The sequence below is a fragment of the Aulonocara stuartgranti genome (assembly GCF_965226115.1).
Source record: "Aulonocara stuartgranti genome assembly, chromosome: 19".
In the NCBI taxonomy this organism is placed as follows: domain Eukaryota; kingdom Metazoa; phylum Chordata; class Actinopteri; order Cichliformes; family Cichlidae; genus Aulonocara; species Aulonocara stuartgranti.
In genome coordinates, this window is record NC_138955.1 from 18,858,705 (window position 1) to 18,919,652 (window position 60,948).

The 60,948-nt window shown below is 42.0% G+C and overlaps 2 protein-coding genes and 1 long non-coding RNA gene across 5 annotated transcripts; 1 reads left to right on the top strand and 2 right to left on the bottom strand.

The window, feature by feature from the left end:
- Positions 1 to 14,817: 14,817 nt before the first annotated feature.
- Positions 14,818 to 15,779, top strand: LOC309694853. Of its 3 annotated transcripts, none has more exons than XR_014272970.1 (4): positions 14,818 to 15,098; positions 15,215 to 15,282; positions 15,366 to 15,467; positions 15,590 to 15,779. It is a non-coding gene; the product is annotated as an uncharacterized lncRNA (long non-coding RNA). The 3 variants fall into 3 exon arrangements; XR_014272972.1 differs by having other exon boundaries at positions 14,819 to 15,098; positions 15,366 to 15,438; XR_014272971.1 differs by having other exon boundaries at positions 14,819 to 15,098; positions 15,366 to 15,779.
- Positions 15,780 to 34,147: 18,368 nt separating this feature from the next.
- Positions 34,148 to 43,858, bottom strand: bsdc1 (BSD domain containing 1). Its single transcript, XM_082516162.1, has 11 exons — positions 43,833 to 43,858; positions 43,255 to 43,309; positions 40,622 to 40,738; positions 40,358 to 40,525; positions 39,207 to 39,261; positions 38,308 to 38,423; positions 38,152 to 38,220; positions 36,607 to 36,691; positions 36,032 to 36,523; positions 35,766 to 35,869; positions 34,148 to 35,667 (listed from the first exon to the last, which is right to left on the bottom strand). Exons 1-11 carry the CDS (start codon positions 43,841 to 43,843, stop codon positions 35,638 to 35,640), a joined length of 1,302 nt encoding a protein of 433 aa, XP_082372288.1. The 5' UTR covers positions 43,844 to 43,858; the 3' UTR covers positions 34,148 to 35,637.
- Positions 43,859 to 49,919: 6,061 nt separating this feature from the next.
- On the bottom strand, positions 49,920 to 50,696 carry olig4 (oligodendrocyte transcription factor 4; the record flags this gene model as incomplete). Its single annotated transcript, XM_082517006.1, has 1 exon — positions 49,920 to 50,696. One exon carries the CDS (start codon positions 50,694 to 50,696, stop codon positions 49,920 to 49,922), a length of 777 nt encoding a protein of 258 aa, XP_082373132.1.
- Positions 50,697 to 60,948: the final 10,252 nt, after the last annotated feature.

Below are 60,948 nucleotides of genomic sequence, written 5' to 3' on the forward strand. Positions count from 1 at the left end.
ATTCCTTCATTTTAATTTTGCATCCCTCTCTTCCCGATGTTCCTGGTGGCATCTGTTCTGTCTTCACTGACACTGTGGACACGCTCACAAGGTCACTCTCTGCTAATGTGGTGCTCAGAGCACCACAGTTGGCTTGGAGATGGTTGTAAAAGGCACTGACAGCATGACCTTCTCCTTGACTGATGATGGTCAAGGGGGGCATTAGTAGCTTATCTACTGGCTAAGGTATGTACAGCTGTGGTTAAACATGACTGCAGGTGTGTTTTTAGTCACATGTAAAAATAATCAGAATCACGAGTTGTAAAATGTGGGACAAGAAAAGGGGAAAAAATATGGTTCTAAGATTGGGAAAGATGCAGACAGAGAGGAGATGTGGAGAGATGAGAAAGCAGAAGATGTAAGGAGAAAGGGAGTAGAGGAATACAAATGAGAGGCGAGGAGGGGGGCGAAGAGGAGCGAGAATAGTGGAGGAAAGAGGGGAAGGAAAGCTAGCTGAGAAGACAAAGAGGAGAGAGAAAAAGAGACTCGGTGAAGCCGCCGTCTCAGAGACTCTGTGACCTAGATTCTCCATCTCTCCCTAGATCCCTCTCTCTCATGAATGTTTGATTACGCCTCCAACAATAGCAGTATTTACACCAAACACTTTTTAAATTACAATTCAGCTCTGGTGGAGGAGGAGAAGAAAAAAAATCAAATCCGTTCGAGGTGGAGGGAGAGGAAAAAGAGAAATTGATTTGAAAATTCTCATTTCAGTCGAGAGGCAAGATTTTTGTCCCTTAAGACCAGACAGTGCTGATTGGTGCCCAGTCAATGCTGTTTCACACATGCTGTAGAAAAAGGATTTGGGAGGCTATTAAATACAACTGATTTAAATTAATCTATCAGTCAGAAAATGAAATATAAAAAAGTTATAACTTCACAGCCACCTGATCAACCTTGGTTGGTTTAATTACCTGTATTGATTTTCTCTCCTGGACACGCTTTTTATCCCATCTCTCTTTAATCTGCTTGATAAGTGATGATGCACTGGCTCTGGTTTCATTTTCAGAACACCTTTAAGCTAGGGTATAGGCACTGAAAGCCAGAATGGAGTTAAACAACTGCACATTGTCATGGAAGATACATGAAAGGTTCGTTTTACCATGCAGAGGTTGTGATGAACCTCGTTTTTGACAGTTGTAGTCATCTCTGGCTTTGCACGTTTCTCTTATTTGTACAGCAGCTTCTAATCTTACCGCAAAATAAAACGAGAGAAGCCCATTCAGAAATGCCTTAAAACTGCATTCTATTTAATGGCCACCAGGGGTGATACCTGTGGTTACAAAAAGATTTGCAATCCTATAGAAGTCAATGGAGAAATGGCCGTGTTATAAATTATGGTCTCAGTCACTCCTTTAAAGTCATAGTGAAAACAAAGTTGCAATTAGCTCACTGGCTAACAACTTGTGATTACGGATGCTTCTAAGTGCTTTATTGTCACCATCTAGCAGTAAAGCAGGGATTATATTTCTGCGTTTGTGACTCCAGTATGGTCCACTCTAGTCCACGCGGATGTCTCCTCGCCCCCTTTTTTTTTAATGACCACGTGGAATCATTGGTGGAGAGTTTACATCACGTGTTCCAAGCCAGTGGACTTGAAGAGCGTAAGAACAGCTGAACAGTCATTGGGTCTTACGCTGTCCATGTTCGCAATGAGTATAACCTACGCTTCAGATGTGCAGCTGATGATAAAAGATGGAAGAGCATATAATTAGACACAGGTTTTAAAAACTGATTATGTATGTTTAGCCGTTGTCTTCCTTGCAATGTTTATTTCAAACAAACATGTAAACAATATACAGGTACATTTAGTAATTTTCGGTTGTGAACAAGTCCTCTGCTACGGTCGCTGGGTTTTTTGTTTTTGAAGTTTGGCTTTGAAGTTCGGGTCCTTGTTTTGTCTTTATTTCGTGGTTCTATTAGGTTATTATCATTCTTGCCTCTTCAGCGTGAGTTTTTTTTTTTTTTTTTTTTTGGTTATTTCTGTCTTCATTTGCTGTTTTTCTTACTAATAGATTGTCCTTACTTAGAGTTTTGTCTTGATTATGTTCAGCTGTGTCTTCTTCTCTTCCTGTGTCCAACCTCTGAACAAGTTTTGGAGGCTGGACACAGGTTGTTTCTCTTAAATATGAGTAACATGGTTAACTGTCACAAATCAGATGTATTTTATTCTGTTCTTTGGCCTGTCTTCACTGACTAGTGTTTTAGAAATGGTCCAAGTTTTTGTTTATTGGCCAAGTTTTTGTTTTTGTTTTTGGCCTAGCTTAGCGCTGTCACAGTCAGCGGATGCAGGCTGCGTGGAGTGGAGAATAGAGGATCCCAATGCAGACAAAACACAGTGTGGAAACAAACTTAATATTTACTCAAAGCGAGCTGTTTATTAGAGGCTGGTTTTAATTTTATAAAACAAGGGGCAAAGGTAAAACTAAACACTAACCTAAACTGGTTGAACTAAGGCTAAACACAAAAACAAAAACCCTGAATGTGAACACGAACACCTGAACGGTGAAGACTTGGCATAAGTACAGATGATTGAACAAGGAAGGAACGAAAACACAGACTAAAAGCACACAGGAGGTGATCAGGGGAAGTGGAAACACATGGGGAAACAGCTGATTAGAATGAACAGTGAACATGGGACACCAGACCTCTTCAAAATAAAACAGGAAACAACGGGACGCATGACTTGAGCAGGACAGGTTAAGACACGCAGACTCAACATGACGAACCGACAAGGGAGACTTAATTATAGGTGGTGATAACACAAAGAAGTATAACTGAGAAACGTAGGAGCTTAAGATGTCTAAATAAACTTAAACATAAACATCAAACTATATTATAATTCAAAGCGCTGGGTCAAACGGCCCAGGATTGTGACAAGCACCAGCTTGTCGCTAGTGTTGTAAAACCTCCTTTCCATGGATGTCTGAAGACTCTGCATCATTGTAACAGCTCACTGTTTGTTTCCTTTTGGGAACTTTGCACCCAGAGATAGCTAAAGCGTACTCACTGTTTACTAAAAGGGGAGAAAAATAATAATAATTAAAAAGCTGTTAAGGGAAATTCAATCCCAGCTCAGTGACTCACTGCTATATTTATTTCTAATATAAAAATTATTGCTGGGTATGTGCAGAGAGACATGGCTAACAAATTCTGCACCCTCGCAGTCGAGAGTTAATATTAGTCTCTATTTATATGTACTTGCACAGTGAATTCAGAGATGTTCCTTTGGAGATTTATTGCTGTTAAATTTAAGCACTCTTTACTCAAATTGTGATGAAATAAAAATTAAAATGTAAACATTAAAATGTATGAGGTCCTATAGGTTTGATTTTAACAGGGCAGGATTAATGTGTTTGTCAGGCACCCGGCCAGAAAAGGACAAAATAAACCACCTCCACTCACGCATGCATGTCCCTGCTGATGCTTAGAAATAAACCACACAGACCACCTTAAAACTGAGCTTTCAGTGTTTGTCCATCTTCTTCACCAAGGTGTGGCTGCCCCCCGCCTCAGCCGTTTGCTCTGACTCCACCGACTCCACCTCATCCCCTAACCACAGCAAGCCACCTCACAGTGCATCAGCCGTCGCCATGGCCACTGATAAACCTCTGTCAGTGTTGCCATGGTTACCATGCTGGGCAGTTAAGCCCGTCGCTACACGTATGACTGCCATGAGAGAGAGATGGAGGGAAGAGCCATAGACGGCACCAAACAACAAAATGGCGGCAAGATTAAACAGACGATTCTGGGCTAAGCCACATTTATCAGGCCAGACAACAAAGGATGCTGGGAAAGCACAAACACACACATGGCTGGCCTCTCTCCATGTCTCCCTTTTCTTTTTTTCACTTGCTCTCCAGCTTTGTCACACATGCACATATGTGCATGCATGCATAAACATACAAACCTAAGGCACACACACACACACACACAGCAGCAGCAGTTAATCCCGTTCCAGTAACCAGAGAGAACTGGTTCAGAGTCAGTAATCTCCAAAAAGCCTGGTTTTTGGAAGCTGCATGACATCCGGCTCCAAGTAGAACAATCCAGACAGCCAGCTCGTTCGCCATCGCTGCCCTGTTTTTATTCGATTTGTTCAAAAAGAACGAGATTAATTTTACAGTAGCGCCAACACTTTCTGATGGCGGTACTGAAAAATGCACTTTTACTACATTGGTAGTTTCTCCTATTTAACTTCTTACAGCTGGTGTACCGGGTCCAGGCCTAGAAAAACGTCACCAGTGGAGACTTTTAGGAGAGATATGCACCACTCAAGGAATTCTGAATTTAAAATCTGTGGTTGAAATATAACTACAGCTTTTTGTAAAAACTTTAGATTTGATGGGTAATTCTGTACATGCAGTTTTTCTGTGCTGGTGACCAGTGAAAACCATTTAAGGTTATTTTGATAATGCATGAAAAAATACCCCAAAAGGTTTTTTCTGATTGATCAAAGTGGCAACACTTGCTTCTAGATGAACTGTGCAATCACTACATGACTCGAAATAGCTCTACAGTTATTTAATAGAGCCCCAGTTTAGTGAATATACTTGCTGTTTTTTGCCAGTTTTCAAGTTCTCCTAAATGTCTCTTATCCTTCGAGCCCATTTTGGCCTCACACTTTAATTTTTAATTTGGAGGTTTTTCAGCTGCATGTGTCGAACAGTAGTCTAGAGTTTAACAGGTCAGTTCTGATTTAAAATGCCCTTTGAGATTGAGATCCTCATTTTGGAAACTGCGAGTCGACAGAAATGAATTAAGTCGGTGTTGTGTATGTATTCTAACATTTAAACTGACCCCAAATCATTCCCTTATTAAACTCCTCGTCTCTATTTTTTCTCTATCATGAACCAGTAGCGCCACCCCCACCACCACAGAGGTGGTGGAGGCCTCGTCCCCTCATCACCACAGTCTGGCACGCTCCATAGACCGAATCATTCTGTCTACCCCCTGCACCACAGTTTCCACGGAAACCATATGTGTGTGTGTGTGAGTGTGTATGTGTGAGTGTGTGTGTTGCTGCTGGGGGATTGGTTGCTGGGGGCTAGATGCTTTCCAATCAAACCTGTTACTGGGGTGTGCCGACCCCCCTCTATGAAAAACACAGAGACAGAGAGAGTGGAGGAGGGATGGTGCCGCCTGTTGGGGCAGACTGTTATCATGATACAGTGATGTTTGGACGGCGTAGCACACAGCATGCAGGCAGACATCACATCACCTTTACTTATATTGAATATGGATATTTGGCTTTCTGTGTGTGTCTGTGTTTGTTTTGGCCACATCAGCGTGCAGCATTGAACCAGCTTGGATATTATGACACCAGTCAGGACAAAACACAGTTACAGCATTATATTTAAGGGTGTATGAGTATACCAAAATGTAAGACTCCCATGCAGATGAAACCATCACGTTTTTTCCGAGGTTTTGGTTTTGTCTTCTCATGTTTCACATGTTTCTTCTCTTGTTTTGTCTGCTTGGTTTTGTCAGTGTACCAAACCCTGATTTTACAGTGAACTCTTACCCGATCTCCCAAGTTGTGGATTTGAGTCCACACGAATGGTGCAAACCAATTTAAAGTTCTGCTTGTGCAGGTTAAAATAACCTAGCTCAAATTCATTTCTTACTTTCCTTTTTATTTGCTCATGTTCTGCTTTTTTAGGGATCTGCTGTAAGCCCCCTTTCCTTAGTAGAACCTTGTTGAGCCTCCAGTCATCTGTCTTCATGCCCTCAGTTGGATAAGTGGTTAAGAAAACAGATACTATAGAACTGCAGATTAACCTTCAATTCAGTGTGAAGTCTCATATTTGTTGCAGATGTTGCTGAGGCGCTAACGTCTTCCAGGTTGCATGAGAGTTTGCACTGATTTGAAATTCAGTTGAGTTGTACTTCCACTGTTTATAAGGACTGCTTTCGGCAGTGCGTCTTGTAGCTGCTTTGATTAAACCACCAGGTGTGTTATTGTTTTGCACTGTATTTATGGTTCTCACTTAGTGCTGAAATGTTTGTTCATTTGCAGTCGGCTCTCATGTCACGTTCTTCTGTCATAAACGTCTTTTTTTCAATTCCACACAAATTAAAAAGATACGTTTTCATCTTTTTAGATTAATTAGGCACAGTACCAATTTATTTTCTACTTTATTTTAACACTGAGACCAAATGCAGACCTGCCTAAGGTAGCAGCAAACAATATAAAAAATGCTAAATATTGTAAAATACTGGATCTATAACATGGGGGCCCTCAAGAAAAACGTCCACACGCCTCCTTCACCACATTCCTTATGGTGCTTTTAATTTTAATAATACGTATAAGCACACTTAGGTCTTTCAGGAAGGTAAACCCATGTCCAGCTCCATCAGACCCACCAAAACACTTAAAAGCAATGATCTGGAAGACCATAGCTGGTAATTATTGGGATAGAAAAGGGTAGGAAGGTAAACTGGAAGTTTATCCAGTAACATTTTACAGATGAAAACATCACAGGTGTTTTCTGCAAGTGGTAAAACTCTGTGAAACTGAGGAGGTGAGGATGACCGAGCAAAAAGTTGTGTTGTGTTATTGGTGCTGTATAGTTTAACAGCCCAACTGTGTCTCAGGATGATGAAGATTCTCTGTGAGCCAGAAGGACTGTGCTGCACTGCGACTCGGTTCTCTACCTGTCCCTGTTGTCAAAGACGCACAGAACTGCGACAGAGTGACGGACGGACCCTGCAGGACGCCATGCTTCACGGGCCAGCTGGAGACAAGCTGCTCCAAACTGTGCAGGTTGAAGTATTGTGGTTTTCTAGTTTGGCTGCAGGTGGAGGAGAGAAGTCATGCTGGGAAAACTACTGCACCTGAACAAACCCAATGAGTGCTTTGTGCTGATTTGACAGCCATGTCATTCCTAACTGTAACTCATTATTTAGTCTGACAAGCATGTCACTGTAACCAGTCATTAACCAGCTGAATAAAAACAGTGATTTAAGCCGAGATGTTATTTGTATAGACTAAACCACAAACTGAGTTATGTACTGGGCTTGTTCAAGATCCTGCATTAGTGTGGTTGCATTTTAATTAGAAAATTTTCAATGAAGGCTGGAGGTTACTTTACTCAATATTTTTAAGACAACTTTACTGAAAACTGATAAGAAGTAATAACTTTACACCAACTCCAGGACTCAAGCGTCGATGTACTTGATCCAACACAGCTGATTCAAATGGCTAAATTACCTCCTCAACGTGTGTTGAAGTTCTCCAGAGGTCTGGTAAAGAACTAATCATTTGATTCAGGTGTGCTGACCCAGGGTGATATCTTAAACCTGCAGGACACAAATAACACTAATATAGGTGGGACAGGCCATCACAAACAAAGAAGAAAGTAAAAAAAAAAAAAAAAAAAAAGGCAAAGAAAAGCAAAGGAAATCGCAAACAATTCAGAAATCAAGGATGCAATTGAGACCATGACACATACCTTGAGTAGATGTAACCATTTTCTCTTTATTTTAGATGAAATGCTAACCAAGTATGGTGGATGATATAAAAGACTATTTTAATAACCTGATAACAACCCGTTAACCTGGATTAGTTAATCCACATCCGTGGTGGGATCCAGGATCTCATGCACCCTGACAAAAGGTGCTTCATTCCCAAAAGTCAGATCAGATATTAAACAAATCCACAGCAACCATTTGGTGTCAGGTTTTCAGCTTTCTGCACTCTCTAAACAAGCAGCACCTTCCTCTAATCCAAACAGACTATTTCCAGAAGTCAGAACGCTCCTGAAATTATTTCCTGATGTCTTCTGCATGTGAGACCGGACAACGGCAAACTCATTGTCCTGATGTTTTCTGGAGTTCTGTTCCAAATTATTATTTTTTCCACAGTTTGTGTTTAATGGCACATTTTTCTCAATGTGTAATAAGATAAACTTGGGAAAAACAAAAAGGCTTCCAACCAGATGAAAGTAACTGATCCCCGCATGCGTTTTGTCTTTTCATATTAGCCTGCTTGATCCATACTCACTGTTGCCATCAGATTTAGTAAATTGGTGAATTAATTGCTAACTAACCAAAGATATTAGTTTGATGCTGTCATCATGAGGTCTTTCCAATCCATTTGAGACTGTAGAGTCTTTAATTTTCCGATCACCAGAGTGTCTTTAAGACTAAGAGGTCTGAATTGAGTTGCTCTGGTCTAACTTTGCTCCTGTGGTCCAACTACAAAGACCGTCTGTTTGAATCTATCGATGTGGGTGCCTGTCTCGTTTTTCGTGTCCTTCTTTCTTCTTTATCTGATCCACTTTTGCTTACTATACTAGGAGTTCTGCAGCCATCAATCTCTGCCGCTCTCTGTTTCTGTCTTTGTCCCTCATTCTCTTCTTTGTCTCTCAAGTGCTGTCTCTCCCAGGCCTGCTGCCTTTAGATACCCTATATCTTCTCTTAATCTACTTCTGAATTACAGCATAGCCAGCATCCCAAAGGAGTGTTTTAGACTGCTTGCAGAGGAGAATGGGATAAAGAGAGAAACTGAGAGAATGAGTATCAGATAAAGGGAGGAGATGCCATTTGCAACAAAAGATTTCTTAATGGGATGATTTATGTCGTACAGGAGAACAAAAAGACTATTGATTCTCCAGTTCAGTGGAGGAAAGCACACGGAATTATTAAACGACCCAAGAGCGAGAGAAGAAGAACGACAGAGGCGGGTAAATGAAATAACAGAACCGACTTTCCATTCATTCCCTTTAGAGAAGCAGCCATTGTCAAACTGATGGATGCATGATACGCAACATATGACTTACAGAGATGACGCACTGTAGGTAATTGCATTGTTTTTAGGCATGCAGTTTGTTCGCGCCGTCATAATGAGACACCCAGCGCCATCTCTCACTCTCCTGACATTCAGGAAAATTCTGTTGCTAGGAGCCACCGCAGGAGGATGGTGGGAGGTACGTGTCGTAGTGATGGTCTGACGTATCTCTGTAGCACCAAGACTTGCTATCACAGCCTGAAACATGTCTATATTTATAATACTCACCCTGGCACTCCTCTGAGTGATGATAGAATCAATAACTACTCACTGGATCGTCGTAGTAAAAACTGAGTCCAGCCCGTCCAACAGCTACTTACAGCCCAGCAGTAGCGCTTGAAATGCTTTAACAGCGAAATCTTTTTGCAGTCTCAGTGTAATGCATACAGTATACGTCTCAGAGTGGACTTTTCCCTCCAGCCCTGGGGTCAGGTGTAAAATATTCACTATGCGTGAGTCACAGTGTGTTAAACAGACACAACACTTGTTGTAGCAGGGTGCCCACGCAGATGACTGCAGCTATGGATAGCCTCAAATATTCGACAAAGTGAGAGCGGCGATAACTACAGCAGGTTTGTCACAGTGGAAGTGGCAGCGCTGATCGGCGTCAATCAAAAATGTCCCAGCGTGGCAGCAGAAGTGATCGCTGCAACCCTCAGAGAGTTGCAAAGTGTCACTATTGCTTTTCATTGTGTACTGCTGTGCCACCAAACAGATCTGATCCCGGGTGTTAACAGCACCCATCACGCTCTGCCTCACCTTTGCTTCTAAGTTGTGTCTTCTATGATTGGTCATTGTGCACAATGACCAGCTGGGCCATATGGCCCTGTGCTCTGGGCCAGGGAGTCAAGGAACAGCAAATTAATTCTACGTACTGAAGGATTAAACTGCTCAGGCTCCAAAGCCAGCGAAACTGTGTCGCTGTGTGACAGTTTCACAGGCGCACACAGCTGCCTCTGCACTACAAACACATGGGCACTTCAGATACTGTGCGTACTGTACACGCAAGCAAATGCACAAATCGTTATTAAGGAAATAGATTATTGTCATCTCATTATGTTTAAAATGGTTTTGAATTTGCCACAAATAAAAACACGATTTAAACTGCTACCAATAAGTTTACAGTTACTCTGTCAAGTATGTTGATCAACTGCTGCTAAACAAAAGTGTCTCTATTAGCAACGGAAACCAGTGACTTCAGTTTTTGGCTGCAGGTTCTGGAGAAGACGAGACAAAAACCTGTTTGTACACAATATACGTGACTTACGTCATCAGAGCAGCTTCATCCTCAGGCAGTGTACACAGCAAGAGTGAAACCAGAGGTGTCTGTAAACAAAAAGGGAGGCCATGAGTGTTCACAAGAGGATCCAGTAATTGCCCTGGCTGCAGGCTTCACAATCACTCTTCTGATGGAATTAGGAGATCAAATAATGGGTTTAATATACACCAGGGACACAGTTCAACAGATTTATTGACAACAGAGGTTTTTGTACAGGAATGAATGTAAACAAACTGAACTCTTGCAGGAGACGTCCAAGCTCAGAGGTCAGTGTTTCTGAAAGAGAGAAGAGGTTGAGTGTAATGGTTGGATGACAAAAAAAAAGTCTCAAAGATGTGGGATAGTTTACTTGGAGCAGGAGACGATGGAGCTTGGATCACTGGTTTGTTCTCCAAAAGAAGTCTGAAAGTTAAAGGAGGATGGGCAGACAGGCAGGGCGAAGTGGTACATCTCCTTGAAAGAATCCTCAGCAATAAAGATTGAGAAGAAGCAACTGTCTAGCAGAAAGGTGCTAGAACATGCACAGGAGCATAGTGATAAGTACATGGGATTACAGTGAGTGGCCAAGAACAAGCCTGATTACACGCTGAGATAGAAAACAATCTGGCAGAGACGTGATGTTAAATACCAGCTGTGGATGAGACCAAAGAGTCACAGGTGCCAAAGAAGAAAGAATTCAGGCTCCTCCGGCTCCCCAACCCATCTTAGACGAAATAATATAAACAATATAAATACAATTCAGTTTAATTTAACAGAAATCTGAACACCTTAAACCAGATCGTACTACGACAAGGTCAGATGTCACTGTTTTTAACATGACTTTAGGTATGGCAAGAAGTTAATCACCTAAATCTCATTCCATACTGGCAGCTTTCATAATATAATACAGAGCACAGGAATAATTTCTCTTATATGTTGAACCCATTGGTGATATAACCCACCAATAATTCTATGACTAAAACCCAGATCTACAAATAAGTAATTTACATTTGAAAAGTTAAAAATTCTCAAATCATTTACAGACTCTTTTGCCTGACAAAAAAACAAACAGAAATTGAAGAATATTTTCTTTGATACACAACAGCAGTCAGTTATCCCGAGAAAAATAGCAGTCTGGCACAGAAGGCTTTCATTGTCAGTGTCAAACATGTTGAACACTCTGGTTTAGACGCTGTTGAAGGAATGTGTCGTTTTGGCAGCAACGACTTAGTCGCTGACACAAAAACTTCATTGACACAAATTTTTATCTGAATTACAGCACTTTGCAGGTTAAATGTGGTGTTTAGTGTATTCGAGGATCCATTCATCTACCCAAACTTCATCCCTGAATAGATCTTTGTGGCTCTCCTACTGCACTTCACTTCCTTTTACTCTCAAAATTATAGTAACAGGAAGATGTTGTCAAAATGAAACTTAATAGGTGTAGTAAGGTGCTTACCATAACACCTTATATTTTCTTTTGCAATACATTTAGAAAGCAGCGAGATCCATCCTGTCCCTCTGTCCAAGAGGGACAGTGTGGATTATAAGGTCATAAACCTTTGATGTCCATTAAGAAAATAAGTCCTTTATAAGCCTCATGAACAGAGAGTAAGGTGAGATGGACTGCAAACCACTCTTGTGTGATTGGATTATGACCTTAAAGTGCCTCTTTCTGCTCATTTCCAGCTCAATGTTTGTATTCCTGGTCTCTTAGTAGAGTAACTTTGAATGATTAATAGTTCAGGATGCTCATTATCTACTTTATACTGTCCTTCATGCAACCATTGAGTTCATCCACTGATGGAAATGGGTTGTTTTTACCTTCTGTCCCTTTGAAGGGACAGAAGGTGTCTGGTCAATTCTTTCACTTCTTCACTTCTCATTAGTACACAGGGATCTGAGAGTCCCCATCAAGGCTTTCCCCAAACCGCAGCTCTGATTAAGTCATTCACTGTAAAACAGTGTAAAACACTGCCAAACCTAAAAAGAGGATGTGGGCCCAGCCATAGCTGGACTGGCCATCGGGCATACCGGGCAGTTGCCCGGTGGGCCGCTGGCGATTTTTTGTTTTTATGGGCCGATGGATTTTTTTTTTTTTTTTTAGGAAGGGTGTATATAATGAAAGGTGTTGGATTGGCCAATTGGTCATGATCGACTCTGGGCTGGACCAATTACAGCCGAGGAGGCCGAATGCACCCGCCCCCTTGTTTAGCAATCACGTGATTTTTCGCGCATTGCATGCCGGGAACTCGTGGCGAAACAATCCAAGTACCGCATCAAATGCAAGCATTTGCAGCACCACAAAACGTTCATTCTCCGGTTCCAATACCTTCTTGTTTTTTCTTTGCCGCACAAAAAAGGAATGTACAAAACAAAAGGAGAACAATGCCGGTCCGTACAAAGACAGACTCGACGAAAAGACAAAGAAAAGATACGAGGAAAAAATCAAAGGTGTGAAAGGGTCAGACCCTTACGAGCACACAGAGTGGACAAAGGACGTTAGCGTGCTGCCCAACTTTCACCACGCTCAGATTTATAATTACACGGTTCTTGGAGTGAGTGCATGCACTCATGAAGTTTAGTAACTTCAGGTCACTGCAACAAGCCCAGGTACAGTTTACTGACGGATGGGTACAGGACCTTGAAATGCACCGAGTAGAACGAAAGACCATCGTACGAACAAAGGTAAGTTTACCAGTCTCACAAATCGTCTCATAGATACACATTCGTTAACCGTTTATTAATAGGACCTTTGAGCTCAACGGTAATTAATTAGTAGTAGAAATAATTTCTGGTTCATTACAGAAATGTAGCAGTGACAATAATATTGTATGCTGTAATCGCACTGGACAATTAGTGATCCAAAACAACTGTTTTATCCTGTGAATAAAAGTATGTTTTTGTCAATGTACCATGGTAATAACAGAAGCGAAACACAATATTGTGTCAGGACAATTTACTATTTATGCACAATAAATAAAGGGGCATAGTGCGACAATTTCTGTTCAGCGCCAGACTTGCTTGTAACCTATATCACCAATTATGTTAAGAAAAATGACGTATTAACTACAACAGAAGACTGACCTTTGTGGGAATGCTTGGAGCAGACTAACATGTGAGCTGGAGTGTTCTGGGACGTTATATTTGGTATATCCAGACCATCCGTCGGCTCTTACTTCGGAAACATGGCTTAAAAAATTTCTCTTCAACGACGTAATCCGATAAAAAAAAAAAAAGATCGGCTTCCCGTGGCTGTCATGCGACCGGCTATTGCAGTTAATAATGCAACAGCTTCTTGCCATTTTTTGTGTTTCTTTTTATCGCTGTATAACTGAGTTCAATTGAAAGCCTGCGTGCGCTAGTACCTCTTGCCACAAGTTCCCAGAATCCTTTGCGGTTTTACCCCTGAATGACATCACATTTTCAATCTTTATCCTGGTGGGCCGGTCTCTAGTCAAAATGCCCCGGCCGATTTTTTGTCCCAGTCCAGCCTTGGGCCCAGCTAGTGAAAGTCTCCACTGTGTTTTACAGATGACAATTGACACTTGCTGTTGTACCTTTGTCCTGACAACTTTGTACATGCTTTTTGAAACACAAATCTCAACTTTGGATTCATCCATAAGGCCTGTTTCACTGATTTTCAGTCCAGTTCTTGCGTAATTTGGCATAAATCAGCCTTTCCCCCCTCGTTCCCTTGCTTAAGAATGGCTTCTTGGCAGCCAAACTTCCACTGAGACCATTTCTGATGATTCTTCAGTGAACAGTAGATGGATCAACTGTAGGGCCATATCTATATTTCAGGTCCTGTCAGGTCTTTGCTAGATTTCTTTCCTATTTCTTGAGGACATGACTTTCAGATACTGCTTATCTGCTGTAGATAGTTTTTTTTTTTTTTTTTTTTTTTTAGGCCTGAAACGTCTTCCTTTGTCCAATTTCCTGGACAACCACAGCGTGCACACCATCCCAAGATATAATCCAAGATTTTGGCTGGTAGCTCATTGAGAATCACCTTTTTGGTGATCATTTAACCTGTCAGTTTGTGTTTTTTCAGGCATGTTTTCATAACTTTAACTAAAGAAATTGAATAAATGATGTGTTTGTTAGAGGCTGCTGGTAACAAAGTGCCCAAAGATACAAGTCTGGATCCTTGGAAGAAAAAACACGCAGCAACGAGGGGTGGCTCAAGACTTTTGCACAGCACAGTATGACAGAAAATAAGGAAAAGCATAACAGATCCATTTAAATAATATAATTTTTTACCATGTTTGAGAAGAAGAGTGTTTGCACTGCACTGGGCTTCGTAAGAATATCCAATATGGAATTAGCTCCTTTTCATCACAACCCCGCTGATACCAATGTCAAAGGACGCCAGCGTTTTACAATCCAATCAGGCCCGAGCAGCTCCAGTTTGTGTAATTTGATTGAGGGAAAAAGGGCAGCTCCAAATGGCTACCTCACAGCTGTTTGAGGCTCTAAAAACATAACACGGCTCATGTGAGTCCCTCGTTTCCAGCTCAGACAGTAATTCACAGCTTGAGCCCAACATCAGAGCCCGATCACAGGGGAAGCTCTCCAGAAGGTGCAGATGGTATTTCTTCTCCTCTGGCAGCCAGAACAGGTCAAACATTTAATAACAAATTCTCAAAAATTTGGCCCTGGAGCACACACACCAGCCAATCAGTGTAATCCAAACCAGCAGACGGCTATAAGCAAGTGTTATTTGTTTCTCATTGCGTCACATATGTAGCCAAGTGAACTAATACTACGCATGGAAAGGGTTTAAAAAGAGGGAATTGTGTTTTTGACTGGTTGCCTGTCTACCGGAGGTCTGTTGTAGGGTTGTCATGGTGATGACTAGACCTCGCGTTTTGGGGGTATACTGTCCCTTTAAGAGCCGCCGTAAGCCAGAGCACGCATGCACTCAAGTTTGTGTCACACTGAGCGCTGTGAGCGGGAGCACTGGAGAGTTAGAGACTGCAAAAGATTCTGTGGCTAGCTACACACGAGGTAAATGTGCTAAAAAGTGTAGCATACTGCAAAATATTGTCACCAGTGTTGTAGTAGACTGTAATTAGCTAAGTTTCTTTAGCAATGACTCCATGTTTGTGACCATTTCTGTACAGTTCTTAACGCGCGACGGGTGCATGTTTAATGGTCACGTGCTGTGAAAGGGACTGAAGAGCGGGTTGGCGTGAGTAGTTACAGTGTCCTAACAGATTTCAAAGTTGTTAAGTTTGTACTTTTACTCACTTTGCATAACTCTGTTTGATTCAGAGGGGAGATTACTTGCTGTGTGATTCCTGCGTGTGTACTTGTCCTAGCACAGTAGCTGTGTGGAGAAACCGAAGTGAGTTCATGATGTTCTCCCATAGAAATGTATGTTTAAAAGAGAGTTTACAGTGCACTTTATTGCCAGTTGACCTGCGAAGTTGTGGGATGTAAACAATGTGTTTATTTGTTTTGTTTTCTCTTTTTTTGTTGTATTTGTTTCTTGACAGGTCACTACTGTTGTCTATACTGTTTGGATTTAACATGTACATATGATAGTTACTGTTGTCTCAGACCCTGAAAGGCAGTTTAGGCTGAGCCAGTGGAATAGTTAAATTTTGCCGTTTCACTCAAAACTACAGAATTAAAACTGTGCTCCTCCGAGTACAGTCGGAGAATAAAAAAGCCCACAAAAGAGTATTTCCTGTGTCCTGTCTCATTCCCCATGACCGGGCCACACATAATTACCCACCTCCTCCCCAAAGAGAGCTGGAGCCAAGGCAGCTGCGAATGGGAGGATGAGAGGTAAAGATAGAGATAGATAGATGGACAGATGTTCACTTTACATTCAGTGTTTAGAGATCAGGAACCGAGGGAGCTGGGGAAAAGGACGAGGAGGAATTACTCACGGTTGATAAAGCCATCCAAGTCACCTTACGCACTCCCCATCCAACACGTTCTCACTCCCAAAGCGTAACATTTTACGCTAGGTGAGGTCAACATATTACGTTTTCGGCTACCCACCACGTTCCTAAATGACGACCTCGGAAAAAAGAGGGAATATGAGAACCGTCTGGACTCCATCTACACATGTTTGCTCTTTCTCTTCAAATCGCTTAGAAACACACTATTTAACATCATTAAAGTCCTGGTTAAGATCAGGAATAAGGTTAGGTTTAGGGCTGGAATACAGGGCTGGAACGTCTATTACCGCAGGAGCGTCATTGCACTGGATTCCAGGCATCACCCGCCGCGCACCATAAGAACGCCGAAGGTCTCCTTTCGCGTTCCCCAGGAACGCCGCGGGACGTGACAAAACGTCGACATGTTACGCCTCGGGAGTGAGAACGGGCCCCATCCCACCCATTCGTCTCAACCATGTACAAGAGCCCACGAGCCAAGACAGAGCCGGGGTGCGGTGGGCCTTTTGAGAATACACTAATACTAACAGGATGAGGCAGTTTGGCTTATCTCTCTGACACGTTTGTTTTTTCTGTCTCACTAAAACAGTCCTGAGTAAAATCATGTTAAATAAATGCATTTAGTCTGGTGTGGGTGGATGAGCAGGGTCACTCTCATCATCTGGTTTGTAGAGCAAAAATCATGCATGCAGAGTGTTGTGGAGCCATGAATATGACTTGAGGATATCACTCAGTGCTGCTCTGCATTACTGGAAAACAAACTAAAGGTCAGTTGGAGCTAATCAGGCGCTGTATTCCAGCCATTTCGGTTCAGTAATGAGATCTTGGAGATTCCCTGCAGTTGAGGAGGAGGAGATAAAGAAGATGAAGAAGCACAGGGTCAAAGCAAGAAATACATGAACTGCTGGATAATTTCATTCAGGGAGAGGGTTATCAAGAAAGCAAAAGCGGATAAATTTCTCATGCTCTTCATCACGGTGGATCTGGATGAACAGGTGGTGACCAAAGAAACCAAGAAAGACAGAAATTAAGTCAGTGGTTGTAATGCCAAAGATGGGATTACAGGGAATTTGGTCTTTACAGTTATCCCATCATTTTTTGGTGCGGGTGTGAAAAAAATAATTTTTTCACCCCCGTCCCACATTCGATCCTGTGGCCTCGAGTGGCTCAAACCCCCAAACAGTTTTTCCCTGGATGTAAACACTTCCATATGTGTGTATGGAATGTTAAGGAGTGGACTTAATACGCAACCACAATTCTCTAAAGTGTGGACGTCCAACAAAACATCTGTGATGATTCATGATACAAGTCCTCATCATGCATGCATTGCTGTACACATGGGGATGGATAGTTTGTAAGTGAGGAGATGAGGGGTGCAGTAAAAAAAGGGGGGGAGGGGGGAGTACTGGAATGAAAAGTGTCTTGTCAACAAAAGTGAAATATCTGAGGCTTGGCGTGGGACCAGAGTTTGGGGTGGGGCGGTTTATTGTAATCCTCTGCTTTGGAACTCCAGAGCTCGCTCTTTACTCCGGACTGTGGAGTGGTCGAGGATGGGATGCCCTGGGTACGAGGTTGTGCTGTTCACAAAAGAACACTTTGATTTGACTGGGTGTGTTGTGGCTGCAGTGTAAAATGAGGAATGTGCTATGACAGAGGGCAGAGACGTTTTAACGTGTTGCTTTGCATATTTCACCACTGAATTGAGAGACATTTACTTGTGTGATGCATTTTGATGTGGTGAAGGGTGTTCATTGGCAGGTGTGGCCGGACCCCCCCACACACACACACACACACCGGCCCACCACATCAATGAGGCTGCTGCGTTAGTACATCCGAGACGTCAGGAAGGCACGTTCATTTGTCACGTACACTCACTGGCCACTTATTTGCCTACACCTTGCCTACACCTCTGATTCCCTGTTGGCTTAAAAACTGCCAGAAATTTTCAAAATTGATATGACAGCATCACACAGTGCTGCAGACGTGTCAGCTGCTCATCCATGATGTAAATGTTTTTTTCCACCACATCCCAAAGGTGCTGTATCGGATTGAGATCTGGTGACTCATCAGCCAATGACCATATGGATAAAACTACTTTCAGAAATTTGCAAATTGAACTGACTTTTTTATTCTTTTGGCTTTTGCATGTAGCTTTGATTTTCAGACCCCAGCGCTACGTCCATCTTTTATTCCATCTGAAACTAATTATCCTCCTCATAACTTTAAAGTAGACTTGTAGTCAAGACCGCCTAATCCGAGACCAAGACAAGACCGAGACCAAGTCGAGACGAGACCAAGACCGAGACAAAAAAGTCTTTAAACTGCAGCCAGATGCTGCTACGTTTACGGGTGTCAGGCATATTTATGTGCTTTTGCTTTCGCACAGCCCTCCTCACCGCTGTCAACTGTCTCACTCACTTACTGAGAGGAAAGACAGATGCTCCACTTGACTGTCGCATCTCTCACCCTCTCTGTTTTTCACATAATGATATTATCCTATATCCTCGCATGTGATTGGCCACAATATAGAGGGATTGGAACATAGCTGAGCCACTGTGTGAGAGCTGAGCAGCAAAAGGAAATTAAGTGAGGGTAGAAATGACTGAAAGATTAATTGGCTCTGTTTTGAGTTTTGTTCAAAAAAGAATGACTTCATATAGGGAAAAATATATATCACATATGCAGGACACCTTAAACTAGTTTTTAATTAAGCAGCAAGGCAGAACAAAGTCGGGCTGTATCAAGACACAGGGACTAAACCCCAATTCAACCAGACCCAGAACTGATCCGGAATTAAAACAGGACTACAACAGTTCAAAATCAGGACTACTTAGGACTTAACCAAAACAGAACCAGAATCAAAACTAGATGATAGTAGCACTAAAAATCATCATAGACCTGCACTACACTTATTTTTTAATTCTACCAAAGTCCACTATTTGAGAAACGTTTATATAATTATTTAGCCTTCATAAGCCTGCATAACTTAATAAATATAGAATTTGAAAAGTAACAAATGGTATCTAAAAAGTTACACTAGACACTGGATGCATGTTCTGATGAGTTTTGGCAAACAATCATTTGACTAACATGTGTGTCTCACCTGCTCTTGTTCCATCTCTGTTCTGTCCTCATTCTCTATCTCCCTCTCTCTCCCCCTCTCTCTCCCTCTTTGTGCTGACAATCAAGCCAAACACCAACATCATCAAATATACAGTCGAAACCAGATATTTACACACTCTTCAGATAAAAACACAAACACTTTTTTAATTGTAACATCAAATCAAACTTAAGCTCTCCTCTGTCTGCAGCAAACTCGCAGGCAGCAGCTTCTCCCCCCCTCGCTCACATGGGTGCTGCGCTCAGTCGCCCAGTGCCTGAGCTCGGATCATACCAAAATTAGGGGGAATTTACGACGGTGCGCTCTGTGCTTCGTGTGTTGTTTTTGTTTTATACAGTTGTCAGTCAGGCATCTAACTAACAAATTACACTCCAAAAGACCCCATGCTTCTGAAAAAATGACCCGGGCTTAAGCCCAGTAAACCATCCCCCCGCTCCGCTGATGGTTGACTCCAAATCTCCCGAACACTATGTCGATTTGAGAACGCAAGACCGAGACAGCGAGACCAAGACCAAGACAAAAGTCCGTCGAGACCAAGACGAGACCAAGACCACGTAAAAGGCGAGACCAAGACCGGTCTCGAGACATCCAACTCTACTTTAAAGTGGGCTTTTTAAAAATAACTCAACTGTTTAAATTCTATTAAGGCTTAGATATTTTACAGAGTTAATAGGACTTACTTGTCTGCTAGTCTTAACCACTGCCAATCAAATGACTGAACTGAACCTCTTGACTGTGTTTGTGGTATGCTGGGTTTTGGAGCATTTATAAGAGCACTATTGAACAAAAAAAGTATTATTTTTGTGGGATGTGTGATGGATTCTAGTTTTCTTAGTCTGTTACTTAGAACTAATGATCCTACTTCTTTGCAATAGACCTAATGATGCACCTGCTTGCTAACCAGGTCCTGCAGTAGGCTACTTTAGTAATGCACAGAAAGTATGATGCCAGAATACAAAATATGTAGAAGTGATGGATATAAAGGCGCATGAATGTGGATTAATCTATTCTGCATGAGCTCCCTTGACAAGGACTCTTTATTAATATGCAGAATGACAGTGTAATGCTTTTGTCAGTGTTTCTTACTCACTGCCATGTGTTGGTTATTGGAACCAGACAAAAATAATCTGAGGGAGGAAAGTATTTCAGCAGAGAAACTGGTGGATTTGATATTGATTTGGGTTTTTCTGGAGTCAGCAATCATCAGAGAATTTTCCTCCTTAAAGCACTTCTCCATTGGCTCTCGTATTGAGCCTGCTGTTTGATGGGTGTGAATACAATTCCACTTCAGTTGTTTATCATTTATAAAACTCGCCAGTGAAACACTCATGCATCCACGAGGCAGGCTGAAGGAGTGGAAAAAGAAGTATGCTGTTATTAGCAAGTGATTGATGGGTTGGTCTGTGTTTTCATGTGTCAGTGTGTGATTCTGTAGTTTCATATGTTGGGGAGAAGGAGAATTCACACATTTTTGGCTCCCTTCACTCTCCGTCTTTAACCCAAACTTCATCTTCTTCCATGAAATGTCACCACTTTGAGGATAGCATGAGCCTCTTTGAGGAAATACAATAAGTTGATGTGCACATCTGGAACCCAGGAATGCATCAAGTCTCTCTTTGCCCATGCCTCTAACGCAGCAGGAATCTAACGCCTAACTTATGACTTACTCCATCTGCGATGTAATGTGATTTAATTTTAAGCTGCCAGAAGAAGGAAGTCGATCTCACTGCTAACTCTTCACATACGGACACTTTGTCGGGACACGTTGGTGCCACAGAGTACCCATTTATTTGGTTTAACATTACAAATAGGCATATTCTAAACCTTTACAATATGGTCACTGCCTTGGTTGCATTGCACACCAGCCGTGGCATCACTACAGCCTCATCACTGCTTACAAATGGTGCTTGTAGGAGCGCCAGACTCCACCAGACTGGCAGAGTGCCGCCACTTGCAAATGTTTTCTCCAGAAAATCTTTTCAAGCTGTTCCAGCATCTCCATCTTTATATGCTGATAGTCTCTGAGATCCTATATCAATATATCATTAAAATGGCAGCAAACAGTGACACAAAAATCACAATGTTCATGACAAGCTGTAATGACACGAAAGAACTGCATTTTAGTTTTATTTATAATGCCCAAGTTCACAACAGTCTTTACAGTATTCAGCTGGCTGAAGACCCTACAGTATCAGAGAGAAATGCCTGGTGATCAGATAAGCAAGAACTCCTTATTTACAGGAGGGAGGCCTCTGGCAGACCCAGAATTCTGGGTGTGGGAAAGAAACACTTGGAAATAAGTCAATAGTTTCTGATAATAGTTTCTGTGATGAATGCAACTAGATTTTGTACACATGCTGCGGTCAGCTTACCTGTGCTATATGGTTGATTTCCCACTCCTAGACAGTGTAAAGCTGGTATAAAGGTGGAATTCACTGAGTCAATCTAATCAGCATCATCACATTAAATATAATGTGATATCTGCTTCCCTTGAAGTAACCTTAAACTGACTATGAAGAGCACAGCTGCTGTGCACCAGTCCAGGATATTGCATTACTGTATATTTGTCACAGTACTGCAAACAACACTGAAATGAATGAGGTTTGTCACATGTCACCGAATAAACCTTACCTCTTGTCCACTCTCTTGCTTCTTTCTCCATCTCTGAGTTATCTCACAAAGATGCACAAATACACAGAAAAACTGTGTGTTTGCAGATATTTGTCAAGCTGTTTGAAATGTAGCATTTGAAATTAGCTGCCACTTACGCACTCCTTTTCAGTGGCACTTGCTAGATGCTAAAATACTGCGACCGCAGCTAATAGACATCTTGATTTGATGTCTGAAGGCACGCAGTTACGTGAACTAATAACTCCCCTCAAATGTCTTACCTTAAAGTGATGAGCCTGTTTTAAAAAGTTAAGGAGTAGAAAGTGGAGTTGTAGATATTTGTGTTAAAATTTAGGGAGTAAAAGTAAAATTTGTCAGACTGATAAATACTGACGTAAAGTGCAGATAACAAAGTATTTGTATACTATATAAAAACAGTCGGTTCACAGCACATTCCAGCGAGCACATCAGACAGGCTGGAGAGGTGTGCAGGTGGATGGAGGAAGAGTGTGACAGAAAAATGCAAAAAGAAAGGTCACATTTCACGCCTTCATCCATCATTTTTACGGTTGGGGTTGCAAACTTTGGGTTTTGCATGTTTTTGCAGTGTGGAGTGGGCGCGAGGGGCGGTAGAGGAGCCAGGCGAGCGTGTCAATGGGGGAGTGTGCACTTTTAAAGTGAACTGGTCTGACGAAAGAGGAGCCCTCGGCCTTGCAGTGGCCCCCATCATCCATCTGGTGATGTCACCTGCAAGCGTCTGTGCCTGCAGTGCGTTGAAATGTAGTCTATTAAGTGACCCTGCAGTAAGGCCTTTGGGGAGAGAGGAGGGTGGTTATGGGTTGTCAGGCTGGAAGGATGATGCTTCTCAGCTCTCCTCGGTCTAAAGCACATTTATGTGTATATGTGTGTGTGTGTTTGTTGTAAGTGTATTAAAGCTCTACGCTAAGTTGCACTTTTTTAGAGACTCCACCCATGTTCAGCTGGAACCTAAAACCTCTCAGAACATGGCAGGACGAAAGGAGGGGAAAAGAAGAAAAATACTGAAGTAGACATTTAAAGCCCCAAAGTGCCAGAGGTATCATTACCTTTCCATTTCACTTGATGAAATCCATTTGGCTGGATTAGTTTCACACTCTCAATGGGACCCTGAGGTGAAGGGAGCCTCTGAACAGGATTAGTGAGCTGCAGAGGGCTGCAGATAGCAGAGTGATGAAGAAGAAGAAGGAGGAGGAGGAGGAGGAGGAGGAGGAGAACCTCTGTGCACTGACTTCACCTTCCTCTACAACAGGGGTTGGCAAATCCAGGCCTCGAGGGCCGGTGTCCCTGCAGGTTTTATATGTGTCCTTGAACCAACACAGCTGATTTAAATGGCTAAATTAGCTCATCAACATGTAGTTGAAGTTCTCCAGAGGCCTGGTAACAAACTAATCATGTGATTCAGGTGTGTTGACCCAAGGTGAGATCTAAAACCTGCAGGACACCGGCCCTCGAGGCCTGGAATTGCCCACTCCTGCTCTACAACAAAGAGGCGCCACTTGTTTCAGTACTGGACTGGAGATGATTTATCTGAATTTCACGAGCGAGACCACACTTTCATACACGCCCCTTCCGGTTCTCTATCTATGTATGACCCCACCGGCTTTAAAGGCTGTTCGTTCTTGTTTTCATGCCCCAGCCTCTTTCCCCCTTTTCAGTTTATTCACTTCTCATTAGTTTAAGGGGATCTTTCCCCTGTGAGGCTTTCCTGAAACCGCAGCCTCAAATCGTGCTCAAGCCATCTGCCTTTACATGCTAGAAATGCGTCAAAACTAAAATGAGGATGCTCTCCCAGCTAGTGCAATGGAGACATGGCTTCATGCTTGGCAAGTGGCATACATTTGTGTACAGTGTGAGAAAGAGTATCTGCAGTGAGAGTCAGCCAAGTTTCCACTCTGAATGAGAATGACGGACGGTGATTGGAGCTGCCAAATTAGAGGGGATATTAAATCTAGGAAGCAAAAACCACTCGATAATGAGATTTTGTAGCAGCGTGTGACAGCGCAAGTATACGGCATATGCATATGTTTGTGCATAAGTATGAATGAGTGTTTGAGTGTTTGTGTTCACACCTGTGGGCTCTGTCATCTTTGCTCCTAATTATCTGCAGCATAAATCAACAGCGGGAGCGTTGCCATAGCAGCCAGACGTAGGCCGGGTGCCGATGATGGCAGTGGGAGACCGCCAGAGCTATTTCATTAACCTTTAAAGGACTTGGTATTTATTTTCGTAGCAGCACTATGAATATAAATTTGTCATTCCGAAAAGGGAAATGACCAGGTAATAAAACGTCTGAGGATCCATCTCACTTCCTCTTTCTCTCTCTCTTACTCGCATCTCTTTCTTCTCCTCTTTCCTTCACTGCCAGTTGTAAACCAGATATTCTCTATGAAAGGCAACGCTGGGGCAGTGAGTCTACTACTATAGCCCAGACTGAACTATGGCATATTACTATTGAATGGATTTTCAAAAATTCTGTACATTCATTTGTGGTATCCGCAGTAAATTTTGTACAGACTTAGTCAAAATATTTTAGCAACTACAGGCTAGGTAATGAGGAAAATTTCGTACAGATATTGATTGTATAAGATCGATGAGACGCAATATTGATGAGAGAATAAATCCTCTGGACATAAACACTCTGGTGATTTCCATCTGCTGCCACATTTTTGTGAAATTTCTAACACACATCTATTTATTACTTTGATTAGTACAAAACAGTTATGCAGAAACACGTTGACACAGTATTAATCTGAATGTCAGGGACTTCTCTAGAAACGCAGTGAGCTTTCTGATAAAACTGTCAGTCTGTTGTTTAAACACACTTTAATATCGCACAAGACTTTTAATGCTTTGGCTTCTCGTGACATACCTGCAAAATGAAATACATTCTTCAAAAGCGTGTTTAATCTCCACTGTCCTCCATGATAAAATATCCAAACTGAGACAAGCTGCCAGCCTCATACTGTTATGGTTCCACTGGCTTCCTGTGCTGGCTCCTTTTTTCTGTGCTCGCTCTCTCCCTCTTTCTTCACCTCCTCTCTAATGTGAGTGAGTGAACAGTGCTGGGGGGGGGGAGGCGTGGCATCCTTCCACTGCCTGCTGTCGGTTGACTGGCACACCTGTTTCCCATCACTCATCAGACCTCCTTGTATTTAAGGATTGGGTCTACTGCCACTCATCTGCATGTCTCAGACGCCAACTTTCAGTATACTGCACAGCTGTTTGTTACAGCTGTGCAGTAACGGTCTAGACTCGGTGCTCAAGTTTTGTTTGTTCCAAGTCAGTGTTTCCAATACTTGCCTGCCATGTTTGCTGTCTTGCATCCTGTTCACTACCTCCCCCAGTTTTACTTTATCTGGATCAGAACACCGGAGCAACTATTCCCCTGCTTGCTTGACCCCTTATCAAAAGTCTTTCCTACATAATTATTTGGATGAATCCACAGTTCTGGTACAAATATGATTACTTATATACAGTCATGTGAAAAAAGTCAGGTTTCCAAGGTTTCTGGGCAGTATTGTGAAAAAAGAAAAAAAGCACTTTAATAACTGATCATCAGCAAGTATGAGTGTCAAAACCTCTATGATAGCAGAAGTGTTGTCAGCTTGCTGTTCTTAAGCATTCAGGTGTGTGCTAATATAATGCCACAAAATTCCCAGGAGTGGACATTCCAGCAAATTCACCCCAAGGTCAGGCCATACAATACTCCGGAATGGAAATTAGTTTACGCAACAGAACAATGATCCCAAGCACAGCAACAAATCTATAACAGCATGGCTGAAAAAGAAAAGACTCAGTGTGTAGCAATGGCCCATTTAAATGCTGTGGTGGAATCTAAGAGAGCTGTGCATAAACAAATGCCCAGAAACTTCACTGAACTGGGGCCCACAATTCCTTGACAACTATCCAAGAGACTGATAAAGTCATACAGAGAACAATTATTTCAAGTTACTGCTGCTGTAGGTGGTTCTATAGACTATTGAATTATGGGGTGTACCTGGTGTTTTTTACAGGACTGCACAGAGTCTTCCTTTTCCACATGACTGTACATAATTTAAATGGTAAAGAAAACCAAAGTATACTTGAAAAAAAGGCGTTGATACTTTTCTCCTGACATGCAGACATCAGTTGTTAGTTATATGTACCAGCAGTCAGAGCTGCCTATGAGATCTTTATGGTGGATTCCTTTGGACTGAACATCTGCAGCTGTGGATCGAGGCCAGTCAGCAACCGCTACACCCTGTGCTGGAAAGAAAAAGGGGAATAGTCACAGAAAACACAGGCAGGGAGACAGCAGCCCTGTAAAACACACCTGAGATTTATAACTAAATGTGCAGAAGTGAAAATGTATTATCAGAAAATATATACTGTAACACAAGCTGTAACCTATTTTCTGTGCCCTTTGCAGTGTTCTGTTATGCCTGTATTAAATTGCATGTATTAATTTGCAGTAGTGCCTCAGGGCCAACGAGGGCAACAGAGAAGGGTCCCTTTGTGTGCTGGGATCGTGGATGGTTTGGCGGCAATTGGCTGGTTAAAAGGAGCATTCTTCAGATGCCTCAGCAGTAATAGAGGCCTCTGTAAGCAGTGGTAATTCAATTGTGCCACATGATTTCTTGGTGAGTAATCTATAAATGGGCACTCAGAGAAAACAGCTTGGCATCCAGACCTAAAGAGCCAGAGGTAATGTACTGGGGAGAGGGACCGGATGAAGGGGTGTGAAAGAAGAGTAGAAATGCGATGTACAGCAAGATAAAAGTCCAGAAAAATATGAAAAGCAGAACAAAAACATCATTCATGCCCGGGGAAGAAACCACAATAATAATAATAATAACAAAAAAAACTTAGAGCATAAAACTTTTCCATTGTTTTTGTGATGTGATGCATAGCATTAGCTTTGCAAATCAGAGCGGTCTCACTCACTCACCAGGCATGAGACATTAAAAAGGATGCGTGCACTCACACTGCTTTGCATTGCATTTGCATTGCTCTGACCCCGATCGTGTGTCGAGCCGTAGGGCTCCGACTGTGAGGGTTATGGTTGTGTGGATCTGGATTGTTCCAAGGGAAGTGAAGAAAGCTCGTTCTCAGGCAGCCAAAAAGCCTCCCACAACCCTCTTTCTCCAGGCACATTCAGAGTTTGACGAGGTTGTTCTTTCATACAGCAAAGAGGAAAAACACAAACGTCGGTTGTGGAATTCTTTGCAAGTGAGCTATAGCGATGGCTCTTTGGACTTCCTGCAAGGAGTCTCATAACTGGGACTGTAATACCGATTATGGAACAGGATTCTTTTTCCTACTAATTGAGGCTGGCATATCTAACAATTACAGTATATAACAACTACGGCAACACCAACAGGATTGCAGACTACAGGAGGATGGGTGGTGCTAATTTGCACCCAGTGTTAAACAAAAATGTGCGACTCCAAATGGACCAGGGGAGAGGAAAGAAAGGCACAGTTTCTATAGTAACCATTTTCAGGCAAAGTGATTGTCTTTGCTCGCTCTCAGTTGTCTCTTGATTTGTTTTCTTTTTTTCTCTCTCTCAGCTTCCATTTCTGGGGGAAATTAACCACCAACGACTTTAGCAAATAAACAGCACAAAGGTGGACTGCATTTATTAGAATTAAAAAACAGGAGACAAGAGGTTCAGGTGTGAATTTAGATACACACACACACACACACACACACACACACACACACACACACACACACACACAATGACACACAAAAATACTGAAAGACTGAAGTGGAGACATGAATAAAAGTGTTTTAATAGCACCATCATGGACGTGGTACAACTAAATCTAGACATGCAGCAGCACAACTATTTCTGCCCTATATTTCATATTTAATCTGCTGTGCTGGCGGATTTCTTGGCCCAGTGCACTGTGTAATCTTGTCAAAGGGCAGATGGCACTCTCACAGTGTCTGTCAGATCCCCTGGACTGGGATTGGGACAGAGGAGGAGGAAGAGGGTCCTCCAGCGGCCGCAGCACTAGGATCAGCAGGTTTGGCGGGCCAGCAGCAGCTTTGGCAGCATGCAAACCAACAGTTTCTCCTCCTTTTTTAAAAAAAATCCCTTTTCAAGGCTAAGCCCAGACCTAGAAATGACTTTTGCCACAGGACTTGACATTGGACACAACAGCAGGCTAGGATTAGGATTATCCGAGGATGCTATATAACGGGCTTGTCGTGTTCCTTCTTACTTTACACACAAAAAGCGCATACCTCTGAGATTGTCTCTATTTCTACATATCTCTGCTATTTCCCAAGTGTTAAACTTGCATTTGGTAGCTGTTCACAGGACCTCTCAGTAGGAAGTCTAAAGTCAGTACAAGTGAAAAGCAGAAAACCTAAATAAAGCGCTCAGAGAGACAGAAAGCATGCATGGCTTATTGAAAGTGTTAAATTTACATTATAACATTTTTTTACAATATCAAACATAGCAAGAATTTCCTGTGCATAAATGTTTGTTTGGACCCCTCGAAACGTCTCAGGGGTTTTAACCTGAAAGACTAAATCTGAGTAAAGATAGAAGTGGTCAAATCGACAGCAACGTCCAATCTGACCAGCTCAGCAACACCACAAGGCCTGAAAGATCACAGAAGAGAACTAAGGTGCATGATGACAGATGTATTTCCATGGTTAAGCACATTCATTGTCAAGGTCCAACATCAAGAGATGTCTTCATACAGAGGTGACACAGACAAACGAGCCACAGCAGGCGAAACACAAGAGAAACTGATGACAGGCACAAGAGGGATAAGATGGAGTTGATCGGTTTGTTCTGCCTTATTCAGTTACCACACTGCACAAACATTAGTGCTGAGAAACATCACTGACAAATACACAAACTGCATAAAAACGAAAGTGCAAACTGCAGAAGAAACTGTGATCAGCATAAAGTTTCACCCACAAGCTCAGCCTACCCTCACGTTCGCTAAAACCTGATGAAATGAACAGGTTGGTGTAAATACTTCTAATCTTTTTTTTTAATCAAGTGTTACACCTCACAACTGAGAGCCAATGCAATGGGAAATTGTTCAATGGCCACCTGACCTGAACCCAACAGAGCAGCTTTTCAAAAACTGAAGGCAGAGGCCCACAAACAAGACGCAACAAAAAGGTGGCTGCACTGAAGGCCTGGCAGAGCGTTTCCACGAGGAAACACAGCATTCGGTGATGTCCATGGTTATGGATATCAGACACTCATAATCGCAAAGGATTATTACCCGAGTATTAAAAAGAACTCTTATATTTAGGATTATTTTCGTTGGTCCAGTTACGTTTGAGTCTCTGAAAATGAAGGACTGTGTATAGAAATAGCTGTAATTCTGAAACAGTTAGATTGCAGCTGAAAGTTTGCACTTCCATCTTTATTGTTTGATTTAAAATTCACTGTACTGGCAAAATTAGAAAAACTGTTGATTATCCAAACTTAGACTTACTGTAACTGTATGTTTCCTGGTTTTGACACTTCATATGTGCTCATATGAATAGACTGACTTACAGAACACAAAAAACATCATTAACCAACCGGTTTCACCGCCTCTAAAGGCATGTTGGTTGAATCTGCAAACAGTAAAGGATAAAAAACATTAAAATCACTGTTCTGTTTATTATAAGGGTGAAGTTTCAGACCAGCAGGAGTCCTTATGAGTCCTCAGTTTGTCTTATCTCAAGAGAACACTGTGCACCAGCTTCCCTCCTGGTTTCAGCAATTTACAAGGCAGATTTATGTAACAGCCTAGCTAGCGCCAGCTTATATTCATAGAATAATGGAGACTTCCGTGAAGTTTTGACAGTCTAATTTGCATGGTGCAGACAGTCAAATTCGGCTGCGCCTCAACTCTCCTCCACCACAAAAACAATCTCACCTTCAATTACCAGACATCAGATGAGATGAGGGAGTGTGTGGTCCTGTGATTAGACCAGGGATGGTGGGAGGCAGGGAGGAAAGGAGAGAGACAGTGAGAGAAAGATGAATGGGTCCGTTGGTGTCCTGGAGCAGTGGAGAAGCCTGAGAATAAAACGGATGACTGAATGAATGGGACAGTAATGAAAAGAGGAGGAGGTGGTGGAGGGCAGAATGGAGGGGAAGGAACAGGACATTCAGAGTTGTTGGTCTGGTTGTTAAAAAGAATTGGAGAAGAGGATAAAATGAGCACAGTTGAGTCACAGGTGGAGACTTGTGGGCTATTGTGTCTGCCCGGCTCAGCGGGGAACAGATGGGTTTTAAAGGATTTTTAAAACTTTCATAAAAGTCTCACTCTGCTGTGAAATGACTCACACATTATACACTGTGCTCAGTAAGCTGTTAAACAAAGAATGTTTTTTAACTCACTGAGTAGATGACAGTGTAAGGAAAGACTCTGTGAACAGATTAGAGTGATAAGATATTACTGTGATCATTCAAGCAGGTTCACATGCCCACTCAAAGGGACACGCTAACCTCAGCTTACTTGTCACTGAGAGTTTACCTGAGGATGGAGAAGAAACAGGAGCACTGTCAGGTCTGAGAAATAAATCCTCATAGAGTGAAGCGAGAAGTAGTTTGTCTATTGGGTTTTGGTAGATTTCAGAAATTGGACATTTTCTTCTACCAAATAAAATATGCAATTTTATGTAGTAAAACAATAAAGCAGGCATGGACGTAAGAATCATTTGAGCTGTGAAAGCATTCAGCAGAGAGTCAGTGGTTCTCCAAACACTTACTTTCCTGTGCTCTGAATATTTCTGAGTCAGTCTGTCTCTATTTCTGCATTGTTTTATCATGAAAATGTCTTTATTTGAGGAAAACACACAGAAGGTAAATCAGGTTCCAGTTCAACATTTGCAGGAATATAGTGCAGCGAGGCCCACATTTAAATATTTATTCCCAACCTTGTTTGTAATCTGTGGCTTTCAGAGGCTGGATGATTGTTAACCTTAAAATTCCAAAGAGTTCATGCAGTTCCCCCAGTGTATTTCCCATTTTCCAACCTTCAAGCTACACTGAGCTAACTCACTGCTGCCTGTAGCTCAGTTTTTGGCATACAGATATGAAGATATCTGCAGCAAAACTAAGGAGCCGGTATCCTAAATATCAAACTAATATGAAATGAAAATGACCTTTAAAAGCTAAAGGTCTTTTAGAAACCTGAATCATCTTGAACTGCAGGATTATGTGTGCAGAACTGTGCAGATTCCACATTAAAAAAAACAAAATTATATCGAAATTTGAAGTATACTCAGGTTTCAAAGCTCCTGCTCACACAAAGTGTGCAGAATAAAACCTTTACAGGAAAACTGCTGTTAACATTCCCATACTGTGGCAGAGAGAGGGAGAGAAAGACAGCAGAGGATGTAAAGAATAGCCAGGGGGTTTTGACTAAACATTTGCTTTGGCAGGCCGGGAGAAGAGGGGCGGTGCGCTGCTGGTCCCCTGACATGCATCCAGAGGAGCCCCTCTGTCTTCACCATAAATCTGAATGGAGTGGGAGTTATCATACTTTCCCCCAACTGTCCCCTCCCGGACTAAACCCTGCATTCCTCCCAGACACCGCTTTGCACAAACAAAGTAGCCAGTTCCCACCGCTCAGCATTGGGAAAGGCGATGGTTTGTCATGGAAAAATCTAGAGGCATCTCAAGAGTCCTTTAGAAGCCTTTTTTTTCTCCTTCTTCTTTTCCCCCACAAGACTCAGAGATGGATCAGATCTTTGCATGGTGGCTGCATTTTCTCTGTTTTTGGAAGGGAGGAGACTAATGTATGTTAGACATGTAGTTTGCAGAGTTACTGTGAAAGGGAAGGTGAATCATACGTGCATCAAAGCTTATGCAACGCTAGTTTTGAACCTTAATGGATGTAGAATTTAATCAAACCTTCAAAACACGCACATCCTGCATGACAGCACAAAGATGCAGGGGTGAACGGGTGTGAATCTGGAGGCCGGACGTTATAGAAAACCCTGGTAACACATTCCATACGGCCTCCTCCCTCAAAGGGAGTCTTTTGTGCTTACTGAAAGGCAGAGGGGGTTACAGGGTTTCTCCCTTTAGGGTGTCGAGAATAATACTCGCTCTCAAGACAATGACCTCACCCTGACTCTCTATGCATTTTTCTGCTGGAGACTCGAGGTCTACGTGCGGGACCCGGTTAGTGTCTATGTGGCCGTGGATGGGAGCGAGAGAAAGTCAAAGAGCCAGAAAGAGAAGCAGGAAGAGTTTGGTGAAGGATGGATTACCGGGGGGAGGCGCTGCAGAGATCCTCAGGAGGGGAATATTTCTTTCTCCACTCTGATTGCCTCCCCCCCACCACTCTCTCCCCCACACACTATTAAAATGATCTTTACATGACACTGTTGAAAGGCGGCGTTAATGCAAAGCACACATGCATGCAACTCCAGGCGCAGGGAGCGGTGGGCTTCGACAGGAAATTCTTTTACAGCCTTTCTGCTGACTAAGGCCTCTGAGTGGGAACAGGGTACGAAAGAATGTGATGTATATGGACTCTGTGTTATTTGAGGTCCAGTTAGGGCAGCATATGCACAACCCATTACCACAGTGCTGTGAGTCTGCTGGTTTCAGCATAAAACAGCATCATTATTATTATTAATAATAATAATATAAAAGAAATAGGCAGGTAAACATGGTCAAGTCTTTTAGGTGACTCTGTCCTTGGGAGCCAGCTGTAAGCACCACAAACACACATCTAGGGTCATTCATGTATGGCCCCTCCTGCTATAAAGAGCTGAATGTGATTTGCCTAATCTTTCTTTATTATATCCATAAACACAGCCGCAGGAGACCAAGGTTCAAGGTTGTGTTTATCCATGCTTAAAATCTGAAAATCTGAAATGGAGATTCATCACCAGTCCCCCACCATGACCACACCCACCATACAGACACAGGCAGACAGTAGCCATCTTTTCAGACAGCATCCATGTTGCAGAGGCAGCACGCTGTACAGGTGTCCCTCCACTGTGACCTACATTAGCCCAGCAGATGCCGCCACAAGCACCCACCAAAGCGTTTCACTGACAGCCCCCTCGGGGCATCCGGGAAGGGGGAGGGTGTCAAATTAGATGAGACTGTGTGTGAAAAATGCAAGAAGGAAAACTACTAATGCAACTGATGATAAAAAACATCGGTGTGTGTCTGAAACGTGGCTGATCCGTGTGTGAGATGGATGCTGCAGCTGAAAGAAAAGGAGTGGCAGCTTGTGACTAAAACTGTCTAAATGGAGCAACAGCGCCATCAGGTGGCAGGGCTGGTCGCTGCAAACATATGCTCTTGCTGTAGCATATATGCCAGAACTGAAGGTTTTCCAACCCTAAAGGCTAAATATGAAATTATTTACCAGCCACATTCAAATTTGTGATCATTTTTCACCCGTTTTCCTCCAAATTTTAGACATCTTTGAGTTCACATTCAGTCATTTGTATTCTTATTTTCACATCATAGCAGCGCTCTTCTGTAAAGTCCACAGATGGCTCCGTTATTCCTCAGAGTAAGAACACCTGCTCGAACATACCTGCAACTCTCAGGTGTTATTAGGAAGCTTTAATTATTTCTCCATACCTCTGTACGTCTTAATATTACGCATTTATTTAAATAACGGCCAAAGAACTTGGACCAAAAAAGATTAGAAAAAAGTACAGTGAAAGAGGTCAAACCTATCTGCTGATGTGCTGGGATTTTCCCACACAACCAACTCTGGGGTTGGTCTGAAAACAGAGAAAATATCAAGCGGTTGCCTTGTTGATGTCAGAGGCCTTGAGCTGATAGGAAGGTAACAGTAACTCAAATAACCACTCGTTACACCCAAGGTCTGCATGCGAGTATCACTGGTTGCCAGTCCTGTCAGCTCTGAGCAGGAGAGTGATGCTAAAACTCACAGACTCACCAAAACTGGACCAGAGATTACAAAAATGTTGCGTGGCCTGATGAGTCTCAGTTTCTGCTGTGAATTTCAGATGGTAGAGTCACAATGTGGTGTAAACGTCCATCCTGCCTGCTATTAACAACTCAGGCTTCTGATGTTGGTTTAACGCTGTGGGGACTTTGGTTCGCTTGGTACCAAACATCATTTGAACACCACAGCCTGCCTCTACCAGCAAAGTGCACCTAATTATGTAGGCAGTGAATGTATGAACAGACGTACATTTAAACCTCTAGAAGTAGTTTCACAGCTTTTCGCATCATTTTTGATTTTTTCATCTTAAATCCAAATTTGTCCTGACAAAGACACTAATATAAGTACTTTTGTAGTAGCCAAATTTTTACAAATTAAACTGCAAAATTCTAGTGGAAATTTAAGTATCTCCACATATTGTGCATTTTAAACATTTTTCTTGTCGTCCTGCAGTATGCCGTTAAGCAAGACACGGAGCTTGTTAGCCATGAATCCTTTAATGACAGAGATCACCTGGAAAATAAAGTGAAATAACTGACGTTAAACAAAAAGAAGTCGACAGCTCTGATTAGTTCAACGTGTGATTCTGAAGGGAACACGCAGCCGAGAGTTATATACATGCAACACATCGTCAAAACCTGAAGAACAGCCAAAACGAAACTAAACATACAACTCAACAGTGACCATCTGCACAATGTTTTGCATAATGTTATTGCACAGACATGCAATCTAAAGCACATAATACAATAATTAAGCATTTCTTGTAGTATAAATATTACACCTCTAGGCTTATTTTTCCTCAATACGTTACAGATGATGGATAAGGAAATCGGAAAAGCGTGGAGCGTGCTCACTTCACCCTTTCTTCTACTTGGCACACTGCCTGCTGAGCCATTTTGTTCTGACGATGGACCAACGAAGACAAACAAAAAAAAAAAAAAGAAAAAAAAAAATCATAGGATTGTTGTTCTGACTGAACCTGCGAGCTTTCCTCAAATTCAAACCAAAGCATCTGGAATCACAATACCAGAACCGGTCTGAACTCTATTGGGTCAACTGTGACTGTTCTCTTAACAAACTCCCTCTACCCACATATGACAAACAGATAAACAACTTATAATTACTTGAAAATGACAGACACCAACACAAATCTTGTATATCTGAATCAATCACGCGACGAGGAGAGAGGGAATAACGACACGTCAGCTGGTTGTGTTTCAGATGGTGTCACAAAAACATTTGGATTACATCATCACACTACTGTGTGTTTTACAAAGCCGTACACCAAGCGTCGGGAGTGAGTCCAAAATGAAAAGCAATCTGAAGGAAACGAAAAAAGGCCAAAATATTTTTTACATTTTGAAGATTCACTTGCATAAAACAGATGAGAAAGAAAAGTATCATCATTCATGATCACTCAAATAGGAAAAAAAAGAAGAAAAAGTCAGGTTTAAAGTGTTTCATCTTAGAAAGGAGACAAGCAGCATTACAGTTTATGGCTATTTCGCAGCCAGCATTTAAGTCATCGCCTGGAAATACACTCGCAACATATACAAGATGAATTTTATGTGATAAAGAAAGTAAAGAGAAACAGCTCCTCCCCGGCTGCTGCAGTGAAACCCTTCACATTCCGACTCGCCCTCGAGCTTTAAGGTCAGAATGATTACAACCTGTCCTACGCTAGTGTCATACACTCTCTAAAGTGAGAAGTTACTCCAAGAAATAGCCAAGAGTCATTTCCCTCGCTAGAGGCCTACAGCTGACAGAGCACTCTAATTCGTATTGCCTTGGTCTTCCCGTTGCGCTTTTCAACAGGTTTACCAATATGGTCCAAACCCGCCAGAAAAAAATCCCCCACTGACAATCATGACATGGTGACAGAGTGGACAAAGAGTTAAAACACATTAAGCATGGTTCGTCTGCAGAGAACTAGCTTTAATGGCGGGACGGGGTTCGTGTAGCAGAGGCACTCACTCCCAGTTCTCCCAGTCTTCATCCAGCTGGTGAGAGGAGGAGGGGAAAAAAAGTGAGCAGAATGTACACAACATGAATTATTCATATAGATCCCCCCATAAAAAAAAAACAAAACTCCACAAACCTCTCCAGATGCTTCGATTTTAGAGAGAGCCATCTGGACCTCTTCTTCCGTCATGTCCAGGTCAAAGTCTTTCTCCCAGTCCTCGCTCACATCGGTGCTCGAGCCTGGAGATGGAGGAGAGAGACACAACAAGTTGGGACTTTATGACCTTGACTCTGCGGCTTCTTCTAAGCCTATTAAGTGGAAAACTCATAAACACATCCCTGAACCTAATCCTGTTTCGATTCAACTGGAACAGTAAGACCAACTGCCTCAGGTCATCGCACCTTTCTTGCCGTTCTTGGAGGGCGTAGACTTCCCGCTGTCAGAGTTGAGCTCAAAAACTCTCAGGTCCTGTGGTCCATCTTCTTTTGAGTTTTCCGGTTTTGAGGCCGGGGCTCGCGCTGACACCCCGTCAGCTGTGACCTCGGGCTGGGTAACGGCCTCCACTTGAGCTTCAGGAGGTAAGTCACTGTTTCCGGGCCTCTGCTCGTCTTGCGTCTTGTTTACAACATCCTCCAAGCTGGCCTCTGTCAGTTTCTCTGTCAGTTTCTCTGTCAGTTTCTCTGCCAGCTCTGCGGTTACGGGCTCTGGCCGCACTTCTACCTGAGTTGGCAGACTGACGCTGTCGCTGCTGACCGAGTAGGTGGTTTCACGCTCTTCGCTTGGAGACAGAACGGGACTCAGCACAGCGGCCCCTGTAGGAACTGTTAGGTTGCTGCTGTCCAACGGGGGCGTGAGGTTGAGTTGAGATGACGACGTGGCACCAAGGAAGTCATCTGACAATAAACGCAGGAGCCAGTGTGAGTGAAAGTGTTTCAAAGCAAAGCTGGCAGATAACCATTAAATCTCCCGAACATACCCTCCTCCTCTTCCTCCCAGCCCAGCGTCTCTGTGTGCGCACTTTGCTCTGCTCTCTGCTTCAGCGCCAACCTCCTCGCCTCCTCCTAGATAACACAGAAAAACAAAAGCTTCTATAGTCTCAATATCTGTGAATCATAGACCCATTAAAAATTCAACAAGTCTTTATATGTCTGTCCCAAGCAGCATCCATCCATCCCAAAAAACAGAGCCAGTGTCAATTGCCACCATCTACAGTTCTTCTAATCGCCATCTGAGGCTCCAAAAGTACATTGGCCCCCAAAGCGTCTCAGCTTTAGAGCATTAAAAAGCAGCATTTAGAAGCTGGCACAAAAAATGAATGTTCCCTTCATTAAAAAAAAAAAAGAAAAAAAAAGAAAAAAAAGAGGAAAGCCACTTTGATCGACAGCTAACCCCTAACCCTTTTCAGATCTTTTTAATGGACGTATCTGATTAATCTTATGGCTGTGCAGTTCAGACCATACAAGAAGTTTGTGTTTCAGGTGCTATTTGCTAAGTTAAATTCTAGTAATTACTTAGCGCTAATTAGCCGATATATGTCTGATGTGACCATTCAGTTTATTAATGCAGCGTAGCTAACTGAGGTTGCTACCATCAGCTGAGTTTGGGGTTGTTCAGATGAGCAGATCTCATGTTTCACCATGAGTGACAAACCCCGAGGACATTCAATCACATGAACACAGCCAAGTACCAGTTCTTTAGTTTAACCTTAAACTCAACTTTAACCTAATAAACCTCAAACAGGACTTGTACTTAGTGTAAAACTGTGACCAGCTTAAAGTTTGTATTGCTCTGATGATTTAAAACTCACATTGGCTCCAACATAATCAGACATGATTTAATTTTTAATGTACTGATTGTATTTGCCTTCCTTTTGCAAATGTCTTTAAAACAGTTTGGATGTGCAATTTTTGAGAAAACTGCAATCAACAATCTGCTCTAATGTTAGAGACTCTCATAAATAAATTATTGTGTTTGATACATAAAAGTACTCTTTACTGCCGCAGCCTTTATTTCCATAATAATGTGTTGAATAACAACTTTAATGGGAAGAGGAGAACGTCTTCTCCGTTTGGGGAAAAAAAACAAAACAACAACATCATAATAGAAATGCACACGGGGTAATTAGGCGTTAAAAGCATAATTCCTATTTCACACTGAGAGCAACGTGCAGAAAGAATACAAAGAGGCACCAACGGGAATGCTGCTGTTATTCAGCAAATCTCGTCTCCTGTGAGTTCGTGTCAGTGTGAAGAAATCATAATGACAAGAAAACACCACAAATATCCTCCCGCCCAAACACAGACCATGTTACTGGATTAGCTTTCACATTTGGAAAAGAAAATTTCATTCAATAGTTCTTTGTGTATGTGGCTCATTTTAAGGTTGCTGTTTGAGCACGTTGGTAAACCTCCTAGAAAAGTCCAAAAACTGGCCAGCAGGTGGCACCCAAGACAAAATATTTAAGTTGCATGAAAGATGTGTATATAGGAAAAAAGAAAATCATATGAAACGGCAGGTTTACCTGATCCAGCTGGAAGACTTTGTAGAAATATCTGTGCCAGAACTCAGAATGTGCTACGGCTGCTGGCACCTGCACAAAAGAGACAAAGTTCTTATCTTCTTTATTTATTCAAAAGGAGACGAGGAGCAAACGTTCGAAGAGAGCAACAAGTGATACCATTTTGGTATAAAGCGCTCGTATAGAGGGACTGTTGACCAAAAGCTCAGAGATTTCGCCTTTCTTATCTTCCAGGCTGAAGGTGGACAGCCAGCTCTCAAACTGTTCAGGGGGGCCTGACAAAGAAAAAACAACATTTCATTATTTAGATGATTTTAAGGAGGACTCCAGTAAATCTGATCAAAAGATTGCAATATATAGCCTAAAGATTTTATAGACCCCACAAAAGGTAAATACAGGTCTCTCAGAGGTATAAGAGAAAACAAAACACACATTCAAAGTAACCAAAACACTACATCAATACGTCTGTCAACAAATAAAACACACTCAGCAGCCAATTTGTTAGGCAAATCTGTTCAAATGCTTCTTACTACAAATATCTAATCAGCCAATGACGTGGATGGGGATCAAAGGGGATTTAAGTGACTTTAAATGTGGCATGTTTGTTGGTGCCAGATGGGCTGGTATAAATATTTCAGAATACGCTGATCTGCTGGGATTTTCCAATCCAACCATCTCTAAAGTTCACGGAGAATGGCCCAAAAAAGGAGAAAATATCCAATAAGTGTAATTTCTCTGGGAGAGAACGTCCTGTTGATGCCAGGGGTCAGAGAAGAATGGTCAGACTGCTTTGAGCTGATAACTCATTACAAAAAAATATATGCACAACAGCATCTCAGGATCACGCTGATGTGATGCTATTATGTCAATATGGACCAAAGCGTGCGAGGAATGTTTACAGCACTTGTGTGAATCTATGCTCCAAAGAGTTCTGAAGGCTAAAGAGGCTCCAACCCAATAGCAAGGTGTACCTAATGAAGTGTCGACTGTAAATGTCTGCAACAGAACACCGGTTGCAGACCTTCACAGATCAACCAGTTGATCATGATTTTTCTTACCATCTGGCTCGTTGCAGTATGTTGCTGGGTCAGCCTGCAAACTGTAGAGACGTGCCTGCAGGAAACAACAAACGCTGAATGGAGATCGTTTTGTTTCCACATGCACATCATGTGCTCACTTTTGCAGTTTGATAACACAACAGAGACTAAAACTGGAGACGGACTCTGTACTTGATAAACGCAACGTGAAGCATTTTCTTCAAAGATTTTCAGCAAAAAGGTTTTTGCTCTCTCTTCGTCTCACACAAAATTCTGTGCTCCAGCTTTAACAAGTTAATTTACCAGGTCTATCTGTATCATGCAACCTTAGTCTGTCTATATTCACCATATGTGGTAACTTCTATTTCCAAAACAGCCCTATGACAGTGGCCAAAACATTATCAGGAGCAAAACTTGTTGAAAATGGGCAAAAGGCAGAGGAGAGGGTGGAGATGTAGATACATAGCAGGAATTGGAAAATGGCAAGAAAGAGGTCAATATTCAGAGGATCTCTCCCCTCCACAATCCCTTGAAGGGAACATTATCATGATAGTGTTCCAATCAATTTACGCCACTCTATGCAGCTCCAGTAATACTTGTGCCCGGAGCATTTAAGAACAGGATTTAGGGAGTCTCTCAGTGTTAATATAATTTAGTCTGAAGGAGAACAACTCCGTCTGTTAGTGATCCTCCATCCAGCTAGAGACCAAAATTAAAAATACTAAGTTCAGTCTCAGCAAAAATGATAGTGTAAACTCAACTGCACCCACTGCTTGTGGAGCTGGGCCTCCATAAGGATAATTAACAGCTGGGTGAGTCAGGTCAGGATGTTGTCCAAAGTCTTTCCTCTCATGTATCATGTCCTGTTCTCATTGTTAGATCTTCAAAACCTGTTGTTTTATTCTCAGAGCTAATGTCACAAAAAAGTTTCCTTTGACTGTACTGTGAGCATCAGATTTAGGAAACAATAATGAGGCCCTGTGAAGAACTGAAACTGCAGATTTCAACCAAAATCTCAACTGTTACCAAAACCATTAAACAGCCTTTGATGCCTAGACCTAAACAAGTGAGAAAAGGTGCAAACAGCATGATGCATTCGGACCTCATGTGCGTTTAGCCATTTTTAACTAATGAATTAACGGGCGTGCTAATACAAACACTTTAATACTCACCTTTGAACTGTCATAAACTTCTGTGGTTCCTGCTGGTGTTGCCACCAGCGTGATTACATCACAGTCAATAGTTTTATCAGGAGGTGGAGCAAGCGTGTCTGATATTACGCCTAAGAAACTAGAGAGGCTCTTCTTCACTTTTTCTGTAGTCTCAGAGGAACCTTCCACCTAAAAAGCAGAATAAATACACAATCGATCTGCATGTAAGCAGGCATTTGGGAGATATTCATAAAAGACACGATGCAGTTAAAGCCTAATACTTACTGCAAGTTTGTTTCTGACGGCAGTGGCCGTAGCTGCAATTGAGCAGGCTGTATCATGCTGCACCACAGTGGAGAACTCAGTCAGGTCTCGCTTTATGAATTCTAAGGCTTCAGATGACTGTAAAGAAAAAGGACAAAGATCAAAATCCAGATTCAACCTTATCATATCTCTCAGGAAATTGCTGCTTCAGCCTATCAAAGTCATAAGCGGCGATACACCAAGACGGTGGCAAAATTCTTAAAAATATGAGTTGGTCTTTTGTTTAATTACTCTAAAGAAATCATTTATTTGGAACCATTTCATCTTTTTGTATCCGAGTTGATCTAAACTGAGTGGTGGTACAATGCTACCGAGTATGAAATTTAAAATAAAAGATCATGTTTTTTTTCTTCAGCTTTTACAGCAACATTTTTTATTAAGGAAAAAGGAGAAACTGTTGAAACTGTTGCAGTAAAGTGAGTTTTTAAACGTATACTGATATGACATTCAAATGCTGGCTGACACAACCCTGTTGCTTTATATAACTCATTTCTTCTATAAAACTGTGCCCCTGTCTTCATCTCTCCTCTCACATCCTGTCCAACAGGTAATGTTGACAACAGTTTGGTTTTTTTGTGAAGCACCATAATAAAAGTACTGCTGAGTGTCTCCTTGTCCACTTACAGTACAGGCGCTAGAAGGAGCCAAAATGGATGCTTACAGACTGAAAACATATTACATCCATTAGTGGTTCTGAAACTGTGGAGCACATAACTACAACTCGTAAAGGTGTGAACAACATCCACTCATGACAGGAATGAATGTCAAGGGAATTTGGGACTTTAATGATTTCTTTGAACTGTTCATTTTCCAGGGTGGAACGATTGTACACCATACGGCTTTAATGACTTTGAATTTATTTTGGGGCTTTCTCTAATCCGCACAGGGCCAAAAGTATCCATATAGGCTAAAAGATTTAAGTGACTGTTTGTATACATTTAAATAAATGGTGCAGAAGGTTCTATAATATCTGACAAGTCCTATGCATGTTTAACTTCATTAGTCATCATTATTGTTTCTCTTTGCCTTCATAAGGAATGTTTGGCAGATGTCACTGGAAAGGCCAATACTCAGAACAATGGGAAAGTCTAAAGAACTCAGTGAAGATCTAAGAAGAATTGTAGATTCACACAAATCAGGAAGATCTCTTGGAGACATTTCTAATCAACTGCAGACTCCAAGATCATCAGTGCAAACAACTGTACTTAAGTAAAAGTCATTCCTTTGTGTCCAGAAGACCCAAACTGTCATCTTCAGGTGAGTGAAAATTGATTAGCATATTCAAGAACAACCCAGAACCACCAAGGCTCAGATGCTCAAACCTGCCATGAACTGGGAACTGCTGGAACCTCAGTGTCACTGTCCATCGCAAAGCTAGTTTTACGTCGCCATAGACTGAGGTACCAAGAAAAGAGCCCCACCTCCAAAACCTATACCTTGAAGCGTGTCAAAACAAAGATTGAGCTGTTTGGTCACAATGACAAGAGGTACGTTTGGAGAAGTAACAATGAGGTATTCAACCGGAACAGCCTGTCAAGCGTGGCGGTAGCATTGCAGATGGAATAATAAAGACGTAGAACTAATTCCAAATTCTCCAAATCAGCAGCTTGACGGTTGAAGCTTGGACACAACTGGTTGTTCCAACAGAAAAAATGATCCAAAAACACAACAAAATAGCCTAAAACAGACTAACTTTGAGCTTCCAAAATTCCTCACCATGTTGAAAATTTGTGGACTGTTGTTAAAAGCCAGATCTACACCAAGAAACCAACCAATTTATACTAAATCCACGAAGAAGAGTGGTTAAATATCCACCTGCAATTATCAGAAGCTTGTCTGTGTGTGCCAAAAGGATCTGGTCATGGTGTAACTTTCTAAGTGACATTTAACCAAATATTATTGGGGGGTATACTTTTGATCCCATGTGGATTAGAGAAAATCCCAAATAAATTCAACCTTGTGCATCCAACACTTGTTTGCTGTACAATCACTCCACCCTGGGAAAAAGAACAGTTTAAAGAAGTCGTTATAAGCCTAAAATTACCAAAATATTCATGATAAATGGATGGAAATTCTGACCACAACTGTCTATTCTGCTAAAAACTCAACTTTGGTTATTTGTTATAAAAAAGGATTCAATCATTAAATTGTGAGGCATGAATTTGAATGGGTTTCTGGAGGAGAATATGCCAGAGAAAGTGCGAAAGCAACAGGTTTACATAATTCTTCTGAAAATTGCATTAGTGCTAAGAAACCACATGCTTTGCCCAAAATCTGGTTTAGAGCAGATGCTTGTGACATGCGTATTTCTCTGCCACACAGTTCCACATTTATACCATTGAGATTTATTTTGTGGATCAGCATCCAACCTCACAACACTTTAAAACTGTGCCCCTTGAAGGCACTAGAAAAAAACTGAGAAACAGCTGGCACTGTTACTCAGCAATGACTCTATGAAAATGTGTTGTCTGGTGTATTTTAGCTCTTCCTCTTTATTAAAACCTCAAAGTATTTCATAATATTTCTGAGCATTAACATAAACAAAGGCTTACTAACTGTCATAACGTGGAAGTCTTTTGGTTTGACATCATTACCTTGTCTTTGACGGCCTGGAAGCTCTGCTGCAGCCAGCCTCCCCACCAGCCTTCTCTGTGACCACGCACATAAATCCAGAAAGAGAAGAGGAAATATTAACAATCAGCACCAAAGCTTTTCATTTACAGTCTGTTCGTAATCGATCAAAGGATCTGAGTTTGAGATTCTCAAGGATTCCAGAAACACACGCAGCTTTGACAGATAACGAGTAAGCTAACGTCAGCTCTGCTAGATTAAATGTTCGAATAAGTCACGAAGTGATTTTCAACGCTAAATATGATCACTGAGCGTAAAAATGATGAGTCAACACAGCCCAGAGTTTCTCACTGCGTGATTTAAAAAGATAAACAGCAAAAGCTAACTAGCATATGCTAACGCTAGCCAGGCTGTGTTTTGGTAAACAAACGCACTTCCTGAAAAGATTCCGAGAGCTTTACACGCTAGAGTTAACGCAAAGTAAACACACTATATCTGGTTAGATACACGACACAATGAGACATAAAACAAATGCATGACACCATCGCTCTTTGTAAGATTAAAGTGTAAAAGTTAAAATAATTTGCGACTTCACTCTCACCCTTCAGCCATCGTCACACGATGACATCATCAGTATTTACTGAACTCTCACCCCGACAGCGTGGCTTTAAAAAAAAAAAAAAAAAAAAAAAAAAGAGTAGAAGAAAACACAGACTTTAATGACTTCTCATCTACAGCATACCAATGTCCACATCACATTCTCAATTAAATAAACCCATTAAAAACCAATGTTTGGTTTTATAAACAACTATTTTAGTTTCTGTGTCCTGTCTACGGTGGCTGCAGAGGACCAAACAGTTCGGGAGCGCGTATGATCAGTTTCTCTTCGCATGTATTTCGGCGTACCTGCAATAATGAGGTAAAAACAATAGCACAGAATCAAATCACAAGTTGACAGAAACTGTTTAACGTAAATTACCGTTACTATAAATGTTTTAAGCCGTGTTTTTACAGTAAAAAGCATCGTGAAATGTTAATTAAACAAAATTATTATTTTCAAAAGTGGAAAGTGCTAATATTGTTGCCAGCACCACGTTTGAAAAAAAAAAAAAAGGACTAAGCACTTAAGAGTTTGGGATTTGAGTAATACAGTTATGTTTCATAAAGTTTGCTGCATTTTTTAAATTTGATTGTTTTTATTTGCTTCTATGATTTAGTGAAGAACAATCATAACAATTTCTTAAGTAACTTCTGAAATTCTTTGTGGCATCTTGGATAGCATAGTCTGGGCCAAACCCTGATTCATTGAAATCCATTCTTGCCTCATCATTTGATATCACTTCATCACATTTTGTGAGCTACTGTCATTGCTCTGGGTGTTTCCCAGCTTTTTTGTGTTTAAGTTAATTTCCTGATTATTGGTTATTCATTGTTTTGTTCTCTTGATGTTATTTGTTGTTCTGGTTTCTAGTTTAAGTCACTATCTTCCTTGTGTCACGTGTGTCATATTCTTTCAGTCTGTCTCTCAGTGTCTAGTCCGCGTCTTTGTGAATCGTGTCTTGTTTCCTGTTTTATTTTGATATTCCCAGTCCTACGTGCAGTGAGTTTCATTTTGCGTCCCCTTGTCTCGTTATGTATAATTTACCCCAGCTGTGTCTCCCTCGTGTTTCTCATTCCCTGATTGCTCCTGTGTGTATATAAGCCCTGTGTTTTCTCTTGCTTGTTACTGGTCCATCTTTGTTCCTCCATGCTCTGTTACGTCCCTGTATCACATCGTGTTATTGCCCTGAGTTTCTCTCTTTATGTCCTCCTGGGGGTTCAGGTTTCAGTTTTGTTTCTTTAATTTTCCCAGTTTAGAGTCTTTCTTAGTTCTCTTTCTTGCTGCCCTCACTCTTGTTTGTATGTCACTCTCCATAATAAAGCTCATTCAGATCAGCAGTGCCTGCGTATTGGGTCCTTATCTTACCTCCACACAGCCTGCCACTGCAGCCGTGACAGCTTCTGCTTGTACACCTGCCTTTCTTTTTTGACAAAACTAAAAACATACTGAAAGATCAACTTCTTTCAGTTTGGTGACAATTTATGCATTATGAAACATGGTGGATCACCGTGGCACAGGGCAAAAGTAATAATTCGTGACAAGTACATTTTGAAACCATGGCCAGAAAACTTCCCTGATCTTAATCTGAATGGGAATCTATGCTCAGTCCTTTAAATGCAGGTGGGCAAGCAGAAGCCAACAAACTGATCAGCCAAGGCTCTTTTACCATGGGCCCACAATGCTTTGTATTGATGAAATATGCACTTTCCATTTATGGCAGCTCACTCAAACCTGTATGTAATGTTCAACGTTAATGTGAACAAATGCACCAAAACACCATCATGGATGCTGCTTTTAAACAGTCTTCAAGAGTTATTATTCATGATGTACATTCCGGATTTCTGCAATTTAAGTTTGCTGAGAACACAGGACAGATTTCCACTTAATTCATCTTCACTGAGCTTTGGCTTGTACAAGTCTGCTTTGTTTCTTGATCTTTTTTTTTTTTTGGCCTTTTTAATATTTTTCCAGACATGGTAAAGTGTTGATGTGCTTTTTTGGATGCTGCAAAACTTGTATGTTCTTATTGGTGTTCCTGAGCCTGTGGAGTGATTTCCAAGTCTGGCTGTCCTTAGTTCACCACCCAAAAGCCAACGCCATTCAGTAGTGGTTTTTGCCTTGCCCCTTGCATGCAGGCAAGAGTGCTTAGCTTTCCTCACCTTTACTTCTGGAAATCTCTGCTTTTCTTGGATGGTATTTTTTTTTTTAATAATAGCCTAATATCCTACTGACTAGTTTAAAGATGTTCCACCAGTTATTTTCCTAAGTATTACACAACCTTTCCATTTAAAATTTTCAGATTAAGGGAGGGTTTAATTGACCTACAAATAATTTTTTATTGACAGTTACACGGTCTCATCACTCATTTTTGGAAACAATAGTCTTGCTGTTGTGACCAAAAGCAGGCAACCAATCTTACAGCATAGTTTGGAGAAGTGCATCAGAGAGACAATGAGAAACTATAACCCAGATCTTTCATGGAGGAAAGTAATAATTTAAAAATATGCTGATTTTTCTCTTTTAATTAACACTAATTTAACCAATAAGCTGTTTATGAAACCCATCAAATCCAGACCGGTGCGTTCCTTCTTCAGACATTATGTTGACTAATCAGCATTAAGCAGTTCCAGCCTGAGTCCCCCCATCAATCTCCCTCCTCTGTACATCTGTGTGCATACATGTGAGCGTATGTGCACACCATACTGCATATGTGTGTTGACCCCCAGCAGCTGTGCTTTCCCCTCATCAGTATTCTGAGTGAAAAGGGGTGGTGGTGGGGAGCTGGGCTTTACTAAGCATAAAATGTAAAAAGAACAGGCATCAAGCTTCTGGAAGTGTGCTCTCCCTTAATTGAAGTTCTCTTTTATCTAGAATCTGCACAATGTGTGCGTATGTCCTCCAATACAAGTCCCCCGTCCGGCCCCTCATTCCTCTTAATTGGGTCTTTCAGTCCCCTAATTAACTCTGTCAGTGCAGGTTGGCCTGAGCCAAGTTGGGATAAGTACTCCACTATTGATCAGTATCTGAAGCGGTTAACTTATCCATCTGTCTACATTTCATCTACAAAAGGTCATGGTGTAATAACATCAGTGCATCCTTTGTGCTGTTAAAAGATATTTCTGTCTTTTTTGACTCCATATGTCTTTGCCAGATTATAAACTGTGTTTATAATCAAAATTTATGTTCAGTTCAAGGCTTTCATAATAGCTTCATGGCTAATATTATCTATCTATCTATCTATCTATCTATCTATCTATCTATCTATCTATCTATCTATCTATCTATCTATCCATCCATTTAAACATTCATTTGGATCAACTACACCAAATAAAATGCATTAACTGGTGTAACAGTCTACAGCTACATCAAAGGATGATGTAATACTTTTGTGTGTTTATTTGTTAAATATTTAACAGCTTCAAAATACAAATTAATATCAGTTAGAAGTCATTTAAGTGATGGCACTGAACTGAGAGGAAAAAGTGAAGAGAAATCATTTTATCTTTCTTTCAAAATAGATGATTATAATTTTTTCTTATCAGCAGTAATTATGAGTGTTGTTTTGCAAAATATATTATACAGTTTTGCATCCCTGGAGCAAATGACTTTCTATATCTTAACTTTTTATATTTCAGTCTACAAAAAGACAGCTGAGGTCAAATTAGTTGGGGTTGCGAGACTAACGGGGCTCTAATTAAACATTTAAAGGCTGTTGCTCTGAGTACCGTGCCTCGGTTAATTGTTGCTGTAACAGTAATGAAATTAGTGTTCTTGGGGTTATCCAGAGTGCATGAAAACAATGTTTTTAACCTGATAGAATAAATAAATGCATGTCAAATACCTTCCTGCCAGTACCTTTTGCTTTCAGCCTCCTAAAATTGTGTCTTTTGGACATATTTGATGCAATATTTTAAGATAGCTATCTTTAAAGTTGCTTGGAATAAACCATGCCTTGGGCAATGCACATAAATCACCAAATGTATGTAAAATGAGAATTAATCTTATATTCTCAGTTGTATTCTCAGAGGCATTCAGCAGAGCAGCTACTTTTGTTTAGGCGATATTTTAAATGCATAACTTTCACTCACTGTTGAGTATTATAAGTGCAGAAAATGGAAACATAAAGGATTTGAATACTTGTTCCACCCTTGTTAATATAGACCAGCGTGTGTAATTTTCGGAGTTAATTGTGCACAACATTGTGACTGAAACCAGTGCTGCCACTGCTGGTTAGCGTATGCTAAAGAGCACTGTGGTGACAGCAGCGGCTGACCATAATGGTGCACAGAGGACATGTCCATATTGTATGATTTAAGAGGTATATCCATTACACACCGCAGTCATCACACCCACACTTGCGCGCACTCTGCAGACCGCTGATGCCGTACTGTGGGTTAACACCATCTGGTGCCAATCAGGAAACACCAGCTTTGCACAAGTCACTGTCTCTAATTATCTACCTAGAGCAAAGGGAGGCCGATCCCCACTAATCTCTACAATGTGTTCTGCTTCCCATTCCCACCTGTGTCCCAATAAAGGGGGGTCTTGTGGGAGGACCGGGGGTCTCTGTGTCAAGGGACTGGGGACCAGGTGACGCTGCAGCGCCAGTCCCCACGACAGAAGCTTCATCGCTTGGTTTGGCTGGCAGCTGCTTCCCCCCACTGAGACATCCCACAGCTGACAATCCCCCAGTACTGACAGGGGCTCTTTACAGTGTCAATAGCCTCATATATTAGAGCTAACCGCCTTTGTGGTGAGCGAGGGTGTCAGGCCTTTTGGCCCGACAGCGCTTGTTACCATGATGAAATGTAGATTGAATGGAGGGGGTCTGTGTCCCAGGCACGAGAGCTCGGACTCCCCCGGCCTTTGTGTCCCACGCATGGCTATTGTTCGAACCTATTCAGCACTTTCAAGAGCAGAAGGAGGGGTAAAAGTGAGAGGTGGGTGAGAATGATTTACATCTCTTCATCTCTCCCCTGGTCTCCAACTCATCTGTCAGCCGTGGGAGGATAAGCATGTATTTTACACGCCTGATTTGCTGCTAAGTGAAGGCTAGTCCTTGTTGAGCTGTTTGACTAAATCATGTTCATGGCAGTGTGCGTGTGTAAAGTGAACGTATGCTTGTTCAGTTTTTTATTTTTAGAAGAAAGCTGGAACTTGATTTGATGTCTTAATGTGCTGATAGAAATATTCATCCTGTATGAATTAAAATGACCTGTTTTTTTTTTAATATAGACTCCATTATGTCCTTTGCTTAAAATCTGCCCTTTGTGTTCCTATATCCATGTTCTTATGAGACAGTGACAAATGGCTGGCCTAGAGCTGAGGACATGGCTATGTCCCTTGCCTGCGTCAGACAAAAGTGACGCGCCTTCCCGGCGCCTGTGTCGTCCTTTCATCTCCTACACCCTGTTGAGGTGAAGATGGATGGTCCCCAGGCTCAAGAACACCACATTCAGCTTCTGTTCTGGTGTATTGTCTCGCCCTTCTGTCCCTTTTTAGCTCTTCAGAGGTTAGGCTGTCTGAAACTGGTTAGCAACAAATGACAACCTTTTTTCCTGAATGTCAGCTTTAGCACTTCTAAGTTTGTCCTTTAAAGCACCAATAAATGCCCTTGTAGTATTGCTGTGATATTACTGTGTATTTGTACATGTCCAGAACGTTTCCAAAATAGTGACGCTGAGAAAGAAGAGACATTTTTCACAAACTAAAAATCAACTGCACATTTAAAAGAAGACGCCCAGAAGTAGTTATTATCAAAACAACATTTTAATTTAGGAAAATAGCATTTGTGCCAGTCAGACACAACAGTTCCATTTTGACAGTGTTTCATCACCACTTATTTCACATAAGCTACTCTGATGAAAAAAAATCCCCAGAACATTTAGAATACTTCTGTAAAAAAAAAAAAGAAGAAAAGAAAAAGAGGCAATTAATAAAAAAAATAGCAGCAGTTTGTATCCCAAAAGATAGCTATATGTGTATATACAGTATGTACAAGGTTTTGCCCCAGCCATCATTTTATAAATTTTTTTTTCATCAGTCTCCTGTTTGTGGTCCGGACAGTCTATTTTAAGAGAGACCTGCTCACTTGCTCATAGACAGGCTGTGTAATGTGGAGGTAGTGGTGGGCAGAGGCTGGCAGAGTGAGCAAGGGCACGGCATGCCGGGGAAGTGTCTGTAGGAGCTGCTCAGGTGGAGAGGGTCCTTCAGGAGGCTCTGGACTGGAGCGTGAAAGCCCAGGAAGCCGGCTGATGGAGGGGAGTGTGGAGCTGGGGCTGAGGAGGCAGAAGATGAGTGATGCTGAAGAGCTGAAGGTGTGCTGCCCACCAGAGAGTGAAGGGACTGGGCCAGAGGATGCAGAGGGAGGTGGGCGGTCGTGGCCGCAGGGGTAATGGTGGGATGGGGAGCTGTGCGGCTCTGGACGGCGGCATTGCCACCATAAACGTCCCCAACCAGTTTCTTCATCTCCTCCAAAGAGCTGGAAAGCATGAGGATGTAATTGCGAGCCAAGAGCAAGGTGGAAATCTTTGACAGCTTGCGGACCGAGGGTCCATGTGCGTATGGCATGACCTCTCTGAGGCCATCCATCGCCTGGTTCAGATCATGCATCCTCTTCCTTTCTCGACTGTTAACTTTCAGCCTCTGATCTTGCATCTCTTCCTTGCTGAGCTCAGATCTGGATTTGCTCTTACCGCCCACGCTACAGCAGTCCGTCCTGCCTTGGCCAGCCTCACTGTCTGCTCTGTTCTCGTGGCAGTACTTCTGGAACATCTTATTGGAGAAGAAGCTCCCTGCAGAGTCATCCACCACCAGGTCTGGAGACGAGGAGCGACTGCAGGTGGAGCCAGCATCGGAATCCATTTCAGCTGAGGGAGAAAATTCAGGAACAAAAACAAGGATCCAAAAAAACCCCCAAAACTCTTAAATCGTGACAGCTTGAGCTTAGGACCTGAACTGTAGGTTTCCAAACTCTCTTAGTTCCCTGCAGTTTTTGTACAGCCTCACTTTTCCCTGAGTTTGTGCTGTTCGGCCTGATGCTCAGCCTCTCCCCAGGAGTGAGTGTGTCTAAACTGTCACCCCATGGGCCTGCTGGGGTGTATTTATACCACCGACACAACAAAGGAACAATACACCGCATAATGAGACACTTATGGCCCCAGCCAATTGCAGAAGGGACACACTTTTACCCCCCTCTCTTAACAACTCCTTCCTGCGCCCCCCAGTCCACCTCCCCGCAACCACATTAATTCTCCCACTTGCTGATGAACCCCCCTGCACGTTAACCAAACAGAGGTATGATCCCATGTTGTGTAAGGCTGAGTTAACCAGAGCTCTGTTAAAACTTTAATTAAAAACTGGCAGTATTTGCATATTTTTTTATGTTTCAGCACAGATTTTAAAGTAATCCTGGAACAAGGGAGAGGTGATTTAATAATAATAGAAAAAATCCAAGAAAAAAAGATGAATAAACATAAATTTATGACTTTATTATCTCAAATTTTAAAATTCTTCTCGTATTAATTTACCTCTATAATCTGCAAAAGTTTCTTCCTCAGCTGTAAAAACATGTTTACTTTACTTGAAAGTAATGTTAAAGTGAAAGTGAGCAGGCCACCGTTTTTATTGCCCCCTTCCATAACACCAGATAGATGATGCCTTTAAGGCCTTATTTACATATGGTATCCATGAGATACTTTGGAGGAAGGTATGAGGCACCATATGAGGCTCTTAAACATGTAAAGGGCAGCGTTAATGGCAGACTAGATACAATTCAACCAGAAGCTCAAAACAAAAAGGGTCAGATAAATTTGACTTGGTTTCCCAAACAGTCTGTGAAATCACATCACTATCACTGGAAGGGGGTCTTTCAGTCCAGGGGGAGGTAGTTAAAAAGATACTAAATGAGTGGGCGCAGCATTGTCTCCCTATAATTCAACCATAAAGCTACTGGCACCTATTGTTCTTTGTTTTTTTACTTTATCTTGCTAGCTATCAGGAACACAAGGAAAACGTTCTTCCTCGTTTAAATTTATGGCATTAAAATTCCTTCCAGGCTTCGCATCCAACATATATCTGCTGCTTTAATGTTGTGGCGCTGTGACCAAGCAGAGTTCTCCACGTGGTGTTCAGAGGCTGGCTTTCACCACGCAGCTCAGGAATTTCCTGCCTTCCTTGTGCCAAGCAAAGCACCAAGTGAAGCAGTGCTGGAGGGCCGGGACTTTGAGAACATAACGCTTTTCTAAGGGTGGCAAAAACAGCAGTTTTGTGAATTGATTCGTTGCATTGATTCTTGCCTGGAGCACAACAACTGAAAAGCCATCATAGAAAAGTATATTGTGTTCATTTCACAGGCATCAGGTCTGGATTTTTGTGTTCATCTGGTTGCTCGGCTAAGAAAATATTTGCCTTTCTCTGCGTTGTAAACAGCAGGATGAATCTTTTGATGAATCTAAATCTTTTACTCGCTGTAGTATGAACCTAGTGCAACATTTATGACATATATCTCATGCTCTTTGCTTTTAAATTTGTTTTTGTTCTTGCTTAATGCTCTCATGTTGAGTCTTTTGATATCCTGCTAATGCCACTGCTGATGCATATGCGAGCAAAGTTAGACTGATCTCACCAGTCCTCTGATTATCTGATGAGATGACAGACCAAAGTATGGTTTAATAAATATTTCAGCAGTCAGCAAGAGAGTGTGCGAGAGTCCCATTGAATTGTTCCAACCATTAAATAGTCTTTTGAAAGCAGTGCAAAATCACATCTCTTCTTTTACAAGAATATTTTTAAGTCAAACTAATTACAGAGTCAACCACATTGTCCTCATCAAAAACTTCTAACTGTTCTCAGATAACTAATGTGAGGGCAGTTAAAATCCAGTTGAGGTTCTCAGAAGAGTTTTGAATAATATAAATATATTTGAATTCCAAGTCAAGTTGCTTTATTGTCATGTGCAGTGGTACAGTACACAGTGAAACGAGACAATGTGCAAGACCATGGTGATACATATAGCATATAACAGACCAGCAAACACAGGACTACATAAAGTGCAAAATGCAAAAATTGCAAAAACCCCCCAAAACTAAGACACCAGACAGAAAAGTGCAACAATGACAGTGGGTTGTGCAACAGACTGAGCATTGTGCAAAAAACAACTTGGTGTATGAAGGAGTGTTTGTGTGCGTGTGTGTGTGTAAGATTGTTTTTGCATTAGTGGGGTTTTTGTATGAATAGAAAAAAGGCCCATGTAAAGGGCTGCAGCACAGCACTGCACCATCAGTATTTGATTTATTAAAGCTACATTTCCAATGTTTAATACGACTAAATACGCACGTTTTTGTGATCATGCAGCGATGCCAAGACGACCTTGCACTTTCATTTAACCTGGTTTTTCTCGTATGTTCCTCGGTGAGGGATTAGTGAGGAGGTCGTGTTCGTGTTCAAACAGATTTTCTTTGCTTTGTTTTGTGGTTGAATTGCTGCAGCATTTCAACCACAAAAAACAGTTTTCTTGATTTTTGTCTATTATTAATAATCTTAAAATTGGCCTCCCTCGGGCAGTGAACTTAACTGTGTTTGCTGCTTTTTGTGTTGGTGAGGTTTTATGGAAGCTGACTGCAAAGTGGTTTATTAAATTTTCTTTATTCTACTTATTATAGTGGATTTTTTCCCCAGAGTTGTGCATGACTCATATGCATCATTTAAAGTACCCCCCATTTGAGAATAGACCACACAAAAATGTTTGAAAGGTTTAAGCCCATCAGGCTTGAGGTAATCAGGTTAGAAATTCAGACTGTTTCTCTCTGACGATGCGGTTCTTCTGATCATCTTCCTTTATCTGATAAAGTCAGGTCCCTTATAGTAAACGGACAACGTGGAATCAGTCATTTCCAGGTAAGTGTGCTTATTAGCTTCTAATAATCTGTGCCTAAATTCTCCTTCTTCCTACAGGGGCACACTGAGGAAACACAACTTCACTTGAGCTTGAATCTAAAGAACCACTAATTTTAAAATATGTGCAGATTTTGGTAAATCTATTGCTGGTCTCCGTGTCAGTGGGCTTGTGATCCCTTACACTCACAAACCCACACAAAGTTAGAACCGAGAATCAAGAGGGCTCTCGATACCCCCCCACCACAGCTCCGTCGGGGGGCCCTGCAGGGTGCTTTGGCTCGGCCACCATTCAGTGATATTATAATTGGGGAACTTTGAGAGCCAGCATGGGCCAGATATTTGGAGCATATGGATTTTCCCATCGTTAGGCTTGGAGCCAACATGGCTGCTGGACTCTCCTTTGCTAATTGGGTCAGTTCCTAATTAACTGAGTTGAACACAATGCTCCAGATTTCATTCTTTTTTTCCAGTCTTTCAGGCCCTTCAATGGCTGGTTCTGTGCCACAGTTTTCATTGTGTTTTACACACAAGGAAAGGAGAAAGGGATTTATAGTGGGTCATCAATAGTCTTAATAAATTATCTATAAATACAGGAAAATGTGCCAAGCTACTTATTAACCATACATGAAGTTAGATTAGCGAGAATGTCACTTATATGAAACGAATGAGGAACAGCACATCAGTGGAATAGAGCTGAAACCAGGAGCTGTGTATTAGTAAAAGTACAGAATGTATATCGGGATCACCGACAGGAACTTTATCCAAGTAACGAGTGTAATCAGTCCTCCTTTTACTCCATTATTTTATGCATGAGCCCGATAAATCCCATTCTTGGCCTCAATCTTATTCTTATTCATGTGTTTACAGAGGCAACGGGCCACACAGAGAGACTTAAGGATCTCTGCATTTTACAAATGAAAGCGTAGCCACCCTTCATGTGTCCACATAATCCTTCAATTTTTAACCCTGCACTAGAGTGTTTGACTTTCTTCTCTGGGTGCCACCTTTCAGGGCCCTTCATCCAATTCTGAGCTCTGCAACAGACTTTTTTTAGGCTTTAGAGACCCCCTCACTGCTGCCCTTTCTGGTGCACTCCAGTGAAAGTGCTCAGGTGACCAGAAAATGAGGGCATTATCACAGGCATATGCTTGTAGTGACAGAGGATCAGGCAAGATTAGGGCCTATCATGGCTCAATAAAGCGCTAAGCTGGAGAGCAAACCTGCGCTGTGTACCATAAGGCTTCCTTCACTCTCTGCTGGTCATTGTTCAACAGGATCAGTGGCTTGATCTTCTGTACACACACACACACTGGGGTTTAATCTGCTGCTTGAGAGCCTGTAGAGGACATACAGCTGCCTTTAGTTTCCACCGTTTGTCTCAGTGTTGCTTCCACATCAGGACTGTGAGATCACAGCGGGGCGAGTGTTCAGCAGAAGCTGATATGAGGAATCGGGTTGTTTTGATTCATCTGTGGATCTAAACATTTCCCTCTCAGTACCGGTGTCTGTGCAGAGAGATATAAAGTTGTTTCATGAAGTAACTGAACAGGCAGACAAGTGTTTCTGAGAACGGGGAGTGCTGCCCTTTGTTATCTCTCACCGCTGGGACAAACTGCTCGGTGATTTATTCATTTACACTGCCTGAAACAATTGCATTATCTCGGCCGCAACACAAAGACACAAAGGCACTATGAAAATCCCCTAGGATGTTTATGAGTCACTAAAGAGTCCAATAACTTTCCCCTTCATCTTTAAGCGGCCATGAAGGATTGCATGCTGAGGAGGGCTGCAGGGCGAGAGGAGTGAGGATGGGGATTCGGGCTGAGGGAGAGGTGCTGATTATGAGCAGGATGAAAGGAGTGCAGGCCCTCTCCTCTGGAGCTGAATGGAGCTCGGTCAGCAGGCTGTCCCATACACCGACCTGCTCCATGCTGCTAGAACTTCATAAATTACCCCACTATTACCCTGGGGGGACACCGAGGGAGGACAGACAGGCGAGAGGGGGAGAGAGTGAAAGGGGACAGAGCAGAACCGGTTGCTGAGCAGACCATCGTCAGGAGTTGTAGGCATCGGGTCCAGATGTTAGCCTTCAGGTTGCTGGGACTCAAATGATGGGGACCTCCTTTGACTTTTCAGAGTAGAAACCACAAATTATTCATTTAAATTGAAAAATGCTGTTGTTGTTTTTTAGTAAACAGGAGTTTGATGGCTCACAGTAGTTTTATTTTTACATTCTAGGTTATATTGCTGCCTTTATTACTCTTTTCTACTAATGTACCTGTATATTTGTGTTTAACATGATCCTAGGGTTCCTCTTGGTGCTTCCTTCTCCACAACGATATTTTGGTAGGTGACGTCTGGTGAAAGAGGAAAATAGTGAAACACATTAAAAATGCTCATAGCAGTATTTGTGGAGCATGTTGATAAACCGAGCAATGAAAGGAGAGACTGCTGCTGAGTCTTTTAAATTAAATTTGTGGTGTGTCGAGCACCTCAAGGCGCATGCCATCTGGTTCCGTTCTCTTAAAGAGAAGGCTGAATTTCTGTATTGATGTTGATATCTCCAAAACTGTGAAACTTGCAGTCGGGGTGTAAACACACTAGAGGAACTGCACTGTGCAAGAGCACTTTTGATCACAAAATTTCTGTTGGTTTAACTCCTATGATCACTGCATGCTGTGTGTTATTAGTTTATTTCATTTTGGGATTATAGAGTTATGAATCACCCACTCTGTTTCTAATTTTGAATATTCAGTTTCTGTTATATTCAGCCTATTTTTGCTGTATTCCCATCTTACCCAGTGACTCTTTCCTCCTGTTTGTCCTGAAATTTCATGCTGAATTTGGAAAAACTGTGCAGCCCTCGACTCGGGGAATCAGCTGTTAAATCTTAAGCAGCCGGTCTCACTGAATTTATTTAAGGTGATTTTTGGTTGTATTTTTTGTATTTTACACTTTATCTGATATACATAGTATACTTGTTCTGTGTATTTGTACTAATCTGTGCAGCTAGTAGTGATTGTACTGTTGTCTGTCTTGGCCTAAAAACTCTTGCAAACAACATTTTATTTATTTTAAGAGTCATGAATAAAAAATAAAGTAATTGCACTGGGTTTAATGTTTTGTCTGTTTTTATTACTAAGGCTGACAGGTCTCAGGATTCGCAGTGAGGGACTTGGACATGTGTCATTAGGATTTTCTGCAAGCGTTTACATTCTATGTAATATGTGAATGTAAATATTTATGATAAATATGCTGATGTTTCTGCTGCAGAAATCAGGTCAAATGTGTATTTCTCTATTTAATAATACATTTTATTACCTGGCCAGGTGGTGCAGCAAATATAGGTGAGGCTTAATAGGCAGAAGGTATTCTTTAAGAGGGGGTGACAGCTTTCTGCAAGTCTTCCTTTTTGCACCCATTTTCACTTTAACATACATACATACATAAAACTTTCTGGTTCCCAAAAAAATGGTCCTTTACAAGGTAACTAAACAACAGATTTAACAAATAAATAAATAAACTTTTTATTGTTTAAAGCAGGCAGCACGGTGGCATGGTGGTTAGCACTGTTGCCGCACAGCAAGAAGGTCCTGAGTTCAATTCCAACATCAGGCCCGGGTCTTTCTGTGTGGAGTTTGCATGTTCTCCCCGTGTTTGTGTGGGTTCACTTCGGGTACTCCGGCTTCCTCCCACTGTCCAAAGACATGCAGCTTGTGGGGATAGGTTAATTGGGTAATCCAAATTGCCATTAAGTGTCACTAGGTGTGAATGTGAGTGTGAATGGTTGTCTGTCTCTGTGTGTTGGCCCTGCGACAGACTGGCGACCTGTCCAGGGTGTACCCTGCCTCTCGCACTATGACAGCTGGGATAGGCTCCCGCGACCCTGAAAAGGATAAGCGAATGGATGGATTGTTTAAAGCAGAAGGCACCTCTACGTTCCTTCTGCTTTAAAGGGTTGATCCAAAAATTATATTTATTAATTCAAATTATGATTTAGTGTCTCAGAAAACTTTTCTGCAGCAAGCCCCACAAGTGAAACTGAACCTGGGTAGCTTAATTATGTTTTCCTTTTTGTTCCTCTAAGCTTTGATAACATGTCATGGCTCAAAAGGACATAAAATTAAGTAAACGTGAGAATTGGCTTCAAGTAGTCCGAATGAGCTTAAAACATTTAAATACATTCCAATCAGTCAAAAAAGTCACACGCATGCTTACAAGCCTATACAGATGCTCACAAAGTGTATCTGTTTGCCATTGTGTTGGTCACACTTTCGAACAGTTGGCCGCTCACTGATGCATGGGGGGTGGCTTTGTGTCAGCGGTCTGCGCCCCCCCTCCCGTCCTGTCTCCTCCATCCCCCTCCATCCCCCTCATCTCTGCGTTATCATCTTGATAAAACTGGGGACCTGCTTTCCCAATAATCTCCCTCCCCGAAGCCCAGGCACGACTCCTGCCTTTCATCAGCACCATTGTTTCAGTGCGTTACCGCCGCTTGTGCTCCCTCACCACGGTAACACACTCACGCACCCCCTCTTCCTCGCCATCCCATCTGTGGATAGGCCTGCCATGTGTCTATTCATAAGGCTGCCGGCGGCAACGCCACTGTATGCGGAGAGTACATGATGCCGTCCTTTTGTGTGGGTCTCAGTCCTCAGCTACTTACCGCTGACCTCAGGGTCACTGCACACAATAACCTGAGTGTTGGTGGCCACTGGCTATCCTCATTGGCCAGTGATTGACGAGCCAATCAATGGGGTGTGAGTGTGCGTTGTGTGTCTGCGCGTGCACATGTGTGTAGTTGCTATACAGCCTCTGTAGGTCAGCTGAATGAAGCGTGTCTGTTTTGTAAGTATTGCTCTGTTGAAGGCATCAGACTAGTTAGTGACACACAATTGACTTCTTTTGGCTTTTAGCTTGATGTGGTGACATGAATAACTGCAATTTAACTCAATGAGCACACGCCTCGTCTGGACATTAAAAACTGTGAGCCCAGTGGAGTTGTGCTGCTATAACGTTAAACATCCTTGGGTCCAGGTTTATGTGTAGAAATTGTATCTTAGACCGCTTAATATTCTGGCATATGCTCCCAGGCTATCATTTTGATCTCATCAGTCACTCTTTTTACCCCCTGCCTCTTCCCTCCTTTCACGGCACACACAGACACATTCCCTCCAGAACCCACTCAAGGGCTCAGGTGGGCGATTAGGAGCAGACATTAAACCTCAATTCACATATGGCTGGTTGTGAATGCTGATGAGGAGATCTGCTGCCGTTTCCAAAGTGGCTGAAACATGGACAGTTTCCACTCCACTGTCTGATGTGTAACTGTGTCCACATGCTGACTGGCAGACACATGATATGAAGGACTTGCGCTGCTTGGCGATGATGATCTGTGCTCTGCTGATTAAAAATCAGGCCGTGACCCTGCAGTTTATGGACCTCCTGTTGTTTAACCAGTAGCGGGATGAAAAGGGATGGCGTTGTTGACCTGTCTCGATGATCTGAGAACCGTGTCGTGCTGCTGTCGCTGAATAGAGATGTTTCATATTCTGGCGTGGATGTCATTGTCCTCGTGAAATCATGTAAATGGGTCTCAACGTTTTTTTTTCATCTATTGAAGACACAACAGGTTTTCTTTGATAAGGACTGAACAGGAGTCAGTATTGAATGAGATGCCATGAGAACCTTATTACTTTACTGCCCATCGTGAGCTATAAGATCAGGAATCTAAATAACAACATGGCTGATGAATAAACAGAGAATTGAATGAGAGGCATACAGTGAAAGTAGACGCTGGATGGTGAGAGGCTGATTACACCCCATGATTCAATAGTTTAAAGAATCACCTTTAGCAGTAAAGTTACTCTTACTTTGCTTTTTTATGCTTTAATATACAGAGCAGTACAATGTTAACTCAATGACTACAAGGTGCTCAGGTCCTGAGTCTAAATCATCAGCCCTCCACCACCATGTTGACAGCTGTGTGCCGATGTGCTGTGTTTAGTTTTCTTCACATTTGGCAAACGATGACCAAACACTTCCTCATGGTCTCATCTGTCCAAATGACATTTTGCAGCCTAAGCCATGCTGCCATGTTCTTTTTAGAGAGAGCAGGCTTCCTTCTGCCAATCCTTTTAAATAAGCCATATTTGTTCAGTCTTTTTCTGTTTTTTGCAGTTTGTCTGAGCAATGCACAATCTGACTTTGAGGTCCATTAGCTGGGATGCGTTGTGTTAACACTCACCTGAATGCTCCAGACCAGCAAACTGCCAAAACCTCTGCTTTTATAGAGCTGCTCGGGCTGATGGCTCAAGTTCATTTCGTAGCAAGCAGCAAATGGCTGCTAATTACTTTTTGAATTCCTCTGGAAACATGTGTCTTCATGTTTTGGCTTATTTTTAGGACATTTTCTCATGTGGACAGTGGACACAAATGCAGACTTTAAGATGGAGTGGCATTTTTTTAAACTAACCTTTATTTAGTGAAGGTTGAATCCAACATCAGACAAAAATAAAGTTCTTAAAGAAAGCGGGGAACAGACCGTGTGACACAAAAAAGGAAAAGAAACAGTGAGCAGTTTGGTTTAACTTCACTTTTTTTTATATATCAGTGCAACATGTCGGTGTACTATACCAGTTCCTCACAGAAAAGACACCTTGCAGCTTTAGGGCCCTATATTTATTTGAAAGGGAAAGTACACTCTCTGATTTCTCCCTCACCACTAACAGCAACACGTCTGTTTCTCAGCTGTCACGCCAGCTCGCTGTCATATGGCCGCGTCGCCTCTCAGCAGCATGAGGGTGAGTGTAGGTTTACAGCATCTTTGTTATTGATATCATTCTTTGTCTCGCTTTTCCTGTCTCAGAGAGGAACAGGCCTCTAACTTTGGCCCTGCTGAGGGCAGCATTAAATATCAATACATGTTTACGAGGGCCCGTAAATACTCGATACAGAGAAGAAGCGGTTAAAGAGGGAGAACCGAGAACAGCATTTCTCCCATGTGGATGAAGATGGGGAACAGGGGTGGAGAAGGAAAGAAGAAGAAATGGAAATGAGACATAAATGTAAAGGAATGTAAAAAGAGCCCTACAGGGTGTCAGATAGCTACCCACCTGCTGCAGCAGCTGCTGGTTGTTCCTGTCAGCTCTCGCCATGTTCAGTTTCATAATCTTTTATGCAGTCTTTGATTTTTAGCAGTCATTAATTAATGATTTTA

Excerpts from the sequence above, each read along its gene's own strand:
- bsdc1 (XM_082516162.1), bottom strand. Across the intron at positions 36,692-38,151 it reads AAGTCTTCCAGCTGGATCAG|GAGGAGGCGAGGAGGTTGGC; the intron begins GTAAACCTGCCG and ends TGTGTTATCTAG. Across the intron at positions 35,668-35,765 it reads AAATCGAAGCATCTGGAGAG|CTGGATGAAGACTGGGAGAA; the intron begins GTTTGTGGAGTT and ends TCCTCTCACCAG.